Source organism: Anopheles nili, chromosome 3, assembly GCF_943737925.1.
Source record: "Anopheles nili chromosome 3, idAnoNiliSN_F5_01, whole genome shotgun sequence".
Lineage (NCBI taxonomy): Eukaryota > Metazoa > Arthropoda > Insecta > Diptera > Culicidae > Anopheles > Anopheles nili.
This window is the reverse complement of record NC_071292.1, coordinates 32,194,982-32,267,070: the sequence shown is the minus strand read 5'-3', so window position 1 is coordinate 32,267,070 and position 72,089 is coordinate 32,194,982. Positions and strand designations below refer to the sequence as shown.

The window sequence follows — 72,089 nt, the reverse complement described above, 5'->3', positions numbered from 1 at the left end:
AAGCGTTTTTTTCGTCACCCCAAAAGTGGTCGTCATGGCCTGCTGGAAAATTGGCCGTCACCCACTTTCTGGATGACGCGTCATTCAAGGTGTTAAACTGCAAACGATTTGCAGTTGAAACGGTTTTTTTTAATCCACCTCGTTAACACACACCCCACCTAACAGGCGCTTAAATCATCCGGCACAATAGCTCCCCGACTCGCTGATCGCATTAACACCTTCTCCCAAGCCAAAAACAGCATGGAAAGGCGTTTGCATCGCAACGGCACCGTGGGAATCGAAAACTTCGACGAGATAAATTATCACCTAACGACGGTACAGCCTCACGCCGTCGGAGGCTAAAAAGTGCGATCCTTGCTCGATGCTTAAGGCTCCCTCGCTCGTTCAAAAGTTCGCGGCTCGAAAGCTCGAAGTGCGCTCATAATTCAATCAATCTCCATCACTCATCTTCGATCTGCCGACACGCCACGTGCAGCATGGTTTGCACTTATAGCGCGCGTTTCCGGGCTCACACACTAACTTACTTGCCAGTCCTGCCCGTGGCTGTGGAGCGCTTTTCTTATCCTAAACGTGCGCCCTCGAAGGGGGATGCAACCGAACCACTCACACCGGTATCGATAACGTGCCGCAAACCCGTGGGGGGAAACGCGTTTATCCGGAACGCCGCTCGCGAAAGCTCGTGCTCGTGCTACTGGCTTTTGTGCATAAGCGACCGCGTGTGTGTGTTTCTTTTCCGCTTACGAAGGCGAAAGTTGCAGCAGAAGAAGATGATCATGATTGGTGCGAAAGTTTCCAACCCGGTGGCAACGGGGGCCAAATGGTGGCGTTGATTATGGATAGCCGGCTGTCGCCCAAGCGAAGTAGAGGAAGCTCTCGTCTTTTTGCCGGCGGTAGTAATGAAGACACGGCATCAGGCCACGGCCATAAGTGGTAAAGTGTGTTCCCGGTGCCATTCGCGCTGCGCCACAGAAGCGCCGACTTTTCACCGGCTGGCCGGGCGCTTTTCCCGTTGGCATCGCTTGCCGTGGGTTCGACAACTTTGTCTCGCCTCGTGCCACGAAACTTGTGACTCCTTTTTCACTGTTGGGAAAGCGTGGAGCCTTTGGGCGGGTGGAAGACGGTGCCGGTGCGGTGGCCAAACGCAACTCAAAAACAGAATTAAGTTCGCGGGCGCCTTGGGCGGGATTGGCGTTCGGGCTTCATAAAACCATGAACGTGCGTAGCATCGAGTGGTGGGAGCTGTTGCTTTTTAGTTTTCCGGGCTGGCCAGGGCGGCTGTGTGTGAAAGTTGGGAAAATTTAATTTTCTTAGCTCAAAGTGGCACGAGTTGCTCGACACCGCACGCTCATTCGACGCACGCTGTTGTATTTATTTTGCAGTCATATTATGGTTGCGTTGTGCGCTGTTGAAAGTGGTGTTGCAAAAGTTTAGTTTTTAAGCGAATATAAGCTAGCGAGCACACTGGCGCGATGATGTTGGAGATACTAACGAATAAGCTACCATTCTGGCGTACTATTAGCCAGTTATACTTGTTTTCATTGTTGTTTGGTTTTGCTTAGAATCAAAGTTTATTGTTGATTTTACTTGGCGTGTCTACATACTATACCGTCTTTTTTTCATTCGTTTTTATTTGTGGCGAATCATATTATGTTTCAAGCTGAGGCAAACTTGGAAAATACTCTCTAAATCCTTCTTTAACACGTTGTGTACCGCGTCACCCAAATGTGGGTGATGGAAAATTTTCAATAACGCCATGTCATCCATTTTTGGGGTGACAGCAAAAACGCTTGATTTTAAAATGCAAGTTTTTAGTATTCAGAACAGCTTAAATATCAAACTTTTGACCAAACAGAAATACGAATGCACGTTAAGAAAGCCAAAAATTCATCACAAACAAGATACTTTACCTTATTTTATCCGTTGGGTCGATTTTTATATCGATCTTAACGATAAACTGTTTCATAACTGTTTCGCTCAACCTGAAATTTATTAGATTGGCGTAACTTTCTATCGAGATTAAGCATTGAGTTTCCAGAACATATTGAGCAAAGCTAAGAGCAACGATCAATACCGTAAACATGCTTCATTTCACCTGCAAAGGGATAGAAAATTTAAAGAAAGATGGATTTTAGCAGTCCAATAAAATACCTGCAGTTAGTTTTTCTACGCTTTCAAGAAATGAGAATATTATTGACTGCAGTTTTAGTCTAACTTGTATTCTACCTACCGTCAATAAACCCGACAATATTTTCTTCTACAGTTGGAAGATTGTTCACAGCGGCATAAGCTTTTAATTTCAAATGACATCCAGTCACATACCACCGATTCACCTGATGAACACATTGCGGTGGTAAAACGAGCAACACGAGACGCCAGTCGTTCGAGCAAAGTGTCCGAAATATAGCCCGAACATTCGGTCGAGCTGGCTGGGACGATTGCATGCGGCTGTACGGCACAAAACCGATAATGTGCTGCTAATTTCAGCCGCCAGGGGAAATATCCCGATAACGAGATATATCCCCCACCTTACGACCGGAACGGCTCGTTATCGATCGGAAACGTAATCCACCGCGCAATGGACGATCCGGCCCGGATGGTGGTGTCGGTTCGATATCCCTTACATATTGGCAGGCAATTAATTTCATATTTTTCCAATCGACTGGCCATCGAATGGGATGGAAAAGGGGTGCCTGGCCGTCTTGTCGGTTGCCGTTTGCGATGCCAAGCACCGAGTTCCGGAATGGACCGAGACACCCGTCAACGGCACCCGGGAAGCCCCGGATGTTTGCTCGAAAACCCAACCATGGAAAGACCTCGGACGCAAAAGGATACGTTGGCACTTTGATGTCAACTGGAAGGGAAGCGAAGAAACAAATACTGGCTGGCGAGGAAAAATATTTAATAATAATCATACTTAATATCGGTCGATGGCATTAATACCGGAATGGAAATGGAAGAACTTTCGCCGGGTTCGCCGGTTGCGAAATTGCGCTGGGAGGTCCCGGGCATAATCATAGGCCCAACGCGTGCACTGGCTCGTGCTGTCACATATTTATACGACCATATTGATTTCTCGATGGCCCACGAGCAGCAAAACCACGCTGCCAGCACCCGTTACGAACGGCGCTAGGAGACCGCGTGGCCATTACAACCGGCCGGTGCGACGACGACGACGATGTGGCCGGGAAAATAAAGCCTCGTACCTACGTCGTGTTGTCGCAGGATCGTACAGAGCGATATTAAACTTTCAACTCACACGAAAAAGAAGGGCCCACCATGGGTCACCGAGAGCGAAACGGTTATGATAATGAGCTCATGGGTCTTTCATGGCGAGGCGCGAGTGAGCGATCGTTAAATATTCATTGAACTGTTACTGCGGTTAGCGTGTCTTATCGGGCGCGCGGATTGGGGTTTTTCATTTTCACCATGGCACCCCTTTTGTGGGTAGGATGTGTTTGAAAATTTCAAATCGTCCCTACACGTGGGTCACTGCCAAAAGGGGACTCGATCTCATGATCTTTTGATTGTGCGTAAGAGGATTGGGTGTGGTTTAGCAAACACCGTTGCTTCGAGAGCCATTTTCGTGGAACATTTGAACAGCACCTTCACCTAAAACTAGAGCCGAAGAGTGTTCTTCGGGAGAAAAAAGTAGGGTCCACGCATTTTCGTCACATTAAATCAAAATCAATATTAAATGTAGCTTTGTGTCGCGTGAACATGTCTTCGAATCGGAAACAGAGCGCGGGGAAAAAAAACCCCACAATCCATTTTATCGTTAGGGGGTTTTTATTGCAGCAGCATGCTTAATTTCGGCGTGAGTTTATGTGAAAAATACTGTTCATTAAATTTGTTCACCATCTTTCGAGAAGCGATCTATGAGGAGAGCGAGAGAAGCAAAAAAAAGGTAAGAAACGATGCATCCGTTTCGTTGCTTGGGGAATAAAAAAAAAAACCCTCCAGCTCGTTGTTTCTACGACGCGTTGTTCCAAGGCGCTAGAGGACGGTTCGGGCAGCAAAAGAAACAAGGGTGCAAATAATGAAACAAAAAAAAAAAGACGGAAGGAAAATAATACAAAAAAAGTACTATACAACCCGATCGTACAACGCCAGTGCTCAGAAACGACGCCTGTGACAACACACCCGTCACAGTCACGTTACGAAAAGGGCACATCTTGGTTTTACGATTCGCTCCGTTTCGAGCCCGCCCGAGGGGCCACTCGTCATTTCGAACAGGGCGAAGAAAGAAAAAAAAATCCCTTCCTTTCCGAATCCTTTTTACGATCCCGATGGCACATTACAAAGCGTGCGGCACCGAACGGTGGAGTGCATAAAGGCTCCAACCAGCGGCGAACGAACGGATCAGCGGCCCTGCGAACCTGCGAACGGGCAAGTAAATGAAAAATTTTCCCAACGCCTCGGTCTCGGCCGTTGTTTCTTTCATCTTCCACCACCGGCGTCCGGAAGCTCACCGGAACAGCCACCAGCGCGTTCGCAACCGGAGACACTTTAATGGGTTTCCAATCGACCCGCGGGTGGTGTCGATGCACATAAATTTAATATCGCCAAGAACAAGATTTTATGTGACATTTTTACGCACCCGCTCGGGGCTGATAAGGGGCGGACGGCGAAATGATGGCCCCGTTTCCGGTCACGGGGTCGATGAAAACCGAATCTGTGGATTGAAAAGTGATGCAGGCTCTTGAAATACGTCCGTCAATCTGGCAACGTGGCCGTGTCCATGGCAACGCATGGCCTAGCAACCCAAGCGCTCGGTTTGGTCGGTTTGATTTCACAAACAACTTAATTATGTGGCGCATTTGGTGTGCCGTTTATTTGTTGCTTCTTCTTCTCGTTTGTTGTTGCGCTTCTCGCACTCGGCCATCCGTACGGTTAAATTGTGCTACACAACCGACGGCGGGTGCGGGTGTGTCCCCATCAGCGGCATAATTAAATTACGTTTCAGGTGCACAATGGCACGCGGATCGAGGCAAAACGTCTCAACCACTTGTCGCGGTTTTTGCGCGTTGCCGTCGGGAAAACGGGATCGCGGGTTCGCATTTGAATAGAGAGTGCTCGCTCGGCTGGTGTTCGCCCTCGCAAAGGGGCACAACCATTCGCGACGTGAATGGAAGCTGTCTGGCTCAGCGACAGCGACAGCACGGTGTGCTCGTGATGGTGACATGTGGTTTAGGATTTTTCATGGTTCCGCGCGCGCGTGCGACGCAAAAGAACACGCCACTCGACCGCGTGTGCGGGATGGTTCGTGCGAGGATTTGTTTCTTGTAGCCTGTAAGATGGAGAAGGGTGGATCCGGTGTGTGTGTGACCCGCTGGCAGCGGAACATTTGACGTGTTTATTCATGATGCCCCGATGGGCCGCCTCGTACGTGCAGGTGAAAGCTGCGCCCGTCTTTGTAAGCATGATGAAGTGATGTTCTCGTGAAAAGTGTACCACGGCCGGTGAGCGAGAGAACACGAGAGAAAGCGAACAGAGAAGGGGGAATAAAGCGAATGGCTTATGCTAACAACGTTTCCTATTTCGCTTTCAATCTAAGCATTTGTGTTAAGATTGGAAGTAACCCGCACCGCGGTGCGTTGAAAGAAATCCAATTTAAGCGGTGTGTTTATTTCGAAAAGGGTTTTTTTTGTCAGCAGAAACGACGACAACGGGCCTGAAGCGGGCTGAATGGAGAGAGCAAACCAAACCAGCAAGCCAGAATGTTACTACGCCAAAAGGAGCCCTAACGCTGTCGAAAACAACTCACATGAATGCAGCTTCATTTGTGCAACAGACGAGCGCCGCGATTTATAATTGCACACGAGTGCGATAGCGGTATATCGTGCCCGCAATCGAGCCAGCCTGGCCACCAGAGTGGTGGAGGATTAATTGAACAAAGAACGCCAAAAGTACTAGCCCACGGTAGGTGGAAAATGCGAAAGCGGAATTTTACCGCTCGGAAAAACAATTAGCCCGTGCGCGCCCGAATGTATGCAACACGACGAGCACACTCCAACGAGGAGTGTGAGCTCCAGTGGAATCGATCGCGCGTGGTATGGTTCTGCGAGGCGATGGAAATGGATGCTCTTTTGCACTAAGCGCTGTGGACTGGCGCCTATCGGCGTTTTGGAATCGGATTTGTTTATTTTCCCGGCGTGTCCTGGACAGCGGCCTCCCGGTGGCCCGGTGGTTGTGGTTTCGGTCAGCAAACGCGCCTAATGGTTTGTTTGTCGGTAGCCCTGTGCGTCCTCTCCATCCATGGGGGGTGGCACCTTTTTCCACCCAACATTTTCCACCGGGCACGGGATGGTGCGCCTACGGTTTCTACCAACGGGAGCTAATTTCCTACACCGAATACCACCTAATAATAGGTGGTCATCGGTTTGCCGGTGTCGGTGGTGAAACGCTGTACCATGCAGAATGTAGAAGGAATGCAGTGGTTTTTGGCCATTACCTCGCGTATCGGCAGACCCACGCGTTTGAGTATGCTTTGTCGCCGTGGCGTGTACGCTGGTTTACTGGTGCCGTTGTTTTTGAGCCTTATTGGAGCTGTAGCTATCTTGTGTGGAGCTGTAGCTTAGTGCCATTGCTTTTTGGCACTAGAAATTTGCCTCCGTACAGCCACCGTTAGGATGGTAGAAAATTCTCCCAACGCACGCATCTAGCGTGTCGAGAAGAGGCTAGCTTCAAATGTAACTGATTAGTCCGATAATACCCTCGCGAAAGAGCGCAAAAAGCTGGCTTTTCTCGGCATTTGCGCACCGTTCGCCAGCCGACAGCCGCGACCTGTTGGCGCTTTTTCATCAAAAAACACATTTTAGAAGGCTTCACGCATCCTGCAACGAGCCATTGTTTGACGGTTTTTTAACGCAAGTTTTAAGCGGATTGAGAACCGCCACTTTTGAGCACCAGTTATTAGTCGTTAGGCGTCTCGATGGAAGTCCATGCATTTGGTGCATGCTTTACACGACGTACCGATTGCGCGCAAATTTTTCGCCTTCCCAGCCAACCGATCGATGGTGGAAGGTTTCTATGGCGCGATTGAATTAATTGCTCCCGTACGCGGTGTGGAAAATGTTCGTTCCGAAGAATCCATTATGAGTCGCCTACTGGCCGTCGTTTTTGGCGTCCCCAAGGACCACATGCGTTCTAGCCCGGAGCTAACCGGAGTATATGTACATTTTTTGTGTCTGCGTGTGTGTGTTGCTCACGATCATCGGTTTTTCGGTTCTGTTTGCTCGCTGTCGCTTTGGCCATATTTTGGGAATCCTCTTTCGGGGTGTGCAAGCGGGAAAGCGCACAAAAAGTTGGCCCAAAACCGCAATATGTAGGGCGCTTGGGTACGCTAACGCCGAGCAAATGGCGAACCAAAGTCGAAAGTGACCGAACTCGTTGTGCTAAAGGCAGCACCAGAGCAAACATACCCCACCGAGGGTGGAGTGGAAATTGGAGAGCACCGAGGGTGGAAAAAGGCAAATTTTATTATATTATCACCGTGGCAAGCTTTAATTACTTTTCAGCGTTTTTTTTCTCTCGACGCTTTTCACCGTGCCTAAGCTGAAGCGAGGACGAGCCGACGAGGACGCGGTTCCTTTTGGAAGCATCCACCAGCGTCCAAAAAACTCCATAAATAGTCCGCCGGGGAAATGGGTCGCCCGGAGGGATGGGGCAGGAAAATTGGTCCCCTTTTTTCCCTCCGCGAAGGTTCTCCCCTCCAACCACCGACAGTCGGAACGTGCAGTGCATTAACGGGCTTATGAAATTTAATTTAACTGTATACGTAATCAGGCCTCCATTTTCCGGCTCTCACCAAAATCAGGCTCCCTTGGGGTCTGGGTCCCAGCCAGACGGTGGCGCCCTCATCCAACAGCCCTCGGGGGTACACTTTTTGGCGTTTTGGTACTCGTGGGAGGCATTCGTTTTTTTGTTTGAGCTGGCTTTTTGTTTTGCTCCCGATGATCCTATCGGGCCAGCATCTATCACGATAAACTGCCGACATGGCTCATTTTGTGTATGGTTTTAAAAACGTTTGAGATAATTTTCACTTTATGTCTGGCTACGTGGGTGGACACAGGGTCTACATTGTAGCTTTGTTATCCTTTCGACGCTGAACACGCAGCATATGGCCACTTGTTGTTGACGATGACAAGCAGCTCTTGTGATTAATTACATTGCTATGGTATTCGAGGGTTGAAGGCCCTGAACTGCTGAATTCGGCTAGGTTGTGTAATGCTTAAAGTAATGCACCATTTCCGTATCGATTATTTTCGGTGAGTTTTAAATAATGCTTTCCTAGAACTATAACACACCACTTAAAGAAGCAGAACTGTCTCATAACAATATTCGCGTTTGACGTTTGACAACCTTCATAAACAACGCCTCCTGCGATACTGTCACTTGAAAAGGACGCTTAAACCAACGATCATTTCCCCACCGGTTTCGCCTTATCACGCTGCAGCGCATTAATTGCCCGTACCGGGGTGTATTGTGTCCCGCCGTGAGCAATTTTGTCTTTCGAGCAATTAAACATCGCGCCATTGGAGTACGGGCGAAAACCCGCGGTTGATGAAGCGCACCGGCCGGTAGTCACACCGGAACACGATGTCCCGCCGCGAAGGGTTTCCTGCCAGCATCATTCGGGTTGGACGTGGAGCAGTAAATCGACGACGACGACTATCCTGGTTGATAAAGCGACCATTCGAAAAATTAGTACCATCGCGCGCGGGACAAAGGGGAGGTTTTTTTGTGTGTGTGTTTGTTACTTCCGCGTAGCGAAGGTCCGGGGTGCAAACCGAGCACGGAAAGTGCTGCTTTATTGCGTGCATAAAATTTTGCGGAAAATTTATTTCATTCCTTCCACCCGGCCAAACGACGGTAGAACCGGAAAGGTGAATCCCGGTTGCGTCGCGAGGGCAACGGTGACGACGACAAAATGTTAATGGTTTATTGTCCACCCGCGATGGCAACCGTGATTGTCCGAGGTTTTGAGAAAGCGAGCCGGCAAGATCGACATCTTGTGGGTTTCGGGATCGCGCATTAGCGACCAGGCGCCTCCATCAGTGGGTCGATGGGGTGAGATTTCCACCGTCCGGGCGGTCGCACGGTGCAGTCGTAAAATTGTCATCAACGATCCCGTAATTAATACCGCGGGGTGGTTGGATATCTCGGACACGCCATTACCGGACACCGGTAGCGCTGTAATTGCCGTGTTACCGTTTCGAGGCTGGAGAGTTTCGCCTTTTGCTCACCCTTCGATGCGTGGGGAGGATGCAGCTGTTGTCCGCGGGAGCACTCCACTGTGTTGCTCGGGAATGGGAGCTCGTGGAGCTGGAACATGTGGTTTGTTTGAGGTGAGCGTGTGAGCACGAACGGTGATTTGAACAATGGCTGCCAGGGGAATAATGGTGGAATTTCATTTTCTGTTATCATGGCGATCGATGCAGCAGGAGATTTTCGTATTGAACGGTTAGCAATATGACAATATGGAAGCAAATGCATACCCTAGATGTACAGTAGAATTTCCCGTTTAACACCTTCAATGCCGCGGCACCCAACAAAATGGGTGACGGTCAAATTTCTAGGATGCCATGTCGCCTATTTTAGGGTTACGGCAAAAACACTTGATGTTAAAATGCAATTTTTGAATTATTGTATTAATTAATGAACGTAATTCATCGCATAAGTAATAGCCAAAAATTCATCCCAAGCGTAGAACGTGATGAATTAGACCCGGTGCAACCGCTGCTAACACATATCGAATCGTGGTATTCTGTGGAATTTCCTAAAAAATCAATTGGCACTTAAGGTGTGATGTGTGAAAAAGCGTTTAAGTCAAGCTTTTGCCTTACAATTATTATTTATTTAGGGACAACCAGGCCATAATTTTAAAACCTCTTCTTTGTCGGATTTCAAAAGGACGTATAATTAAAGACAATTGGAAAATGCCTCACTCCCATACACGTTTCAGATACATAGGGTTCAGCGCAACGTAGCGATAGAAATCTAATCACCTAGAAGCTTTGTAACTGTTCGTCGCTAAAACAACGAGTTTTGGGGGTGGTGAATAGGGTTGCAATTGTCGAATGCAATTCAGCTGGCACGTATGCATACTCCCTCACGTATTCATCATCGAGCCACGGCCCTGCGTCCCAGATCAAAACGCAATCTTTAATTAAATCACCACGGCACACAGTCACTGGGGCTCGGGCTAAGCTACTTCCAGCAACGGTGGTTCCATTAAATAACGATGATTGCCGTTGCCTTGCGTTTGCATTTACGCCGGGCATCAACTTGCACCCCGGCCACGCCTGATGCAACCGATGCAACTGAGTATCGATCGAATGCAATTGCACCGTATGCTGTTGGGGGGAATCAAAACGAAACCCGATTTGCAAACGACCGACGAAACCCAATTTACAATGGATCAACTGACAATTTTCCGCACTCCGGGAGGTTTCCTTTCAACCCTTACTTTGCACCCGTCGCCCATTGTGTTTCATTACGGTAAATGGCGTGCATCCGGTGATAATTATCAGCTGTGTTTCAGGCAATGCTTTCATCATTTTCTTCAACTTCGATGGCAAGTGGCAGTGTGCTTCAAAACTGCCCCATCTTGCTCTCTGGCCCGAGAACACTCGACAGAGAGCGCATTAAACACATTGGCACTAATTAAAGTTCGATTTCCGCCCACCCAATTACGAACTAATTTCTCATCCATCTTGAACGTCGCTGAGACGCGGCCCATCAGTGACACCGGCACGAACCGAAGGTGTAAAGCAATCTGACACCCAATCGCTTGCGGTTGTCAATAACGTGCGCCGCTAGATGTGGTCAGTTCCAGTGTGGGAGGAGGGTGATGGAAATGCAAATTTTCCCACCCTCCGTCATGTACCCGTACGCGGGTGTTATTGCCGCTTGTGGCGGCACGCTTGAACACCCGGCTGGAAGCCTTGAACTTCCTTCCCGTGAGGTTCCGAAGCGAAAGCACGATGCATATATGACAAATTGATGGACGTTCCGGGACTCGGTGGGTCGTGCCGATCGATTTGGGAAACTAATTTCCACGGCTCTTTCACGTGTGATTCACTCGAACCGGGGTACAAGCGGTCAACGTGGTGGTATAAATCATCATACCGGTGTGTGGTTCGCGAGGTGGCGTTTCCTAAATATTTGCTCAAAAGCACTCGCCCGTTTCTCTCGGCGCTCGGCGATTTTGTGGGCAGAATGGTCGAGTCCCTTTTTGGGCGGAGGGTGAGATGGCATGCCCGGACGATGCCGCTTGGTTGCTGTTTGCCTTGGTCACGGATCGCTGCGGATCGTGTTTGTTTGTGGGGTTCGTGTGCGTGTGGAGCAAAATAATCCCTTTCGAAGGGATGAAACCCAACAAGACGATGTGGCGTGGCGAGAAGACGAAGACGAACGGCGGTGGGTGATTACTTTGAAGCAATCTCCCCGGAAGATCATATCACAAGAAACGCGAGAGAGAGAGAGAGAGAGAGAGAAGGAGTTGCTGGAAAGAGACCGCACTAGTAAAACAACCAGCTAAGAGCGAAAATTCAAGTTCTACGAAGCAAATGGCGTATGATTAAAGGGATTTTCCACGGCAACTCGCTAAACGGTGCCGATGCAACGTTTGCTTTCCGCAAGCCTCTTCGATAACCCGTTGGGAGTCTGTTTCGTTGGCTGATTTCCCGCAGCCAGTTCGGTGGAGTTCTCGATGTGGTTGGTTCATCGCATAATCGATACACCGAAAGCCACACGGGGTTTATTCTTCGAGGAATCGAACATAATCAAGGATATTTTGCAATTTCCTTCCGACATTGGTCCGGAATAGAACCGGCGCGTGCCAACGGGATAGAGCATGGGAAAATTCGAGAAAAGGAAAGCAACAGCGAGAGGATTAAGGCACGAGCGGTCTTTGGGAGCTTGCTAATCTGCATGGTATTAATTGCGCATGAAAGGGCAAGAAACATGCCCATTTTGGTGATGTTGATTTGCATTGATTTATTGTTGATTTATTTTTCGTCCCTATTCGCGATACACAACCAAAGAAAACGGATAAAAAACGTATTTATTTTGTTTATGGAAAGTAAAGAAGGAAAAACATCTCGCCTCGAGGGGACACATTCAAGTGGAGGCGGACCACTTGGCGTTCAGCTTGGTTATTATGAAAACTCTCGTCTCAATGATGCACCTGGCGCTTTGAGTCTCGTTGAAGGCGAAGTATCGGCGAAAGATACGCTCACCGAACTGAAGGACGACTCGTCGATCGTGTGCTTAAGTGGGCATTTTTCTTCATTTCGAGGAACATAGTCATTGGTAAATCGCGTGAGTTTTATTGGAGATAGTGGGGAAAAAATGAGCATGAATGCATTAGCAAAGCGTGGGGAAAAGAGAATAATGCAACCATGAAATGAATAGCTGAACACACTCCAACTCAAGCAAAAACTAGCCCACGTCGAACCAGGGTGCAAATGCAACCAATTTTGATGTAAGTAATTTATCGCACCACGTCACATCGTAAACTCTAGGGTATTTACAGCCAACAGCTTAGTAATAGGCGACACTGACAACCCATCGATGGAGGTGATCAACACAGATTAGTTGGATGGAGTCACGGACTCACCAAAACCATAGCGCCATCGGATGATTCGTGGAAATACGGCTGGCAAAGGTCGAGTGTAAATAAAAACGGCCCCCGGTTATCGGATGCAGGCAGCGTAACAACGGAGCAAAATGAAAAAAAAATCGACCTGTATCACCCCCTCGACGGTTGCAGCTAAAATTGCAAATTATCGATCGCCGATCGGACGAAGTGGCGCTGAATTGGCAACCAAACGCACTACTCCCTTCTCCGGCGCGAGTGGCACAAATTTAATCTATAACGAGTGACATTTTTTAATTAAAACATCAGCTTTCGCATCAGCCCGCGTGCCCAAACCGTTCGGGAGTTTGAAGGGGCGTGCATTTCATCATGATGGAAATAATAAAATCGATGCAATGGCACGAGTGAATTTGGAAGGTTGACAATGGGTTGTCGGAAAAAAATGGCCACACGTTCGATATTAATTTTTCGTTCGCGATCGTTAGTTTCCTGTGACCGAGAGGGATTAAATTTTACCGCCGCTTAATCGTACGCTTACTTCGAAAGAAACAACATGAAACATTACCGGTGCTGCTTACGATCGTACCGAAACAAAACCGACCCGGCTTCGGTCATTGCACGCGTGAGAAACATTTTTAATATTAAACGCTCGCGTCGTTTCCGCTGCGGTGTTGATGATGGCTGTTTTTTTCGCCATGGTGTGTGTGTTTTTTTACGCTTGTTTGTCATTGCCCGTGGTTTCGCCCGCCACGCATTTAAGCCCCGTTTGCGAATCAGCCGGCTCGCCCCGTGGTGACAGGTGATGACATCCGGCTCCGGTCGACGATGCTCATATGCGTACGTGGCTCAATTAGGCTACGGTTGGAGCGTGCGGAAGATTCCTGGCGCCCTCGAGGGATGCTCGAAAAGTGAGTGGTAGCTTTTTTTCCCTCACGTTCTCTCTCTCTCTCTCTCTCTCTCTCTCTCGATGATATTTTATTTTGCGTTGATGAAAATGCAATTAAAAACCTGGCCAGGCGACGGAAAATTCAACCACCCACCGTGGTGCAGCGAGAGGGAAACAAAACTTCAGCACCGGAGGGCATGAGCGATGAAAAATAATTTATTCAACCTTGTTCGTAATAAATAAAATAAAGGATGAAATAAGGACGAAATTTTTTCTCTCTCTTTCGGGTTTTGTTCGAGCAATAGGATGGATGTTTTTTTGTGATGCTGGTTTTTTAGTCTCTGTATCGCTTTTGGGCTGCATTTCGCATGAAAGGCACGATGTAATTTTACAGGTATTTATTGCTGATGTTATGAGATCATATTCATTCTCATTTAAGGTAGTAATAAGCTGCAATATAAAGATTTATACGCATTTTAAAATCGAAGCATGTATATTCTAATGAATGTACTGATGAAGCTGCTGAAAACTATCATCAACTAGCAAATAATTAGGTAAATAAACGAGAAATAATTCACTCTGGAACACGTTACGATTCAGCTATTAATAAAATAGATAAAAGCACAATTATATTCGCCAATCATGCAATTGTTGGCTAACAGCGCTACGATACCTGTTCGCATCCTCTTGTTAGTGTGGCAGGGCATATCGAAAAGGCAACATATTCATTCGCCCTCATGCTACAGTCCACTGGTGGCCCATGTCCCCGTATCGATTGCTGTCGGGAGGAACTTTTTCATCTGCTCGCTCACCTCACCAGGATCTGCTACGCCATTACCGAAAGTTTTTATTTAGTCTGTTGCTACCGAAGCAATTACTGGCCCCGTGATGAGGACCGAAGTTTCGGCGATAGTAATGAGCTGCAGTATTCGCAGAGTGATAAGAGAGAGCCATAGAGAGAAAGCGAGAGAGTTTCCCAAAAGGGCAGAGGTGGATAATGCCTCGGACGTGTGCCAGCAAACTCGAGTGGCATCGTGTCACACCGTTCGGTGAAAGTAGTTTTCCTCGATTGGTTGGTAGGTTTTTTGTTCCCGCATCATTTCCCCATTTGCAACGGCGATCCAGTGACGGTGGCGAACCGATCTAAGTTACTCGCGGGACGACTCAACACCCGAAAAAAGGGAAGCGAAAATTCCACCAAAAGCCGCAAGAGCGTGAAAAAAGAAAGAAAGAAAAAAAATAGCTGAATTTAATCAGCGCCGATGCGCCAACCTAATTGATGGGCGGTAATAGAAAAGCGAAGAGACGTGGACATTCGACACGCCGCGAAACGCTTCCCGGAACCGATTGGCCATCCCTGTGTCCCCTTTTTGCCCTCCCCCCAGACCCCCAAGGGGAAGGTTGATGAATTATGTACCCGTGTCACGTAACCCCCATCGTTTCGTGGAGCGATCGGGGATTGATGTCTGATTTACGAGCAGCCGGAAATTAGCGAAACCACCGCACGCACACCAGTCGAGTCGAATGTCGTCGGTTTTCCACACCACCGGATGATTAATTCGCGAGCTGTTGTGTGCCACCGCCTCTCCACCATAAGCAGGGTGGCTCGTAAAAATAAAACCAAACGACGAGAAACCGGCCTCCGGGAGACAAGGTTGGCTCGAGATCGAACATCAAACGGCCACGTGTCTTCGGGAATCGATTAAAATTCAATCGCCATGATTCGATTATTTGCATTACAATTTATTTGGTCACCCAACCAAGCTCCGGTGCTCGAGCGGCCACCGTCGTCGTCGTTGGTTTTTTTGGCGGTGCTTGCTGGGCTGGCAAAATCTAATATCGAAAAATCGAAACCGTAACGAGCGCCGCCGAACCAGAGCCGGGGCTGGGTGTTTGGGCGGCGCGACCAAATAAATACCGATAAATTTCCGATAATGTCATTTGATTGTCCGTTCCATAATCCGGACACTGTTGAAATTAGTTTTCGATCCAACATGCGAGTGGCGAATGGGGATTAAGAAGCAGCTGAAAAAAAGAGAAATAAAAAAAAATAAAACAACGGCACGGCTGGGGTAAGTAAAAAAAAAAACGAGCCCCCGGCGAAATGGGCAACGGATGGCAAAAAGTTTTTCCAAGCTCCACGTCGAAGTGTGCGTGTTCGTATGTGTGTGCCGGAATGTGCGGCCATCCATTTGCAAGTGCATGGAATTTATTTTGTTTTGATTGTCAATTGAATTGGCAATTGCAATCGATCTCCTCGTCCGGTAGGTTCGGTGGAATGAAAGTGCAATTTAGCCGCTTCGTCGGTAGGGCTTGGGCGGAGCTAAATCTGCGCTCGGAGCTGCTCGAATCTAAATTAAATCATGTCACTCGCCACGAGACATGGAGCGTTCCGGAAGCGGGTGTACGATTGCCGGGCGGTCATACATCAGGAAGCCCTTAATCCGATTCGATGGGTGACAAATTTTTAATACAAAGAGATACATGGACTCTATCGATCGAGCTCGAGCGGGCTGGGGGTTAATCTGGATGGCGGTGGCTTGGAAGGAGATGCCTTCCGGGAAAGGAAAGGGAGGCAGTTCGGAGTCAGAGAGGGACAAAGTCCCATAACTGGTTTAAAGGTTGCGAACCTTCCGGTTTATGCTGCCAATAGGGCACCAGAAGCACACCGAGCCTGAGAATGGACGTTGCACCAAATTTAATATCAATTATGGAGATATGAAATGGAGCAGTTTTACTCAATTTGATCGGCTGCCCCTGGGAAATGGGCCACGGGGCGGGGTGGAAGCCTCAATAAATGGATGGAAAATCCCTCGTGAGGCGGATTTTACTAGTTTGCCTTCAGTTTATGACTCCGGGTTCGAGAGCAGGCTTCGTTTACAGTGGTGGGTTGAGTTGGCGTTGAGCTCTCGCTTGCCGACATAACTATTCCCATTTTAGCAATGCCACACGGAATTTCTTGCTCAACGTCACGGGAATAGCCAGCCAGCAGGATTTTACAACCTCCTCCCCGGATCAATCGATCTCTCAAAGTATGTCTTACGAAGGAAGGGAGTTAATCAAAACTGATTCTTACTAGCCATGAAATATTGCTCAAACTTTGCCCCTGCGAAGCACGACGGATCCGGCGAAAAACGGCTTTCCCAGCACAACCCCCGGGGTAAAATAGCCGACCAGAAATAATAGAAAACTCAGCACGATTTCCCCAACCCCCGTTGGGCCGTCCGACCGGAGAGTCCAAGAGGCAATTAAAATGGAAAATGGGAGAATTAAGCACTGCCCGGCGAAAGAAAGTTGCGCTGACTGTTTGCCGTTGAAGGCGGGCGTTCGCAGGCAGCGGGCGTGCGGTGAATGTCTTCTAAAAACGCCCCAGCTGAGTTAGCGTACTTGCGTACTTGGGTGATGGTGCTTCAAAGCGGCAATATGAACCATGGTCTGCATTCTGCAATTCTGACGAGATGCATCCCCTCACGGGATGGGCCGCCGTGCGCAAGAACGAGAACGAACATGGAAGCGAAGCGGCTTCAGGGAGTTGTTTGTTTGCAAGAATCTTGAAATGAGTGCAGCTATCCCCGGCGGGATGATTTAGCCCGTGGCATGAGGGTTGATGCGAAAGTACCCACGGTTCCGCGTTTCCTTACGAATAAAGGTCTTTACTCAAAGAGAGAGAGAGAGCGAAAAGAAGGTTTTCGAAAGTTCAGTCAAAGGAATGAAAGATACTTAAGGATCAGAAAAGCACGCACGAAACGAATGCCAAAAAGGATATAGAAAGGCCTACACCCGATGGTCGCTACTTTTCGCTCGACCCACGCAATGTTGCATTGTTTGTCCGCATGCCGGTTGTGGCTGTTGGGCGATCTCGGAACCACTGGACCAGCCAATAATAACCATCGCAAAGGCCGCCCGCGTCTGAAGGACAGCAGCAGTACAGCGATTGTAGCGAATGACATCCTCCGAGTCCGGTTGGGCTGGTCGGCATTATCTCGACAGAACCCGAGAGGCCCGTTCCGGCAACCTTGGTCAGTTGGCAAATGTCGGCTGCGCACCACCAAGCTGCAGTGGTGCCGTTCTTGTTCTGTGCCCTATTTACATTATAATACGACCAGCAGCTGGCGCAAGCCCTCGGTTCGGTCGCTGTAATTTCTATTTTGAACAAACACTCATTACGATGGGGCTTCCATTGCTGGAATTCGTAGGACCTCGGGAGCTCCGGTGGGGTGAAAATATATTGGTTCAGCCTTTTTTCCATTCCTAGGCTGGTGGAAAATATGAAGGATTGCCGTGACGGGAAGGCGAATAAATAAAGCCACTAAATGCGATCGGTGCGGTAAGTATTTCTGAACAACCGACGAGGGTGGCTTATTTGCATTGCAATTGCTGCAATCGAACCCGTCAAAGGTAAGACGCCAAGCAGGGCCAAATATCGCTCGGATCGGTGTGCGAGAAAGGTTTTGCTTTATCATCCATCCCAGCGGCTCGGTGTTAGGTTCTGATCCCTGCGATAAAAATTGTACCTCGCGTACTGGGCGGGGGACGCACGTTAAATAGTACACCCGAACGAGCTTGCCTTTCCCGGGTTCCGAGCGGTTCCCGGACAGTAAAGCATGGATTATAAATCCTAGTGCAGGTAATAAACTCCTTCCTGATGAGCCTGAACCGGCTACCCACTCATCGATCGGTGAGCTTACTATGTGTGATCGTAAATCGAAAGTGCCGCATCTTTTACGGGCTAAATAGGGGGAAAGTCATTTGCCTGGCTTCCTCGGTTCCGTTCATTTCATTCGGCCATTCTGCGGTACCTCATTTGTGACGAAAGAACGGCCATCCGTGCGAGTGAAGTGTCCATAAAATCATCCTTTTTTTTTTGGTGGATGACGGTGTAGGTGGCATTTCTTCCGAAAAAGCACACATCAATACAGCTGGAAGACATCAAATGAAGGGTGTTTCTAAAATTACGCTCGTGAATACGGCACATCGGGAAACAACTTTGTTTTTTTTTTGTTGGGATTCGTACGCATGCGACTGTGGCATAATTTACTCGTGTTTCCAACGAATGAAAAAACACAAACACGGTGATGATTTCGTAGCGCTAATCGACACATTGAATTATTTGCCACTGGTCGATTGGCACGGCGTGAAATATTGATTTTGTAGATTTATTTATCCATGCACGAGCTGCTAGCGCTCGAGCGAAGTATCGGCGGCGGCCATTGGATTGCATTTCGTCATCACGCGAGCCAACACATGGTCGGTGACATCGCGCATTTCTAGCAATAGCGATTTAATTGGTCCCGGGAATGCGATCCTGGATGCCAGCAAATGGGTTCCCTTTTCCCGGGATGAAAGGAATGAACAACAACCAGCTGACAAAAAAAAAACGGGCATGAAATAAAAGCCCCAGAAAATCAACAGTATTGAAGGTGTGTTTTTTTTTTGGCTCTCGTAGACGTGCACCCATCTGCTACCGATTGCAACCATCACCATCGTCCTGATGGCCGGTTGATGGCATCACTATCCGGAGCTGATTGATCGTATCGGAATGCAAAATAAATGACACGTTGCGAACGGAATGGGTCGCTTCAAACCGTCCCTGTGTGGGTGTGTGTGTGTAAGGGACCGAAGTTGCGAATAAATGCATAAATCGAATATTGATATGAAACTCGGGAACGGGGGTGGTGCATAAACAACATGCCCCCGTGATTGTGTGCGCCTCCCCCACCCAGTTCTGCAGGGTGTGTGAAATGCAAACAAATACGGATACGAGGAGAGGCTTTTGGGTTGCATTTTACCGTCCCTTTTTTGAGGCGTCCGCGACTGCGATGGAATGAGTTTAAAATTTCGTCCATCCACCAGTCAGTCATGGGATTGCATTTCATGGGCGAAATGGAAAATGGTCGCTTGTTTAATGCGGGAGCAATTGGTAGGCTTCCTATTAGCTCGAATGGGGAAGATCATTGCTTTTGTTTTCTGTTTCCACAACCGATTTCGACGTGTGTGGTGTTGCTTACAAGCGGACACTCGAATTTTGATTGCTGTTTCGTGTTGGCTCAGGTCAGCTTTTTGTGTGCTTTTTAGCAAATACAAGCAGACGGATGTTATTTTTTTGAATTTTGAAGGTGCTAGCTGGACGATAAAGAGAATTTTGTAACACAATAATTTTAAGCGCGATCGCTTCGACTTTGTTCTGGTGAGTTAGGGATTGTGATGGTTTTTTTTTCCAGCGCATAGAGCATCGATCGAACGTAGCAGAAATTCATCGTTAATGTGTGTAATTTAGGGAGAAATCTCGCATGCGTCGATCTGCTGACAAATCGTCATATTGTAATAGAATTTTCTTCCAACCCATTAACTCGCCTTTTCTACCATCGCGACCCTCGGAAACCTCGCCGAAGAAGCACGGCCTTTCCATCTCAACCGTCCTCTACGCGTCCGCGCTCGCGTTATTAATGATCGAATCGGGAAGGAAAGCGCACCGAAAGCGAAGAAAAACAATCCCCGCGACCGCGCAATGAATCATTGCAGGGCGCAACAAATAAACAACCAGAGAGCGCAACATTCAAACGGGCGGCAAACATTAATACATGCTATCAATAAATAACACATCATAAAAGGATTTCGCAGCGCACGGATATTGCGCCTGTTTCCGCCGTCTCCGGCAGTGCGATTTGTTCGCGTATTGGGGGAAAACAAATCTTTTGACCCACGCGTGACCAGGGGGTGGGGCGAGAAAAATCACCCCCGTTCGCTGCCCCCTAAAAGCCGATTTCGCATTAACATTTTGCGTTAAATTTTTTATGCAAGCCGCGACCCTCGATGAGCGGTAAACGAAACTAGTCAAAATAATTGTTTGTCGGAAGGGAAACGGCACGAAACGGGAAACTGGACGCGGAAAACGGAGGAAAAACCTGCACGCGAACAACCCCAAAGGGGCCAGGCGTGGGTTAGCTGAAGCGTGAACGCATTTAACATTGCATTACCAACATCGCTCCAAAATGGAATGCCACCCGAAATGAGATCGGGAAAAACACCCAGAGAGAGAGAGTGAAAAAGAGATAACAAAAAAACACACACACAGATCAAGCGAGCAACAAACGAAACGCTGGGAATTTTCTTGCGCCAGAGCAAATCCTTTCACGACCAACTGGTCGTGAAAAGCCGTGAAAGATTAAACATGGTTTTAAAATTTTATCACTCCCATAAAATCGCTTCAGTGAAATAAACCTTTTCATTTGAATTTATATTCGTGTTCGCGGCCGGGCGGCCTTTTTCCCTGTCGTTGGGTGCGGGTTTTTTTTTCTGCCCCCCCCCCCCCCCCTTCTCTCTCGCTGCATTTTCCCGTTCCCTTTCCCGCCCTGTACATCGTGGACTGCGTGTTCTTTTGGCCTTTTCCAACCACACTGGCATCCGCGCCTAGTTTTGCCCGGTCCTTCCCGCTCCCCCAGGGAGTGGACTTTTCCGCGCAGCAATTCCTTTCGTAATCGTTTCCGTGAACGGTTTTCGGCAGTGCCCCCGAGGAAAAACGGAAACGAACTTTTGCCGCCCTTGAACCGTGCGGAAATGGTACGCGAAAGAGGGGCGCTCGAAAAAAAAAAAGAAAAAGAGTGCAAATAAAACTGAACACGATCGTGTAACTGACGGTGTAAGAGTGAGTGAGAGAGACAGAGCAGGACAGAAAGTGTAAGAGAAAGGGAGAGAGAGAGAGAGAGAGAGAAAAAAAAAATTAAAAACCCACAAAAAAGCATTCTACTAGATGTAATCAAATAATTTTTCCTTTTTTATCGCCATTTGATTTTCCGGCGCCATTTTCGGTTCCTTTCGCACGACCGTTTCGTTCGATTCGTTCGAATCGTTCCATCGTCGTCGTCGTCGCCGTGTTTGTGGCGTGATTTTGATTTGGATTCTGCGATCTCGCTGTCGATTGTCCACGGTGTTGGGAAAAATTGCACGCCCGGAGTTTGGAGGGATTCGAGCTGTCGTCACCTCACCGGTGGCTGGTGGAAATCAATACGGGGACAAATTGTCTGCGAGGTTTCCAACTTTTGGGCCGTGGAGCATGGGCATTCGTGGAATCTCCTTCAGATTGTCAACTTTGCTCCCTCCGATGGTTGTTTGCGAATGGCGTGAACTATCGTTCCCACGCAGAGACAGCACACGCCGGCGTCACGCGGTGAAGCGCGTAAGTTTTTCTGCTTATTTTTTTGTTGTCGTTTTTCAACCCCTCCCCCGAGAAGTGCGGGAAAGGACGGAATCATAAGCGAAAACAGAACCAAAAGTAGCGCGACCAGGCAGGACGATGCGCAAGTTCTTTCGATTCAGCAGTTTTACGGTTTGGTGTGATGATTTTGTGCAGCTCCGAGAGTTTGGTTGGTGTTTTCTAGTTTGGTCGCTATTTTTTATTCTCCTTTTTTTACACAGCTTTTATGTTTGTTTACCAATGTTTTGCCCCCCCCCCCCCCCGTACCGTTACGGTCGCGGCGTTGCCTTTCGGGCGAAAGTGATTATTATTTATGAGCGGCGGTGGAAAGCTCGGAACAACGCTTGTTATTACGACGGGCAAAACGGTTGTTTGACCGTCGGTTTTACGGGTGTTCTGCTCGTTTTGGGAAGCGAACGGCCTGGCCAACACAGGCAGCAGGCTGTGCTTTACGTCGAGTGGAACTTTTCAGCGGCTACTTTGATTTTGCGTGCTTTCGCGCCCTAACGCTTCGGTCACTTGTGTGTTTTTTTTTGTTGTTGCGCTGCATGTCACAAATTTGCACAAAAGGTCGCGAATTGCAGATTTTTGGGTGAGTTTTTGTCGTTGCTTTCACAACTCCCAACCGTGGTCAAATCAATGCATGATCTTTGCGGTTGAACTTCGGGAAAGAGATAATTCAATGGAAGCACGTTTGTCGTGCCAGAAAATTATCACTCGTGCTCGGATGTGTGAGAAATTGGAAGCTGGCAATCGTCCACCCAGTGGCACAGGGTGACACCACACGAAACCAAGTCTCAAGGACACCCGTGTGGGTGTGTGGGTGTGTGTTAAGGACCCGTACAGATTGCCGTGTCTCGTAAAATGCTTCTGATGTGGCGCACGATTTACTATCACCTCCGTGGAAGAAGGTGTCCTAAGGTGGCGTCTCGGATATCAAGTTCAGATCACACCCGAAGCATTTTCCACCCACGTGTGGAATGGTGGACAGTGGATCATTTTCCCAGCTCACGAGGATGCGTGCGAAAGTTGGGCCGCTTTATGGTGGAACACAGCCTGCAATCACCTCGAGCCCGTGCTCGGTCGATAAAAAGGATTTTTAGCACGGTGCTGGCAGCAAAGACCAAGTGTGTGAGTGAGAGTGAGAGAGAGAGAGAGAGAGAGAGAGAGAGAGAGAGCAAAAAAAAGACGACAAGAAAAACCACAAAAGGATCCCAAGGACACTGGAGCGCAGGGGATGAGAGCCTCGAAGTGACATTCGCTGTTTTGACCAATTGTGAGCGGTCGTTTTGAATGGCTTGCGTCCCGAAACCGGAGATGGCACCTTTCGGCTCCGGTTTTTGGCCTCCGTTGCTCCGATTTTTCCCCCATTCGTCCCAGGACAAACCACCGGCAGGACGGTGGCAGAAATATGGCCGGACTTTGGGTACGAGATAAGGATGTATGTTAGTTTGGACAAAGAATCGTGTGCCAAAGTGTTGTTCGGTTGGGGGAGAAACAGTTGCTCGTCCGTCCGTTGAGGAGCCGGATTTCACCGCAAAAGCCATCCAGCCATTGGATGGGGGTTCACCGCCAGCGATGGCTAGGCTTTTCCGAGCAAAAGCTCCGGAAGTTGAGCGGCCATTTTGCCCCACATTGAGCCGCTCCGAGCCGGCCACAAGCGTGTTTGTTTATTCTTTTCTCGTCAACCCTTCGCCACCCGCGTTCGGTGCAAAACGGTCCGGTTTATGAGGTTGACAGAGCAGAGTGCCTAATGTGATTGTTGATCCTTTCGTTCGGGCATTCGATTCAATTAGAGCCAGTCGCCTTAAATGCCAGCTTCCCCCAATCGACGGGTGGCCGACAAAGTGGCCCCGGTGATTCGTTCGAGTGTCCTTTAAGCGCAGCAGAAGTTACTCATCCGAGTATGGCCTTGGCCGGGATGATTAATCGTACGGAACGGAGGCGTTGTACTTTTGACACATTTGAACCCGGACACCAGACGGCGTGTCCTGTTTTGGCTGATAAGCTTCCCGAAAGGCATAAGTCGATGGTGCAAGATGAGATGAGTTTGCGTAGTGCGAGTCCATCGCATTCGGGCCACGGATTTTGGGCTGAGAAAAATCGATTCCGATGGAACGAGGACAGCAACAATTAGCGTGATGGAAAATAAAAATTTCCCCATCCACTACGATAGCAGGCGCTGCGGATGAAATTTAGCTTCACTTTTTTTCTTCTCACGATCATGCGATCAGAAGAAAACCAGAAGCGCTCTGTTCACGATAAATTTGACAAATATTGAGAAACGCGACAAGCAGCGTGAGAGTGTAAAAATAAACCCAAACATGGCAAACAAAAACTCGATGTTCCACCGACCAAAGGGGGAGCATTCGTGTAATTGGAATGAAATGAAATTTCGCTGACGCGGTGCCATCGCTTTTTCCCGCTGTTGCTGTTTTGTTTCTCTCCTGCCTGCTCGCCGGGAAATCCGAGGGACAATCGCACCCGTCAGCATTTATTTGGCAATCGTTCAGCCCGGACGGGCACGGGCAACGTTTCTTTGGTTGCAACCGGCTGGCGTCTTATCCGAAATTGCGCGTATAATGTCGCGAGCAATTCAGAAGGGTACGCCACATCGAACAAACCCATGTACAAGACACAATGAGACACACAAACGAAGAAAGGAATCAAAAAGCCAACACCAATTCCCGCACAAATTCATACACTTGCAATTGAACAGTCGCACTCGGAGTGGTTGCGTTGTTGTTTTATTTTTTGGAAGGAAAAATAAACACAAAAATTGAACGCCATCTTCATCATAAATTTCGGCGGTCTTGTCTCAATTCGTCTTGGCGCGTGGAACGCTTGGCTTTTGTGTTATTATTTGCCCATCGAAAATGCGTGGAGCGGGAAAATAGCACAACAATTACCTCGCCGGCAGACAGCTGGATAATTTGCTGCGTGTTTGACATCGTGTTTTTTTTGTTCTTTCTCTCTCGTTCGATTTCCTTCTCGAATGAGATGCTTAATCTGATGGTTTGGTGAGCTTTAAAACCCACCCTGACCGGCGGTTGCACGCTTGCAAAACCTTTGCGGAAAACTTTTCCCCCAAAAACGGTCCCTAGGGGCATTTTTCCGACCACTCCCCCTTTGGTCGGTCCGTTACTCAATCCAAATGAGCGCAATTGACATGTTTGCGGCCCGAGGCGTTGTACGTAAATATATCGCTTTCCCGCAAACCAACTTCCACAGCTAAAAAAGCTTTTATGAAGTTTCGCCTCAACAACTGTGTGTGTGTGTGTGTCCCGTGTTCCTCCCCTCTCCCAAAGCCACCCCACTGATGCCGGTGTCCGAGTTCTGAGAGGCGCAAGAGTGTGAAATGAAAGTTTCCCTCCAAAAACCGGTCGAATTTTCCGGGGTGGGCAAAAGTCACGCAACCGTAAACGAGTTACGTAGCGGTCACCGTACTGGTGCTGGTTCACGTCCAGGTTTGAGGTCGGGTTCGAGGGATAAAGTTATGTTTCGGAAAGTCCACCCACGTTGTTTCTGGGAATCGAGGCGTAGTAGAGATGACGCCGGGATGACACCATACGCGAGGAAACGCGCGTAGCAACATTGGCTTTTGGACGAAACAAACATGGCGAACAATCGAAACCATTCCCGGGATACGAAACTGTGGAAATTGGGTCCCACTTGATCGGCGGGGAGGAGTAATAATTCTCTCAAATCTCCACTCGGGCCAGCATGACCGAGCACCGTCGAGAGGATGTTTTGTATAAATATCGGTACAATGTTCTAGAGCCCTTCAAAACCTCCTGCATTGTGCGTGAAGTTGTCAAACACTTGTCAAACGTTGTTTTCTCAATTCGCCCCCATCAAAGGCAGCCATGAGAACAGCCGGGAGGTTTTTGGTATAAAATAAGACATTTCGCCATTTGGTGGACCTGCTAAGCAGGCGTGCTCCGTTGATCCTAGCAACACTTGATGCCGCTCGTAATCATAATAGGCTCGCTCGGTTCTCTTTCCCTTTGCATCCACCTATCATTAGAGAATCGTCTTAGTGGGGGCGAGAGGACACACGCCAAAAAAAAAACAAATCTGAACAAACCCACTCCAGTTTTGAAGCATCTCAAAAGGAAAACCCACTCTGCCCCACATGTCCGGGTGTTCTTTTGTGAGCGGTGTGCTTCACCTGCGCATTGTGATCGGTGGGCTCACGGAAGAGATACGCGATTCCGAGCGAACAATGTCACCATTGTCCCTGGCGCACCTTTCGATATGTTTACGCATCGGAAGGAACCCGGCGAAAGCTTACCGGGAAGCCGATTGTTGCCAAGGGGATTCATTTTTCACGCGCTGGTTTCGACCATGGTGGAGCTATATTTTTGGAGCTTTTGTCCGCCCACGGGTGCTTCGGGGCCGGAAGCGTTCAGAAAGCTGTTCTCGCACGGTGGTAAACATATTGATACGAGCTGCCTTCGTCATGGGTCGACACAAAACCCCGTTTGCAGTCGATTGGTTTTCTGGTTTGGTTTTTGAACGGGGGTAGAAGAGAAAAGAAAAACCATCTCGTGGAATGAAAATCGCCCATTGAAATGGGCCTACCGGTGCGCAGGCCTTTTCACCGAAAGCTCTCTTGTGATGGGCTTTGCAGCGGAAATTATTCCGGGAAGGGAAAAATCCCGCTTCTTCTCAAGCGTCGTGTGGAATAAAAAAAAACTTCCCGCACCCCGGCAAGTCAAGCATGGTAATCTGCTTAATTTTATTTCATTTCCGAATTCCTCCTCCGGTCGATGGAATGCGATTAACGACGAGAGCCGCAGGACAATGCTCAATCGAGCATCTTTTTAGCGAGCACACATGCTTTGGAAAGGGTTTGGTTTTTATTTTTTTCCTGGAAATGTTTTTTCTTCCCACTCTTTAAGCACACCCTATAGAAGCGCACTAACGGGAGGGAAAAAATAATCCATCGATCGCTTTTAACGAAGCCATAATCCCACGCCGAAAAACCACCCCCCCTTTGGGTGGCTGAAAGTGACAACTCGTGATCCCGGGCACGATTTTTCACCGTGCATAAGTTCGCCGCCAAATATTGGATCTACTTCGGGTGGGATTAAATTGGTCAAAATTCAATCAACTTCAACCGTTATCAACTGCACACCAACTTCAACGCTTAGAGGTCACAAACTGAAAGTCAAACCCCGCGAGGTGTCCAGTCTACTCTTTTAGGTTTTGGGTGTTCTTGCATTCACCTAAAATTTTGCTACTTTTGCACCACCGAAGCTTTCCCAACCAACGGTGGAACAGACGCATTCGATCCCGAAACCGGGGGTTTAAAAATGAGGATAAAACGAGCGAAGGAAAGAGATAAATAAAGAGCTGAATGAAGAATTCCTCAAAGCAAGTGGGATGCGCTGTTCGGTGGCATTTAGTTCACCAGAAAGTTTATGCATGACTTACAATCTAATTACGCGTGATTTGGGAGATGACTCGCTCGTTGGTTCTCTTTATTATCAGCGAAAGCGAGCGACTTTTGCCGACTTTATCCGTGCGAGGTGTGTTGGCTTGATCGGATTAAAAAAAAAAGAAACGATGGAAGTCGATGAAAGTGCGGCAGTACACTTGATTGCATGATGAAGGTTGCTTTTGAGGAGATGGTATGAGAACGATATTGAGAATGAAACGAAATTGGATAAGATTTCGACCACACAAGCGTACAGACGTGAAGTTGCACGAAAGTGTACACTTTATAGAGGTTAGATTACATGTACTCGATGAGACTTTTCTCTTTTTAAAACAGCTTTTGAAAACAACAACAAAATATATTGTGCCAAATTTTCAATGTTGTTTTAGAATTTTCTTTTTTTGCGGGTTAATAATACATGTTTTATTTCTCACCAGCTCCGATCAACAGCTCAACGATCCGTATTATCATATTTCAAAGCAAGATACAACCTTATGCCTTGTATTAAAAAGTTAAAGATAACATTCAGTATTCATTATAACAGCTTTCATTATAACAGCATTAAAGTTATAGATAATATTCAGTAAAATCTACAGTTAGATCATTTTTACATTACTTATGCCAAAATTTATCCCAATAAATCAAAAGCTTAAGCTGTGCTTGCTGTATTGATCATATTCCCAGAAATGGTTGTTTTATTCCAGGCATACGAGAAGTTCCGCCGCAATTCGTTTTAATTTCCTCAATACCTGTTGGTGATTGATCCACTCTTATCGCCAAATCGTTGATGAAGGGTTGCCCGTACCGAAAACGATACCCGTACCATCTGGCGGAATGACTCCAAAGTGAGCAGCTGGAATCGTTTCGGGGCATGATCGTTCGCTCGGTTTCACCGCGGTCCAGTTCATTGGCTCGAAATAGTTTTATGAATAGTTTTCCCATGCATCACCCCAACACGCTCCATTCGATGGCGCTTTCGTTAGCGCCGGGTCGGTTACAAGCGAACACGGGTTGATTGAATGTGTGTGCAAGTCAAACATCCAAAAAATCTAAAATCCCACCGTGACCGACAGGGAAAGCTTCAACTCATCAGAAAATAGCCACCGATCGCTGATGCCAGCCGGGTCGCGGTGGCCTTACGGTGGCACCGTCGAGCCAGTGAACCGTACCAAGAGTTTCACTGGAAAAGCGTCAGAAAATGATGGATTAACAACTTTCAAGCCGCACAGGCGGTCATGGCGGAAAGAATCGGTGTCGTTCAGTGGATCAGCGGTTTTTCCGTATATATTTTCCCTCTAAACTGCACAATCAAAAGAGGCAACCGGCAGTAGTGTGGCGATTGAAACGTGGCGTTTTTTTTTGTGACAACGATCCTTCGAAAAAGTGGGAAAAAATAGCTGACGAAACATATGCTAACCGGTTGGATGGCCATCGTTTGGCAGGGGCTGATAACTCGGTCTGTGGGGAGTGATGATTGACCGGGATTGAACAATAGCAGGGAAAAATTGTTCATATGCGTGATTATCAGCAGCCGTACAGCTACAGCACTAAAATCAATGATGAAAATATAAAAGCTTTCTATTGAATAATGGGTAATGCTTAAAAAAAAGGCGTCAACAATTTGGTAAACAGCTTCCCGTTCATTATTCTACCGAGTGTTTATTAATTGAAAAATTTACTCACGCTCACAAAACATCGACCATGCACTGTAGTGCACCAATTCCACATCGGATGCAACCGCCACACAGCGCACCTATTGTGCGTCACGAAACACCACAAAAAAAAACGGGACGATCTAACACTGCGTGACGAAGCGTATAATTTCAACAAATTCTAAACGAGGCAGTTCATCAGTCAGCGGAACAAAAAAAACCTCGCCCCGCTGTGGAATGCTCTCCAACAAGTGCAAATAAACGAAACAGCTTTTCTCTCAAAAAAAAAAAAACAAACCCCCAGCCGGTGAATTGGCTTTCGCATGCCACTCGAGAACCGTTCATTCAAAAATATGTATTCAAAAGATGGCACACACTCACTCGATCTGTGTGTGTGTGTGTGTGTGTTTGTTTTCTTTTTTCCAACCTCCACAACACCCGAGATTCGCGTGAAAAAGGGCAAAATTTAAATAGTCGCTTCGAATTCGAGTCATACGGTCAGATGCCGGACCGATCTGTTCCTAAAAAAAAAAAGCTCAACATCCGATCGTATCGAGTTGTGTTGAAGGGAGGTTGTTTTTTTTTCTTGCATCCATTCGTGAATCCCATCCACATGCCTACTACGATGCATCGGCTCGAGCTCTCGCTCAGTTTGACGCTGGGCACGGAGTTTCTCGATGTGCCGGAAATCAACCCACAGTCGCAGAGGGTATAATTAAATTTGCACTCGGCCAAAGTTTGTTTCGCAGCTGAATGCACGTTGCATCGCGGTTCCATCGGATGCCAACGTGCACCGGTGTGGAGCGAATGTGGGACGGAATAGAAATTGGCCCTGTGTGCTGGGTAGGAGCAACAACAAAAAAAAACCAAAATGGATACAATTCACAAATTCACCAGCCCCAAATTGAGCATTTGGAGGAAATTTCCTCAGCCTGCAGGGAAGCTTGATTGTGTCGATGGACCGAATCAGCACCGCGTTGAGCGTGCGAACGGTGGCCAAAGACAAAGTGGTTGATTTTATGGTTTGATTCAGTTGCGTAACAGCAGCGTTGAAGACACGTTTGGGAATTCCCAATTGCGTGGACCTGTGACAAGCCAGCTTTTTTTGGCTTTAAGCATGGCTCGTTACCTCACGTCTAAGTATTTGTGAGAAAGTAGTCAAGTAAATGTTTATTTAGCTTATCATAATTTGTCAAAGCCTTACATTTAAATTGTTGATTTGAAATAAATTGTTATGTAATTACAAAAACTTTGAATAATTCTTTCTATTCATTTTTTTTATAATATCGAGTTATCACTGAAATGAGGCTCTTTTCACAAACCATAGCTGAATTTTATTACAATGCAACTACCAGGTAGAAGTGGTAAGTGATATAATTAGAGATTTAGTTCTTAATACTGTTCCTTATACTTTGTTGCATGTAGAATGTTCTGTAACAGGTTTTACTAATCGCTGCAGCGAGATGCTTGCTTTTGCTCAAAGGCATCTTTATTCGATCTACTACTAGAATGCTTTGTTTCATTACTTGATCAATGTGTCTCCAAAACCTCGGATAGGTTCATATCGCAAAGAGATATTCACTCGCGAATCATTCTGGAGACAATCTCCTGGCATGGATTCCTTATTCCCGGATTAAGGTACGCTATTTTTGATTTCGAATGTTGTTGAAAAGGACTCGCCTGACCGGTGACAATTTTTCGACGCACCTTTGTTCCGCATGTGTTTGTAATGGAACATAAATGCATTTATTGACCAACAATGAAGTTTAATTTCAGTTGATTGAGTGCCAGATCTGGTACAAGGAAATCTGATCCCTTTGTTGGTGAAATTAATTCCTGTAAAAAGTCAAATTGTTCGATATAGACAGTGCTCAACCCATCTGGTTCTGCTGTTGCGTTGCTTGTGTGTCCATAAAAAGATGAAAGAGATTGTTTTATGATCGATAATAATCACAACAAGTACTAATTGTTTCAAAGACAAAGCTTTTGTAGAGCCAAACCGTAGCTGATGGAGACGCCTGGTGCCTTGTTGATTAACGGAGCATTCCATTCTGCCAGTGAGGTATGCCATCATAGCCACATAAGTACATTGTTGAAATTTTTTTCCAATCAATATATGCCATCCCTGCTGGATGCTCATTGAATGGTCCTGATTTTACAATTACCAAAGCTCAGCGTGTTCATGAAGTATACTGAAAGTGTGGAACGATGTAGGCATTCCGGTGATCTGGTATTAACAATATGAGCATTGTAAAAAATCATTTGTAAAACAACTCAACATTTATGTCATAATTAAATCCGTTATTTATATATAGTTTCCATAGGAAAATGTTGCACTACGTTTGATTTGCTGCATACGCAATCTGAGCTTCGTGTTTACAAGGAGAGACAAAAACCGTTACGATTTTATTGCGAATTCCCTTGTCTGTGAAAATGTACATTCTTGGAAGAAGATATATTGGTTGGGATGATGAATCAACCTTACGGAACTATCATTTCTTGAAGTGGACGTTAGCACAAGAATAGCACATCCTAGGTATGAGGTTTTGTAAAGAATGGCTCATTCTTTTCTGCGAAATAGATGACAAAGCGAATTGAAAGAAAAAAAAATCATACCCCAGTGATGATACACATATTTTGATCACAGTTTCATCACGCAGTCACTTTCCCCAGGGGTTTTTTAGACTCCAGTATTCGAGCAGGTGCTCATATGTAATGTTCAGCATTTGTTCGCCACTGTCCCATGGAGTACGCATGTACCTTTTAGACTTATCAAAATGAATGCACCACAAGCATTTAAAGACAACTGCCCCACCGACACATGCTCGCTTCACAGCCACCACCACCGAAGCCTGTGCTTGCCGAAAAAGCGCAACGGATGATAATATTCTTAAGCCAGGGTGGCAGGTTTTCCACGCAACTAACTGCCAGTCGTTTGTCACCGCATCCTCATTAGTGCACCACCCCAGCCTGGGTGGGCACCGTAATGGATGCGCACTCACACGTAAAGTGTTGTCGGGAAATTGTGCAAAGTTTGCTCATTGCACCGAGGCGTGGGCTGATGCCCGTACCGAGCTGAACGCATCACCTGAGCAGGTGCCAGACGAGAACAAACGCATATTTGTGCTCGAGACATGGTCGCACCCACCCACGTGCTTGTTCGCGCTGAAGGGAAATATATAATTTCACTCATTAAGCACGCCAGTGGCGTCATACGCGCAAGCCGAGCAGAAAAATTTATCATATTACCGCACACATCGCATCGCCGACACTTGTCTTCCTGGGTGGTTGGGTGGATTTGGGTTCGGTAAAAGCTTTGTCCTGAGTTTCTTCCGTGCCTCGGATGGTGGATGTGCAGTTTCACTAACAAGGTGGATGCACTAGCGAGCGAAAGTAAACCCGGACGCACCGGAAAAGTTTTCTCCTCTGGTATGTGGCGAACCGATTGAGCTGTTTATTTTGCGCCCTAATGGGTTGTTTACGGGTATTAATTTGTGGCGGGAGCGATCTTGCACGAGGAAAATCGCTGAAAAAGAGGCAGCAAACCGTGGCTGCATGCAGTTCACCGATGAAGGACGCGTTTGGGCATAATTGGCAGCTGCATTTGCTGATATTGAGAGCTGCTGTTTTTTTTCCCCTTCGAGAGTATTGTAACGCAACTGGCCACCCCACTTGGGATTTGCGTTCGGAAAGTGGCGGACTGTGAGCGATCTGTAAGTGAAACCTGGATCCCGTATCCATGGGATGCACATCAAAGCCCCACTCGAGAATACGAGGAGGGGCACTTGAATTATTCATCTCCCGGGCGCCTGGAGTGCCCCGAGCGATCAGGTGCAATAATGTATGCTGAAATGGTCCAATCAATCAAAGTAAATGATTCAATTTCCCGCGTTTAACGAACACTTGAACCTTGCATTCGTCCCCGCCCGGGTGCTTGATGGGCATGAATAATTAATTCCAATCCAACAGCCGGGTGGAGGAGTTTCGTTGTCGTTTGCAGCCTGTTCGGAACGGGAAGAAGCTGCCATTCAGCCGTCAAGTGCAACGCCGTAAGAAGTTTTGATTAAACCGTGTAACGGTGTGAGTGATCGACTAGTTTATACTTAAGGTGCTCAATACTCGCAAGCGCATTTGTGAATCGATGTTTTGCAATTGCCATTCCAGTGGTCATTCTACAGCCATTTAAATCAAACAAACATGTTGTTCTTCTGATACGAGACAACTTATTTTCTCGTCCTTGGGGAATGCTTTGGCGCTGCTAACGAAATGATACGTCACAGCCACGTCGAATCTGCGCTGGGTTTAGCTAATTTGTCATCGCTCCCGAGAGAAAACTACACCAGAAACGGGACGCCGATCGAACGACGATCGATCCGTGGTCAGATTGATACTGACAGCTAGGCGACAACGACACTAAGCCTCCGATGGGCCGGGCTTTAAGTTGATCCCACCGGAAAGTCCCACCGTTCGTCTTTCTGCTGCTTTCGAAGGGACAGAAGAAAATAAACACGCCATGCCTTCTCCCACGCCGGCTCGATGGCACGAGCGCGTGTCTAATTTAGCGCTTCCAATTAGCCAGTGGCTGTGTGTAGCATTATCGACGCACAACGATGCCTGCCGCCAGCTCTCGCTAAATAAAGAACGACCGAGCTAATCCTCGCAAGCAGTCGCGCTAGAACGTTCTGGGCGCCTCCGGGGAACCGGAGGCTCGTGCGCGCCGGATCGGCTCGAGAAAGCAGTTCGCCGAGTTCGGAAACAACGTCAAAAACATAATCATTAATTTCAATCACCTACGACAACGACGGGCCTCGGCTAACGATGGCGATGGCCCCACGCACGCGGGAATGAGTTCACCGCAGTTTGATAGATAAATACCTCGCATTTGTTTCGGCGAGGAAGCGGCTCTTTTCTTTTTCGTTTGTTTTTTGCCGTTTCATTCGATTCCACTCTTAGCCAGGAATTAGCATTTGCGACGTTATTCGCCCGTTCGCGTCTCGAAATTAGGCATTAGCTCGTGGCGCGGAATGCCGTTTCACTTCATTTGTGCGGCACATTTTGGTCCTTGGGACAGGTTGCGGGCGCCTTCAAACCTTCAAAGCCAATTTCCGAAGTGAGTTTGGCGGGGGTGTTTCAAATTAGAGGCTTCAGCCGCTTCGGGCGCTCTTTTGCATACTGCTGCTTGCTTGACGAGCTTGCGGTAAATGATTCCGGAGCACTATGTACACAACGAGCGCCGCGAGTTTTAAAGGGCAATCAAACTGCAAAAGCCTGCCTCGAGGCACTAGAGCCGAGGTGCAAGACGTTCCGCTATTCATTTACCTCGTTGCAGTTAACGAAGCAATGACAGATGAGGCGGCCGCTTTCGTGTAGCTGCTTTGCGCTGAAGTTTCGACACAATATTCATAACTTCTCCTCTGTGTCTCTCGGTGCCAGGAGGAACAAAATTAAGACCAGCACAAACGACGTCGACGCAGCAGCGTGAGATGTGATGTTAGGCTTGGCGTCGTTGGGTGAATGCTTCCAACCGAGGCGTAGGTCAGGTACTGCGCGACCAGTCACCGGAATTCACGCTGCAACGTGGTGTGCATGAGCAAGCGCAACCGTTGGCTGCTGGCGCTGGTGAAAGCTTCTGCAAAACCGTTCCTTCCGTGGAATGTTTTCCCCCGGAGATTCACCGGGCGACCGACTGATAGCGTGGGTACGGTGGTGAATCAAGCGCACGGTAAACAATTTACCTTCTACAACAAAGCGGTGCAGCTTCGTCGAGCATCCATGGCAGCTTGGCGCAGCTTGATTTAGTCATGTACACCGTCCGCTAGTGTGGCGTTGTCGACAGCAGAAGCCCCAGGAACTAGGCCGTTGGTTGTAAAGTTACCCAATGGAGGAGGGCCGTCAGCAATCTGGGCAAAGATTAATCTCCGGAGCGCATGTTTAGGTGCCGCTCGACGAAGGTTCTCGTTGAGTTACAGCACGTTCACAGCACGGGATAGGCGACACCGACGGATTGCTTGTGGACGTTTCCTACCGTGTGAAGGAGGCACTCTTTTCCTCGAAATTTTAGTCAAAACTCGTTGAATGATCATTTTTAATTGTATCGTCGAACACGAAGCGCAGGCGGTGTTATTTGTCACCCGTTTGACACCTGTCAAAGAAGGACCTCAGAAATCTGGTAGTAGGCTTTGCCGCACCACAGTAGGCTTAGTGCATCTCTGCGACGTTGGATTAAACTGCCCGGTGTATTGGAACAGGTGAAGTAATGCTCAGGCGTTATCCTTTCTGCGTATCCTTTCGAGCGCGCGCGACAATTTTCGCATCCAAGGCTTACCTTGTGTAGGATTAATTTCCAGCCCAACGAGCGCGTGCAATCGGGCTGTCCATGTTTGACGTGACGCACCAAAGTCACCCTGACCTGCTCGCGTTTACGCCTGGTGTCAATGGAGTCGAAGTTGACGAACCCGGCGGCCACTTAGCTGGTTGATGTTTTCGCTTGCCCATCACGTAGACCGGATTAAACGTACATCGCGCCCGCCAATCGAAAAGCCGGAAAATGGAACGAGAAGGAGGCTTATGAAATGTCAACGGATGCAGCGTGTCGCTGACGTGACATGTCACAATATACACCGACCGGGTCGTGGGCTCGAGAGGCTTCCGATGATTGAGGACGCAGGACGAAAGGAACGCTTGAGCGGGGCGCGGCGTCTTCTCATATTTTTATTTGTATACATGCCGTCTCCTGCCCGACCATCAGATAGCGGTACCATGAGCTTTCCATGCCAGCTTCCGACCGCTTCTAGCGAGGAAAAGCCTCCCTCCTTGCAATCGTGGGGTTAGAGCTGGTGCCGGTACTACTGTTTGGGCGTTTATTTCTTTCACTCCACGCCATTTCCACTGAATCTCGTGGCGTGGAAGTGAGCAAGAGAGATGAACGAAAGAGAGAAAGGACGCTCTGGCGAGCAGTGGCTAAATTAATTAATGTTTGCTGCCCGTCAAACTAATTGCTTTACTTTGTTTTAGTTTGCCGGCGGCTGTGGGCAGAGCACGACTTTTTGAGGTTTTTCCCGGTGACGATGCGCATACGTCATTTCTTTTTTTTTTGGCTTTCTGCTTCCTGCTTCACGCTCTGTTTTTGGTTTCGCCGGACCGTTTGGTATCATGTTGGGATACGGCTAGTTCCGAGCGAACGGTAGCGATATAATCAGCTCGGCCAAAGTGGCTGCGGTTGCAGTGATTGTCCCTTATGTTACTTGCAACGAGTGGAACTTTTGCTGGATCGTTACTGGAACAAGCACAATGGAAAGTCAGTTCTCTATGCTTTGATCTGATGATACGATAATGCGGTACGATGGTTTGATTATTACGTTTCGAAAAGCATTTTTATAAAGCACAGTATTTTTCCATGTGTATGGAGAAATGCTGTTGGAAAATATTTTTGTGTTCAATTTATTAATATTGAAGGCGTATGTTATTGATTATAGAATATTGAATTCCGTCGTAGAAAATTCCTTTCAAATTTCACATTGTTTAGTTTCCTATCGATATTCTCAGATTCCGAAACGATGAAGAATGTCATTTTAGTGAGCGTGGAAAATTCTCACTTTAGTTAGTCATGCTCACAAATTCACCACAAACCTGGCAGGAGAAAATATTTATCATCTCACTTTCGGTGAGGCAGATGAGAAAGTTTCGCTTCTCATCGTCAGCACGATGACAGATAATGAGATGAAGCTTTCCGTCGCTCTCATTGTTTTCCGTAGTGAGATTTTTGTACAGAATGTTTTCGTATCACTGAAATGCAGTGAGCATATTTTCCCCTCCCCTAATTTGGCCAGCCAAATGCTCATCATAGTGAGCTGAGCATGAGTCGTTTTCCCCTATCGAGTAGTTTGGTTTTGTTCCCATTATCCTTACACACTCGTTGTTGTGAGAAAATCATAACATTCAACCCCTCTTTACAGGAGCATGCGCGTTGTCAGTTTATCGTTGCGAAACACCTCACGCAATGTGTGTAGTGAGCGGTGTCCTTCTCAGTATAGTGAGATGAAATTTGGGAAGAAAACTGTGTTTTGTTTATAATCTGTGAGTATCAATTGGTAATTTGAATGGTAGGAAAACTTTGGGTGTTTTGAAAAGAGCATCTATACTATAAGGCGCAAGCGAAAGCTGATGCCTTGTACCCTTTCTTGACAGACTTATCTTATGCCCATATTTGCTTACTTTGCTCCCAACAGCAAACCCACCCATACGCTGGATCAGCAAATTTCGACATCTCGGGAGCGCATTAATTATTGCTCTTCAATCAATTCGATTCGATAACTCACGAGAGAACGACCAAAACGGGAGCACGAGAGGAAAAACAAATCGTGTGAAGAACCCAAGAGCAAACTGAGAGTGAGCGACTGATCGGGTCGAGCTGGTGGAAAATTGTTCCTGCCGAAAAAGGACCCTTCGTGGGAACGGTACGTCATCGGCTCAGTCAAACACGGATTTCCATCTCGGTCGGTTTGGTACGGCCCTTTTCCCGACCCACCTGATCTGGCGCCACGCGTGTGTTGCATTCCCGTGCAGTGTTGCTTCATTTCGTAACACATTCATTCTTCTGCCTTTTGGATGCTGTGAGAAAAATACGTTTTCTTCTTGCTACGTGTGCCAGGTTTATGTACGCGCTTGGTGGATTGTGTTTGAAGCTGAAAAGCAGTTGCAGAAAACCAAACCAAAACGTGATGAAATCTTTGAACGAAAACTCGTACAGAAATTGATATTGATCGAAAAGGATCAACAAATCGGTGAGAAAATCGCTCCCCGTTCAGTCAAGACGGTTAGACGCACGGGCTGGTGTTCTAAGTACGCGCGCGTGTGTGTGTGTGAGTGAGGAAAAACGCAAGAAACACACTGGAAGCGGTTCGTAATCGATGTGGTGTTGTTTTCCTACGCTCCCAAACATCCCGGGCGAAATTTGGCACCATCAGTTCCGGGAAACTACCGCCGGTGTACGCACATACGACCCATATGTGAGTGGATGTGTGCGAGTTCGCGCGCGTGTGTGTGTGTGTGGTTTGGTGTGAGCGATTGTCCCGAAGCCTGCTGAGAGTGAAGAAAACTTTTGGCTCACCGTCACCGCCAGCTGCGATAGAGGTTGCTATGATGAAAATGAATAAAACATAAAGACAGCCGCGCGTTTCCACGACGCCGTTGTTTTGGACGTCCAGAGGAAGCCGACATTCGAGAGAAGCAAAAAAAAGAATCCTGATCCCTGGCCCTGGGACCTGGACGATTGGCCATCTGACAATGAAAGTGATTGCAGCGCCTGGTGCGACCGTTGTGAGTCGCGTTTTTCCGCTTTGAGCCGTTGCCTAAGCGTGGCTTTGTTTGCAACCCGCACAAGGATATCAATTGACCGCTGTGAGTGGAAACACACGCAGCGTGTGTGTATGTGTGTGCGTTTGGAAGGAGGCGACAGTTTGGAAGTGGCACGGTGGTGATAAAGATTTTACGACATTGGAATTTGTTGCTGGAGTGGTTTATTAATCCAAAGGACGCGCCCATTCCGACCACGTCGTCTAATCACGTAAGTTGATCTCGAGCCGTAATCAAACCGAACCGGTCTCGCGTTTGTTCGCTTGCCGACTCCCTGCGGATGGGGTTGAGCGTTTGTGTGCTGTATTTATTTATTTGCTTTTGTTTTGTGGGCGCGTGCGGGAGAAGATTACCTTCTTTTGGTGGAATAATTTATGCTGCCGTTTTTATGGTCTTTCTTTTCCGGAACGGATTAACAAGGGGGGCGAGATTGTTAGGGAAACTGAACCTAAATACTGTTGCATGCTTTGTGGGGGGGGTTGAGAGTCGAGTCCTTTCCAATTCGAGACCGAATGACTGTTCAATTATGATTGTGCAACGAAAACAAGACAATCATTTGCTAGGATACGGACGATATGGATATACAATTTGTTCGTATGATGAAAATTGGCCTTCACCTCGTCAGTTTTGCCTTTCTTACAAGCATGATTCCCAGCTTTCGTGCTTCCCTTGGTGCGTTCCCTTGGCGATCTTATCTGTGGGGGTGTGTTCACGTTACCAAGGACGAGATGCTTATGGATCCTGCAGGAACGTTCCACCCAAGACAGAAGCTCCTAAATAGACTCAGCTAGCAGGAAGAAAAAGTAGCTCACAAAAATAAACGAAAACTTGGGTGCACAATTTGTGGCTCATTCAGCAAGTCACCCAATTTGATCCTCTTACGGTGGCGAGAAAGCCAAGCAGAACGGCATCATGTAACGGGTTGATGGTGGGTGTGGAAATTCCAAAATTGCTGATAGCAACGCGTGTAGCATTTTTCCACACACAACCCCCACATCATGCTCACGCAACCGGGATGAAGTTTTCAACAAACTCCCGGGTGTTTTCTTGGGCCTCCAACCCCGCATTTGATTGATAGGCACCGATAGGAGCATCGGCGAGCGTACGGAAGTGCCTACAAATCAGGCGCATGAAGAGAAAAGGATTTTCCACCACCGAGTTTGCTTGGGTATCGTGCGGCAATTCAACCGTCCCGAAATCGAGCCCATTGTAGTGCAGGTCCTTGGCGTCCCAACACAGGAACCGATGCGAATCGAATCCCGCATCGAACCGATGCGCGAAGGTGAAGACATCGAATATCCGGTGCGCGAAATGGCGAACCACAGCGAGACATAAAAGCGAACCGGGCCACACAATGTTCGATCTAAGATTATATTAATGGCCATCGGGGAAGATTGATTGTGTGCGCGCGCGTGTATATGTGTGTGTGTTTGTGTGCGAGTGCCGAAGAGGTACGAACTGAATCGCGGGCTGTGCCGGAAAATGGCTGTTTTTTATCCGCACATTCGCTTCACAATTTCCATTTCCGAGGCTCCGGATGGGGGCTTTGATGCGAAACGAAACTGTCGAAAGTGATCATATCAAGCTAGCGAGGCGAGCTGGTCCGACTGGGAGATGAAACAAAAAAAAAAACGCGTAACGAAAATTTACATCTCTTCGGTTTTTCCTCCGCTGGCGTCTACTAAACCGGTTCGTTTCACCGTCGCCGCCAGCGCCACCGATGGACAATAAAACGGAGCCCGAAAGCTCGAATCGAAATAATCCAGCAGCAGCAGCGAGAAAATGGGGTTTTCCCGGGCCAGGACAGTGCAAGACACGGGAAGGTGCCGGAAAATAAACATAAAACAAACAGACGGTTCCGGACACGAACCGTACAGCCCGTTTGGCCCATTCCTGCCCGGGCATACTCGGGCATTCTCCACTTACGGCTTTTGTTTATTGCGCTCGATGGATGGGGCCACCACAACGGTGGGGCCGGTGCGAGCGGAACCGAACCGGCAAGTTAACATAAATCATGATTCACATAATGCCGCGCACATGGTGGGGTCGTCGCAAAAGGGCCAAAGAAAATCGCGCACTCCCCAAAACCAACCGGTTGGAATCGGTCAGGGAAAGGAGCAACTAGCAATTGGCCGCATAATGCCGGCTTATGGTCGGTTCGGGTCGGTTTTCCGGCGGGCAATTGCTGCCACAATAGCTCGCCTTTTTCTCTGATGTCTGTGTGTGTGTGTGCGTGAGTGTTGCATAATTTCTCCGTCAAACCACGGCAACATTGGGGTTGGGGTTGAGTGAAAGCAACAACAAAAAAAACAAAAACGGGGCGCTTATTTCGCGGTAAAGTTGCATGAAACAGCGATAAAGGCGCTCATTACCGGGCAGCACAAAAGCGTGCATTGAAGATGACCTTTCGATTCAAATAATTCGCTTCCTTCGTCATGTTGGCGGGGCGAATTAAAGACGCATTATGCGAATCTGGTCGCTTGTGAATGAAACGATTTTTATTTCCGGCTTTCTCGAGCGAGAAGCAAGGAAGGAAAGAGCAAATCGAAATAGATGAGCGTTATTTGTGTCTTTAATTTGCATTCGCGGTCGTTCGGTGGTACAAAAATACTTCGCAGACTCATCGGAGCGTTCGTATTTGGAAATGTCCTTTTTGGGCTGCTTTATTTTTCCCCGATTTTCTTCGACGAAAAGACACCGCACGCGTTGTTGAGCGATTTCCCGCCAGTTCGTAGCATCCGGAAGGGCCTTTCGCTCTCGGATTTTTCTCGAAGGCTTCTCGTGATGTTTTCCGCGCCAAGGATTTATTGCCACTTGGATTCTACCAATTTTCAGCGCACACGGAAAAAACAAAGCGATCGGTACGCGATGCTTCAAGCGAATGCCACACTCCCACGTTGATGTATGCGCACTGTCACAAACCCACGCACAAAACCCACCGATTCTCTGACGCTGGTGTATGAAGGATTGCGCGTGGTTGCGTCTCACAACTCACCGATCACCTAATCCCTGTGTCTCGGCAGACACACGTACGCGAAAGCAAATGCGAAAGTGAGCCTGTTTGCGAAAACTTTCCATCCAACTCGGCGCTCCGGTGGGCGGTATTTCAAATCGCACATCATGCACGTGGCCGTGGTGTCTTTACGCACCGTTCCCAAACCCGCCGGTGCCTTCCAAATCGGGGCAAAAAGCAGCAACAAAACAAAAAAACCCTCCATACACCCAGCGCAACGTAATGTGCAGCTCGTTTTTTGGTGGATTGGATTCTAAAGTGGATTATCCCGGGCAGATTTGTTTGGTTGGGAAGCTTAGCCGATGGGTGCCGATGGGTCGCATTTGAATCCCGCTTTCGTCTCCCGAGAAACGTGTGGAAAGCGAGTTTCACCCCGTAGCCGAGGAAACCCATTGGTACCGCTGTCAGCTGCTTTGTCGTCGGAGACCTTCGTTTTTTTCATTTCACGGGGGTTTTCCCTGCTTGCCCAGCGAACAGAACAAAGGATGCTTACTGTCGGAATGGAAAGTCGTCCATCCCCGGTGGTGGTTTGTTTTCTTTTTTTTTGGTTTGCAGTTCTTGCTTCCTCACGCTGTTAAAAGGCCCGGAAAAGCCTTTATCTCAATCACGGCAAACAGCGGAGTGACATTAATGCCGTAAAGGAGCGCATGGATCGCCCCGCGCGATTGAAACAGGTAATGTGGATGGGTTTATGCTGGGCCAGGGTTCAATGGTGGTGCCGGTTTTTAGGTGCTCCTGCTCGAAGTGCTTTACGGTTAATGGAAAACAAACGAGCAGTGGATTTTCGGTGGAAATGGCATTCTTTTAGCGGGTGATTCGTTGAAGAAGGCCTCTTGCGGGTGCTTTCCCACTGGGCGTTCAAATACGTGCGGGTTTTTTTGTTGTTGTTGCGTTTAGTAAAATTTACACTTGCCAACAGCGAAGCGAATGGATCTAATCACGGGATCTCAGGGACATTCGGAAGGAGTAGGAGCAATATTTTCAAGGTGGTTATGTAGCTGCTTTTCTAGAGATTATCTATGGTTAGTGGCATGGAATGTCGAAGAGATGAAGATGTTATTTAAATCACAGAACAGTTCAAATGACTTAAAAATGGTTTCAGTATGCAAAAGTGACTGAAAATATGTTTATTATGCAGTCAACGTGTAAGAGAAATGTTATTAACTTTATTGAAAAACATGTTTTCTAAGCATGTGAGGAATTATTTGTTGCTGTTAATATTACAAAATTTAGCAGCAGCTGTAGAACTATTGGATGTGTTTGATTAATTTTCTATTTTTTTCAAACTGTGATTCCTTCATTTTGTTTTTCAGCAAAACACCTCCTCAAGTTATTGTCTATTCCTTGGTAACCTAAAATCATATTACAACAAAAGTTCCCTTTGAAAAACAAAAATCAAAACCCAACCATGTTTAAGTTTAAATTCCTCCTTCCTTTTTTCTGCTTTTCTTTTCTTCTGTGAGTTTTCTCCAGTATCGAGCCAAATTTTCGCCATCCCCCCACCGGTAACGCTTGTTAAATGGTTAACGTGGGCTTCCACGAGAAATCCTGCAGCAACACGCTGATAAAAGTTCATCAACAGCTAATTCCTCGGTGTAATTGAATTACTCTCAGTGTGGCTTCACTCCGCTGGGGTGCTTTTTGGAGGATCGATCGCTCCGGCGCAAGAGGGCTCAGAAAATCGTCCGCTTTCCCACGGCCAGGTATCGGCACACGATGCGATGAAATTAACCCGGCCCCCTTCGAGATTGCCTACTAATTATTGACATTAGTTTTTCTCCACCTTGCTTGGTTGCGCTCGATTTCTTTCCAGCGACTTCCACCCACACCCAATCCAGAGCCACTGGAATTAGTTATCATCACCGGTGGTGGTAATCAAATTTGCATTACTAAATTTTCTTACAATACTTTCGCCCCATCGACGCCCGGACGGCCTGTGCGGAATTGGTTGTCACCACCCGGGCCCGTCCGCCGTCCCGGGAAAAGCCGATGGGAAAAATTTCCATTTCCACCGCCAGCGGGCGCTCGTGTTCGTTAGTGGAAAATTCAATCATCATTAAACAGCATCGGTGACGGTGCCGATGGTGGTGCGTTCCGGAACCGTTTCGCAAAGCATCCCGGGTTCGTGGGGAAGCCGTTGGACGTGGTCGCGCGGAATGTCTTCATCGTGGAAAATCGCGACACACGGCGAGTAGGGTTTTCCGAACCCTCTGGGTGTTTTTTTTTCTTTTTTTTTTGCAACCGAGATCCAAAGACCTCAGCTACCTCGAAACCTGTCATCGATGCCATCAGCTGTTTCGCGTGCGCGAATTCAACAGGAACGAAACCGTCGCCTCGAAATCGCTCCCTCATGAGACATTGGGGTGGAAGTATTCCGCCCCCTAGCCCAGTTCCAAATGTCCCCCAGCGGGGCGCTAAAGGAATATGAAAAAATAATCAAGAGCTTTTTTTTTTCATCCGCATTCGCGAGGAGGGGTTTCGTTGTTATTAGTACCAGTTGATGCGTTCGATGAAGTGTTGCTGGGAAGCCTGGAATTATGGGGTGAATAGTGGAGTTGGGCCAAAAGGACTCCCGTGAGGCACCCATTAGGGGGGGAGTTTTAGTGGTGGGGATTTAATTTAATCGAATTGCGATACGAAAGCGATGGCTTTTTGGTGGCATTGATGGGCTTTTCGCGCGCGCACGCGGTGTCATTTGAATTACGTGGAAAACCTTTCCCACGAGCACAATTGCTGCGCAATACACTGAGATTGTGTGTGATGTGATTTGGGTTTTGGGGTGATTTCTTTCGTCCTTGTTTCGCACTCGCAGGCGTTCATTTATGTGCTCACAATAAGGCTACCATTATCATCTTCAGTGAACAAGCCACAAATCAAACGTTAGCCATCTTTTACGCTAATATTTCTGATCATCTCCGTTGGCTCAGGATGCAGCTCGTTCGCTTCACTAGCGCACCGGGTGGAGAACTTTTTTGGATAAATTAAGCATTATTTTCCCGGCTTCCACCACTGCCACAATGCGCTCATTTTCCTGCGCCATCCCATCCGAAACCGGGGAGTCTATTCTCGTTAAGCTTTATTTGTATGTATAGGTAATTCCGTGCGGTTTTCCTTCCACGGTGCTTCCACCGGCCACAACCGCTTTCGCTTCGATGAGCGATGGCGATGGCAAAATGTATTCTTTATAAACTGTTTTACATTATCCATTCCGCCTTTGTCGGTGCGCGCGGGTACAGCTTTTCCTTCTTCCGTGGAATACCCGAACGAAACGGTTTCTCGTCCCGGGTTTTTCCCGTGACACGCTGCCGCGGGATGGCTGCGTCGGTGGCTCCTGGTCCATTATTTATTCAACCCTCATCTGGTCGGACGGGCAGATTTTTTTTTGCTGTTGCTCTCCAACACTCCCCCATTATAATGTGTATTTTCTCGCCCGTTTTTTTTGTCTTGTCGCGCTCGCGGATTCCACGGAACTCCCTAGGTTGCTATCCGTGCCGTGGCCATTTCTCGGCAGCCAACACCGTGAACGGGGAATAGCTGGCTAGTTATGCTTTATGCTCGGTTGCCGCAGCGGAAAGAATGAGCTGGCATGCTTCTTCGAGGAAATCCGCAAGCTTTCGGTTCACACTCGACACCCGGGGACGAGCTACCGAATCGCGAATCGACGGTCTATGTCCACTTGGCGCTTGGTTTGGGAGCACCGCTCACTCGAACGAGCTCACAGCAGATACACATTCATCATGCTGCACGTCGCCGGTACGCTGGGTGGGAGGAAAATATTAAAACAAGGTGGCACACGCAAAAGAAGGCGGAAGAAAAAAAAGAAACTCAAAGACATGCTATTTCAATAAACCAATTACTGTCGAACGCGCGGGATGTATACGGACACCGTAAATTTAATTTACTTTAATTTAATTTATGCGTAGCTTTGCCGCAATATGGCTGCGGAATTGGGAAACTGCAGGGCTGATTCCGCGCCTGGAAAAGATTGTGCAGGACCAGCGTTTTTTCCCATGCTTTTCACAGCCTAATTGTAAAGCATCCTATTGTTTTCGGTTGTAATGCGATGAAGCAGTGTTTTACGAAGGCAAAAACAAAGCAGAACATAATGAGCGAGAGGTGGTCCCTTGTTTTAATGATATATGGACGTTTGCGAACAGGATTTTGTTTTTTTTTTTTTTTTCAAAACGTTTACGTGCCATAATTGAAATGCCATTTTTGCATCTTGTGAAGGAATAATTTGCTGCCAGCCACCTCTCAAAAATGAACGCTCCTGCTGAATCTCGTCACTCGTCATTCACAGCTCCTTTTGAGCTGCATGTTTTCCCCCCTACATTGAAACACAATACAAGTGGTGCTCTTTTCTCTTCCCATTTTTTTGTTTCAGATTACGAGGAAATTGACGCGCACGAAACCGGGTGGATGCGAAGTGCAAGTGAAAACAAAAACTCCCCAACAAAGGTGTTAAAAAAAGGGAACGTGCAAGCATCATTTATTGTTGTGCGTGTGCTTTCGCTGAATAATCGAACCCATTGAAAACCGCAGCCCGACGCGGGTGACGCGAAGAATTCGATGCCTTGTTGCGTTGGCCTGAGCTGAGAAAGTGAGCAGCAGAAAAGCCCGGTCTGTTGTGCGCGCTGACTTCGGTGACCTTCGGTGGGCTTCGAAGCGGGCGCCCAGTACCTCACGTGAATGCGCCCGCGCAACGGCATTATAACAAACGAGTGTGTGTGTGTGTGTTTGATAGTGTGACGTGCATTCGTAGTGGTATGTGTGCGTGTGTGTGAAGGTGAAACCGAGACGAAACAATACGTGTGCTTGCATTCGTAAGACACACGGCCACAGTGAAAACCAGTGGCACCTTTTCCCGTTGGTTTCCTGGTTGGTGGTGAAAACAAAAACTGCGTCCGGTTCCGGTTTCGTTTCCGGTGCGGCGGCTTACTCACACCGACGAAAGCAACACCTCAGTGCCACCGGCGAAAATCAAACGCCTGTGGGGTTGCGCCAGAACCGGCCACACGTGGCCATACGATCCAGTGGGCTGTGAGCGTAGGCGTCAGCTCCCGGGCGAATTCACATATATATATATTTATACGGTTTCTTCGTTGCACATTCATCGCGCGAGCGGCTCTAGCTTCTTTGGCCGCCCATGCAAGGACCTTGGCGTGGGAAAATCTACGACACGCGGCACACCGAGAGCGTTGTGGCAGGCTAGCAGGAAATGTGGCTCCCAGCGGTAATGGATTTACGACTCCCAATACTCTGTTTGCTGATAGTGGCAGGTACGTGCCGGTGGAAATCGATCCACCTAATGTTGTATCCCATTCGGTTCACTTTCGTGCGGTTGTTGGTGGGCTTCTTGTACGGGGGCCGCAAGATGCTTCAGCTGCGTTGAAGCTGGAAATGTGTGTACGTTTTCCTTTGGTAGCGTTTATTTTTTTTTTCAATTTTCTTTCACTCTCCGTCGGTCGGAAGAATGGCGAGAATCGCATTCCTTCGAACGAGCTCGAACGGTGACTCTTGGTGGCAATTGCGAATCGAATTGGGTGAGAATGAAAATGGTTTTAACTTGGTCGCGTGAGCATGTGGCGGAAGCATTCTTCACCAGATAGATCGTTAGGAGTTGCTAAATATCCGACGGTTCATTGAGTTTGTGCCCGTGTGGAGGTGTCTTTTTTGATAGCGCTTGTTTGGGTTATTTATTGGGGGTGTAATTTTTCCAACTCAAATAACACAGATAGCAGTGTGTTTGAAAAAGGTCACAGATGAAAACTTATCACTGAATAATTGTCGAAAAACCTTGAATATTTTATTTGAAATCATTTCAATACTTTATTCCGACAAATCTTTTGCAGTTAAACAGATAACGGATAATTCTCGGCATTACGTTTAACCTTCACGATCGGCACTTTATAACGATATCCCAACTGAATTGCTTTGCTATGTTTTAGTTTCACTTCGCAAATGCGTCCTTGCGAGAATTTTTCTTGCGACCAATCGTTCCCAAAACCCATTACGGATCGGAAGCCACCGACAATGCATGAACAGGTACGTGAACGGCTTTCACGCTGTTGCACCAACGCAGGGTGGTTGTTTGCGTCCGATAAAACGCGGCAAGATAACGAGAACCCGAAATGTGATACGTTGTGTGGGGAAAAGAGGAATCGCTTTCATGCGCGAACCCCTTCGTTGGGAAGCTTCGTTCGAAGTGCATCAGCTCGTTGTGAGCTGGTAGAGAAAGCTAATTAGTTTAAGATCCTATCACGTGGTTCAGTAAATGGGAAAATATCGGTTCCATTCGCGTACACAAGCAGGTGGATCGTTGTGTTTCGATTGTGGGCGTTTTCTGTCCTAAGAGACGTAAGGAAACAAGCATTAAAACCAGTTAAAAATCAAACGTTATTCAAACTCATGCATTTAATCATCTTCAACCAATAAAACAAGCGGAAATTTGTGAAACATTTCACCCAAGGGTTGGTGATCAACGTGACAAAATCATAGCAACCCGTGCAATTCCAGGCACACATCCCCAGATCAAAGCCCATTCCAACAAAACCAACCCATCCAGACTTCTCGGAACCATGGCAACGTCAACATTCGTTCTTCATTTTTTTTCTAGCACATGCGTTGACGAAGCACAAATTACAGATGGCTCCATCGAGACAAATCTTACGGCTTGTTTCGCCAAGAATGCCCTGACCGACGGAAGCGGAAGCCAATATTCTGCTCATCCGACGAGAGCCAATCGTGTGTATGGCCGACGGTTCGTGCTTCCCGGGGACAATGCGATTGTTGGGCGAGATGTTGTGTTCTGATTTCCACCGATTTTCCGTTGTCGGCTTTGTCGCTTCCCAGGAATCTCGTACTGTGGCTCAACCTTTGTGGCCCCAGTACGAACCGCAAATTGTCTTGATTGGTTTCTTGTGGGTTCTCGAATTACAAAATCAATATTGCCGGGCGAAACAACGCATGCCACGCACAACGGAAAAGTGCTCCAAAGCTTCGATCCGTATTTGATTTGTTTTGCAAATTTTGTGCGTTGCAAATGCGAATGTATCAGCTCTCTAGCTCAGGGCCGAAGTGTGCATCATTGAACGTTGATTGAATTTTTCGATTGAAATAAAAATTCAATTTACCTGAGTGGAGTAACACGACAGGGATTAATCTTTCACGTCGGAAAAATCGCTGCCCACAATCAAAATTTCGGGGAGCCGTGCTTCTTGCTGTCGCTTATTGTTCTTTATCATGCTCCGCAAAATTTATCCTTCACTTGAAAATTTGTCAAGCGACAATTAAACGGCTCATCCAATCGATGTCCGCTCGATCCCATCGCCGGGTGGTCCTGCCGACCTTTTGTCTCTGGTTCACCCACTTCACAGGGCGGCAAAACCGGCAATGTGGCAATAAATGTCCGAAAAAGTGTGTCAAACGCTCGGCAGGGTTTCCGCAGTGCGAACGATTTTTCCCCCTCCAGCATGGCATTTCCACTGCACACTCCGGTGGGGAGGGAAAATTGTGTAACCATGCCTCGTGGGCCTGGTGCTCGAGTGGCCTGTAGTGGGGGTGTTGCCGGCGGTACACCGGCAATTTAATGATTGATTGATTTTCGTCCCATTCCATCCATGGACGCGATCCATCCTGGCGAACTTCAACTCGCTTCAAACGTCACCGATTCTCGATGGAATCCCGACACGAACGGTACACCAGCGCTACTGTACTCTTCATCATCATCGCCATCATCATCATCATCATCATCATCGTCATCATGGGCATCGGGGGCCGTCGTAATCACGATCATGGCATTAGGGTTGAATGAATTCGAACAGGTTCGACGAATAAGACCCGGCCCGGATATGGATGGATGGATGGATGGTCGGCCAGACGTGCGACGTCCGGGAGTTCCTTGGCTGTCCCCCCCCCCCCTCCAAAAAGGCTCACACGACGTCGAAGGTGGAAATTCAATTTTCTATCACGTATTTCATCGTTTGACATCCACCCAGGGAAAGGCGGGCAACGATAAAAAGAAATAAATCCTAGGCTTTTCAATCATTCCGTTCACCACCGGAAGGCCACCACCGAGTTCTCTTTCGGTTCAAGTATGTCCCTACTCCCTCTCGAACTCACGCTCGCTCCCTCGGCCACAGTGTTGAGGTAATCGAACGTGAAAATGTCGATTATGAGTTATTTCTTGTTTGCTGCCGGTTGATCAATGAGAAAATCCCTGCTCGGTGGCCTGCGACGTTCCCTTCCCTGCTGGTGGCCGATGTTCCATTCCGTTGATGTGATTGAAAGATGTGAGAAGATGCGCACCTTTGTTGGGTGGAATCGAGCGGTGGTTTCCTGTAATGAAAGCCAGAACTCGACCGGCTCTATTCATGTGCGTGAAGCGTGAATCTCAGCTGCTGGCGTATGCAAATCCGCCTAAGAGTAATTGCGTTGGAGATCGAGTTACGGTTTCGTTTTAAATTTTCTTCTCCATCCACTCGTTTTCTGCTCATAATTTACGCACGTGCATGAATAAATTATGCTCATGCATTTGTTCCGGCAACCATTTGCAACGTGCATGATCGTGATTGAATGGGTGTAATGGATGCAGCTCAAGACACACTGATCTCGAACGTCGAGACATCTGCAAAAGCGTGCCGCATAACGCTGCTTTCAAAACCGATTTGAGTTCTCTGTTTCCCATGCGCTGTTGATCATGCTGCAATTATATAAACCTCGCCGAAAGAAGCTCCTTTCTCGTACGGACTCATCGGAGAAGCTGCTTTTTGGTTTGAAGTGTTTCCCTTAAACTGCTGGAAACCGGGCCACATGTCATCACATGGCGCAGTAAAATGGCCAACCGAAGCAAAATGGCCACTCCGCATGCGAAGCACGTTTCGCAAATTGTTCTCAAATAGTTTGCGTTGTTTTCTTTTTCTGTCCTGCAGTCGTCGTCGTCGTCGACGTAAGATCTCCACCTTCCCATTGTAAGGGCTTTAATCCCGGGGAAAAACATTTCCCGGCACGCGACACATTATGCGCGACAATGTTCCGGCGACTGTACGACAGTTAGTGTTATCCTTCCGTTCGTGGAAAACGCGCACAAATGGAGAAGCGCGTTGCAGTTGCTGGTTGCAGCAGGACCGTACCGTGGACCTGTCGGTCTCGTCATCGTACGGCAATCAAACGGCGTTTATCGTGCCACTCTCGCGTAGACAGCGTTCCACTGAACAGCTTTTTTGTGTGTCGTTTGCTTTGGTGAATAAGCTCACACGATATGTCCCGCACGCCTGCCAGCTTGATTCGCTGGCGTTTCTTTTTACATTTTACTATTGCGCTGTTTGGAAGCGGAAATAATATAAAAGAAAAAACCTGCTACTAGCATGATGCTGTCGATCGGTGATCCGTTGCGAGTTTGAATGAGAGCCTTCACAAAATTGATTTTTCTATCAAATTGAAGCCCGTTACTGAGCTTGCGCTGACGTGGAAACAAAAGGCAACACACAAGCACACAAACACCAGGAACAGCGACCAGCCCCCTGGACACGTGGGGTTGGGAATGAAATTGGATAACTTCATTTCGAAACCGGTTCTCTTCCCGTAAGGCGAACGCATCAAATTGATTTGTTTATTGCATCTCGCGCGCATCGGAGGATCGATGTGCGAGATGTCAAAGTGAGAGAGAGAGAGAGAGAGAGAGACAGAGAGAGAGAGAGATGTTTAAAAAGCTGCCAATAAAACTCAAAATCTCCACAGGGCGTGCTGCAAGTCAGATGCCATGAAAATGCAGTTGACGTGATGGTTTCGCTCGTTCGATTTTATTTCACTGCTTTCGTTTTTGTGTTGCTAAATGTAATTCTCGCTCCCGTTGGAGTTTTTACACGCTACAGCCACTACCTCCCAGTGGGTTTATGCAACCGCACAGAAAACCGGTACAAAAACGAACTAATTACCAGCGTGCCATGTTAGATTCGAAACCAGAAACCGTTCGGCTACGTTTTTATTTTTCTCTTTCTCCCGACGCCCAAATAACGGGTGTCCATTTCCATTGTGCTCGTGGAGGAAGACAAAAAAAAACCCGCACAAATCATCTGAACGAGCTTTAGTTTATACAAAAAAGCCCCTGAACACACGCAGGAAACGATTCCTAATAAAAAAAAATCATCAAATTAAACGTACGTACGAACAGCTTCCCTTCACCGGCATGTTGAAACGCTCGACGCTCACGACAACTCGACTCGTGCTGGCAGCGTGCACCGAAAGCGAAAAAGTGTATCTGGCATGATTAAAAAAAAAAAAAAAGCGTGCCATCTTCCTCCCATCCCTGCCGTTAATTGACAACCCCGATTGTTTGATTATGTAAAGTGCAGCATAAAATTGCAGCCTTGCGCTCGCAACAAATCCCCGCAAATGTTCACGCCATAAACCTGCAGTCGGCGTGCGCGATTTACGCCGAGGTACGCCGCACGGAACGCAAAAGGATATCAAGCAAAAAAAAAAAGAGAACCCCCAGCGCTATTATCTGCACGCTGCACTTAATGGGCGCAACTGTGGGGAGATATAAAAACCCCCCGATGCACCATCGGTGTGGATGCGTTTGCTTGCACCGTTCGCTGCAAGCCGCTACATCTAAAACATGCCCATGGGTGGATCTGTAACTGTTTTGCATAATGAGCATCTGCTTTTGATGAGAGTCGCTTTTTGTGCCACAAAAGCGCTTTCGTTCACAGAGCTTTTTAGGCGGGCCGGGTTCCGCGTTGTCAAATTTGGCTCCCAGTGGCTCCCACGGAGGAGTCACGATTTCCGGTTCACGGTTCGTTGGATCAACCAGGTTTCGGGCGCTCGTAAAAACATCGCGTAATTTCTGTGCATTAGCTCAATTATGTTGCTGGCTCATGTGGCATCGGGCATCGGGCGCCCCACAAACAAAACAGATGTGTGAACTAATTATGTTCCAGCTTCGGCGAGGATGGGGGTCCTTTTTCACGCTAGGTTTTGTGATGGGAAAAGCGCGAATAATCAGCACACCGAACACGGCATGTTGCTGCAAATGTGCTTTAGCGCTGCCTTCGAATGATCAATATTTATGCTTTCACTCACATGTACGGGTTCAGCGCTAGGGTTGTTTGCTGTTTAAAACCCCCAAAATCACTTCACTTTCGCGTCGCAAACCATTGTGATCGAATGCTGGGGGCGCTCTTTTACGTTACTTTTTCCCAGCGCGAAATCAAACACATTCACCACCGGGTCCGTGGCGGGATTTTGGGCGGGTTTTTTTGTCGGGTCAAACACCGTAACGGGCGCGGTCAGTCGCGTTTTGTACAAAACCCGGCCCGATTAATAGGTCCTACCCCCGAGGATGATTTCGTCCTTTGGCAATTGCAACGGATCGTCGATATTGTGGGGTTGCGCGCGCGCGTGCTCGCTCGCTACAAAAAAGAAAAGCCGAAACAACACGCGCCGGACGGACCCATGTTCACCATAATCCACCCGAGCCGATGGCTAAGGAGGGTTGGTTTTGGGTCACGAGGAAATCGACCAGGAGGCGGTGAAAGTTGAAACACGGACACGATCCGCATGTTGTACAGGTGTACACCGGGCGGAGATTGGTTTTTCGGGATTCGTTTTCAATTTAGCTCGCGTCGACCGATTCGAACCCTTTCCCATTTTCTCTCTTTCATTTTCCCTCGCCTTTGTTTGTGGGGTCGAAGGTCGCGATCCGTCCCTGCCAGCTGCGGGCTGCCGGCCACAAACGAAATCCCTACACGCATACGACAATAAAAAAAACGGGTCCGAAAGGACGCTTAAATAAGCCGCAAAAAATCCTAAATTTGCTATCATAACGTGACGGCTTTTGGGGAATTTCGGCTCGGTAACGCGCCGTTGTCCACCGGTGCCGAATGCCAGCAGGGATTTCCATTGCCGATTACGGTTTAGGCTAAAGCTTGCGAACAGGGTCTCTATTTGGGTGGTTCGGATGGGATGGAAGGCAAGTGAGCTTAAAATAGAGCGCAATACAAGCATTCGCGAGCCCGCGAGATGAAGAAATGTTCACCGATAACGTGGAAAACGACACAATCAGCCCAAGGAGTAAGATCGGTAAAATATTCCTTCGTTCACTAATGGGAGGTCCAGGAAAAGCTCAACCGAACCGTTAGCGTTGTGTGCGCTTGTGCAAATGATTTCATTCCGCTTCCTGTTGGCAAATCGTTATGCTTTATTTATAGCATTTTTTCGCTACACTTTTCCCGCTGATGATCCGATCCCCGAAAAAATACGTGGTGGTTTGTGTGTGTTTGTGGGTGAACATGTTCCACCTCACCGTGATATAATGCTCGATTTATTGTAACATAATTTCCCGCACAACCCATTCACTAATCCCGCGGTGCAGCGCTTGAAAGCGAAGCGAAGCACAATTAAACATTTCACCCTGCTCGGATAAACGACCCACGACTAAAGCGTGCCAGCGATGGAACGGTTTTGTGGAAGTTTTCACACAATCCACCACATCCGAGGTGCGAGGCGATTTATGTGCCTCCGTGGTAACGGTAGCCCTCTCGGCGTAATCGGTGGGTGAAGAAAATCTACCCCTTTTTCGAGCCGCGAAAACTACGAATTACAATTCCCGCTAATCCATCCCATTCCGATGCCGACACCGACGCACCGTTTTCCACAAGGAAAAGCGGCTACACACGGTGGGCTTCAACAAATGACGCAACACGCGAGCTTTTGCCAGGATTCAAAGAGTGGGTTCTAGTTCCCGTTCCACTTGCACCGTAAATACAAGGCTTATGCAAGCCGGAAGCGGAAAAAGCATAAAGCATCCGTTTGACATACGCTTTCGCGCGGCGGGAAAGAAGCGACTTTTGTGGCGCGGGCAAAAACTTTCTCCCTGCACGCGGTCGATGACACGCGAACGGAGCGCGGTTTTCCGTCGGTGAAGTGGGATTAAACTTTTAAATTAGATTCAACCGCTCTAAGTCGCGCGTTGCGATGGCAAAACGCAACCGGTCGGGTGAAAAACCCGAGGCCCATTTTCACACACCGATGCAACCGTGTCGTGTTTGCCTGGGGATGAGCAAATCCGAAAACCCCCCCCCCCCGAAACTGAATTGTACGGCTATTACCCACCCAATGGGATATGCCCGGATAGTAAGGGAAGCGGCACAACATAAACGAGTCGATGAATTTTATGATACACCGTAAAGCCGTTTGCCGTATTGCCGGAGTTGGGATGGGTTTAAAGTTTCGCTGGTACCACCGTGCCGTGATTGCCACTTTGGGCATCGAATTTGGGACCCCGGTCGGGGCTTTATGGCTCAATTTGTTTCCCTTCAAGCGGCAACTCACGGTGGGCCAGCTCGATCAATCGATGCTGTCTGTGAAGGGGGAAAAGTTTCGAATTTTTATCGACATTTAGTAGCGCGCGCGCGCGTGCGATTTTACGCACGGCCAAGAACAAACGGTCCCAGGATCAGTGACTGACTGATGAGCACCGAAGTGTACGGTTTTCCATTCGCTTCGACAATGCCGCGAGTGAAATTGAAACGTGATTACATTCCGGTGAAAGTTTGATGAGCTTCACGATCTCGAAGTGTGTGCTGATGAATTGCGTTTAGAGTGGTGAAGGATGTTTTTTGTGTACGATGACGATGACGATGTGCGTTCGGACCCGGTTTTAAGACCGCAAGCGACAAATTTGCCAACCATTAGGTTTACTGGCCGTACTGAACTGGACCTGGACTGGGCTATTTTACTTAATGTTATTACCAGTCCACCAGCCAGTAACCTAATGTCGTCGATTCGTTGGCTCAATCACCGGGCGGGCTCCATTGAAAATGGCTTCCCTCACAAATGTGTTGAAAATGTGGCAAAGTTTTCACACCGAAGAGCTACTGCCACTTATCACCCAGTGGGAGAATGAGAAGCAGAAGAAGAAGAAGCGAAAAAACACCAAACCAGCTGGAACCCGAACGTTCGAATGGCGTACCCCGGCTGAAATGGGTTTAGCTCTGTCGCGGAAACAATTTTGCACTCGTAAAAGTTCCTTGGAGAGTGATTAATTTCCACCTCGCACCGTTGGCGCCCGGGTCGACGTGGTGAAAAGTTCGCCCCCCCTCCCGAAAAACAACGGAAATGGGTGATCGGTTGGGAGTCGGGAGGGAAGTAAATGGAAAACGAGAAGAAGCAAAAAAAAAAAGGGACACGAAAAACTACGAGTGGACTCCCTCGCCATGACCACGAACCGGCCAGTCCAACGGTGGGTCGGTCTTGGCTCGGCACAATCAATTATCTCCTTGTTGATTCTGACCACCGAAACCGGGTGACCGTTTCCCGGAAGCCATCCTTCCGGTGGTCACCGGGAACTAGCTGGGTTTTTTTTGTGTCGCTTCATTCTTTCCCACCATCACCGAACGTTGGGCTCGTTATGGTGCTTCTATTGCCGTTCCAGGACGATCTTTCTCTTCCCAGCGAGCGAGAGAGAGAGAGAGAGAGAGAAGGAGCGAGATGATGGAAAAATGCTTCCCTTCACACCGTTCACAACAAAAAAAAACACGGCCTCTTTCGGCTGACTGTCGAAGGGGTTTTCCAGTGCGGGTCCTTCTGGGAGTGTGTATATCCTTTTGTCGCCACCGGTTGTTGTTCTTGTTCTCTCCCAACTTTTTTTTTGTTTTCACATTCGCCTTACAAAAGCGATGTCGGATCGTTAAATTGTCCTTTTTTTCCCGGTTTCGCTTCCATCCTCGGTCGGGGTCTGTCTTCGATCTTGCCAAAGTTGGAGCGTGAAAATCGAACACAGCCCATTCCGGCAAGGACACAAGGACGCTGCCCCCCGAGAGACAGCCCATTTTGGGCAGTAATGGATTGAGCATCATTTATTATGCTTCTTATAATCGGTATTTATCACTCTATTCGGTTTATTAAAACGTTCTCGTTCCCCCGGAACGTCGATGGCGTCGCAAGATCTGCACGCGCGATTTTTCCGCCTTTCGGTAGCTTCCCCCGGGGGTGAGTGATTTCGAATATTAAACTAACAGCAAACCAAATCGAAAGTTCTGAAACACCAGCACACTTATCTGGCGCTCGAGCCGTGGAGCGAGCGGCGAAGTTTAAGTCCACTTTCGCGTAATCCTTCGCCAATCAGGGCGAAAAGTTTAGCACGCTGTTTGCGCAATCATTGAAAGCAAACAATAAAAAAACACAAGATCTCTTCCCCCCGGTTAGGTATGCCACTTTGTGCAGATAAAGCTTTTCTGGAATTCGCCGTGGTTTGCCATTTCGAGTACAGCAAACACCGAAAGTGCATGCAAATTTATAAAGCAACTTTCTGGTGCTTTCCCTTGCAGTTGGGTTTTGCACAGCAATGATCGCATAATGGGTGGTGGTTTGTGAGCAGCACCGTTACCGAAACTGAGCGAAAATATTAAATTACTTCTGTCGAAGCTGACGCAGCTTTCGTGGAACAATCGTACACATGCCTGCAAGGGCTTAGAAAAATAGTGCACCGTTTTCAACCGCTAGTCGATGGCGCTGCTTTCGGCAGCTTTCTTTGCAATATGCAGCAAGCGGAGCATCAATGCAACTCCATTACCGTGCGTTACTTTGCTCTCATGTGTCTGCGATAGTGTGATAGTGCTTGAGTGGGTGTGTAACACCGTACATCAAAGTGAAAGTTCTCTACGACAACCACGTATGGCCGGTAATGGGAATGGAGCTATTTATGTACTTACACGCTTTTCCGGGTACAATCTGTGATGTAGATGCAACCAGAGAGCTCGCAGTAGAGATTTTCACAATTTTACTACCAGGAACCCCTACAGCTTTACGTGAAAAATATTGGTGAAAATAGCCTTTTCAACGCCATTGCGGGTACAAGTTTAAAAGTTTACCTTTCCTACACGAATCTTTGCAACGAAGCATGAGATCGCCTTTTGCACGTTGTCAAGGCAACGCTGGTCCTGGTGTCTTCTTCGGCTGTCACAAAATGGCGAATCCCGTGAAACGGTTGGCCATCGAATGATGTACGGCTTGCTGTGATGCTGCATGCAGTTCGAATGTCACGCCATCGGCCATGCTTTGGCGAAGTTGTGCGTTAGTTTTTAAGAAGATTATATTCTTGGCAAGCGCGTTCGATGCCTTCACTGGCTCCGCGATCAGTTCAATGGACGTAAAATAGATTTTTTTCTCTTGCATCTGACATACTCCAAAAATAGAATCGAGCCTTGCGCGAGAACGTTAGCATGTTCCATGGCAGAGGGAGAAAATTAATGCACACCCAGCTGCTACCCGGTACGCGGTAGCTGCGCAAAGTTTTGCTCGATTACGGTCCCCGATCATTTCCCGGTGAAAAGTTTCACCAGATGCTTCCAACATCCCAGCCAACGCGGCCTGTAGCTCGCTTTCCCCATCCATCGGAGTCGGCAGTCAAGAAAGTCGATGCGTGAAGTCGCTTCAGTGGAATGAAGCGAAAACTGTTGTTTGGGAAAACCGCCAACGATGTCACCCTCCCACACACACACACACACACACGTGGCGATGGGCCAGTCTCAACCGATATCGACGCTCAAATCAAGAGGGTTGTGCCCGCCTGCTTATCCGCATGTTTATGGAATTGAAAAACTTGTAACTCAACCTCACCCACGGTGCGGGCGTGCTTCTGATACCGAAACTGCTTATCACGGTACCGTGTGACCTTGCCACGTGGTTCCCGGGACCGGGGCGACAGGAGTATCATCTTTTTTGTCTCCCCCCTTTTCTCGTTTGCGGTTGCGAACACCGACGAGTTGTTAATGATAATCCAGTGTGTCAGACGAGTAGCAGGGCGCCGTGACGAACCATCTTGGGGTTGTTTTTTTTCTTCTCTCTTTCCACCCAGTTCCAGGTCAGGTGAAACCTTGCGAGCACCGGTGGGTGTACGGGATGTACGGGGGCATCAGTTCAGCATAAGTGAAGATAAGTAACGAGTTTACCGTTTTTTGATGCTCGTACCAACCCGTGACGCTTGCTCTGCTTCACTTACGCGGCCACTGCTGTCACCCTTCTGCTGGGGTTGATTTGTGTCTGCTTGGAAAATGGAATCCGGCTTTTGGTGTGGAATGGAAACGATCGAGAAACGGTTGCGATGGGCGTGGGTGTTTGTTACGTTTTTCATCCACCACCAACGGTTTTCCCGCGCACCCGGAATCACCCGTTGACGGCAGCAACAATAACGCCGGCAGGGCGTGAAGGATTCCTTCCATCTTTCATGCATCTTGCATGGGAACGAAAGCGGGAAAAAAAAAACGCAACAGCATGACACGACGCGCGTTCGCAGTTTGTCAGGGTCAGAGCGTGCCGGAGTGGCTTTCACCGTCAAGTTTTTCGCTCGATGAGAAATGGGCTCCCGGAGAAGCCAGGGTAATTGAGGGTTAGCTTTTTGCGAAGGAAAGCTCGCCGTTCGTGCGCGAGTAAGTGACGGAAAATACGCATGCGATAAGGCCCGCATTTCGTTGCCATGGAAACATGATAGAACGTTGCTGAAAGCTGGGGTTTTAGCCTCATCGCATGCATGCTAGTGAAATGGGGTAAAAATGGAAGAACTAGTTGTTGGAAAACTATTCTTTGTTGTTTAGCTGATAATTTTGAAATGGAAATTTAAAAACGAACCCCGTTGCAATCACGCCCACACGTGATCCATTCTCGTCACCACAAGCCATCAGCCTCTCGGTTGGTGCTGCGAAGAAATGCTTTTTTTTCTCCAATATCACCCAAACCACCGCTTTTCCACCGGCGCGACGGTGAAAGCCATCTTTTATTCAACGCCGAATTGCTTAAACCAATTTCATCTCGATTCATTTCCGCCGGATGGATTCGGGGAAAAGCTCATTTTTCATAACCAACCATCCCCTGGGTGGGATCCTTTTTGGTGGCGCCTTTTTCCGTTTTCAGCAGGGATTGTTTTTTCCCTCGCGAAGAGAAAACGGTTTGCAAAATTGTACCAAAAGTATGATGAAACGTTCACGTTCAGTCAACACAAGAATGTATCGTTCGTTGGAATCCTCCAGTTAGGGTTGAATTGCGCGAAATAGGCTCTGATTTTCGATTTTCAGGCCGAATAAGTCATGAGAGAGATTTTTCCGAAAATCTGCTTCATTTCAAGTCAGTAAGAGCCATGCCTCGATGATTCGACCTCTTCCGATGGCTAATGCTCAGAATAAGGCACGCTCCACTATAATGATGCAGGATCGAAAAAGCCAAATGAGTTTTTGCATCATACGCACTGCCCACACGACAAAGTACAGCTGCATTCTAATTACGCCAACCAGTGGAACCAACATGGGCGCCCACTTTCGCATTCGCAGAACGTATTAGATGTGCGCGCGGGACTGCAACCGATACATTCCGCCGGACGGGAAAGGCCCACATTCGCAACATTGTGCAAAGATGGATGAACTAATCAACAATTCTGCACGGCTCGCGTGGATGTTTCGGAAGGGAGACTTTTGCATTTTTTTTCTACCAGCGCCCATTTTCGAAAGCCCCATCGCGTCAGCTCGCGCGCGACGATCACAAAATGGCTGGACTTTTCCAGCAGCCAAACGACTGCACCAGCTGTCTACCGGATCGTGGCATCGCGAACAAACACCATACGCGAGGCTCGCGTATGTCAACGCTGTCCACCAGTCGGTCATCATGTGAAGGATATCCGCGACTAGCGCTCGTGTAACGCAACGTCCAAACTCAGACACGGGGGAATGTTTGAAATGGTCGAGATTGACGAAGAAAAAGAGAGAGAGAAAATAGGTGCACATTTGAAAAAAAACCAACGGCAACAACGGTGGGTTATGAATCATAAGCTGCTGCTGAAAGGCTGAATGGAAAACGTGTGGCCATCCTTTTGGAAAACGGGCCAGGCTATTTCGTGGCTATTTGTGTCATGCCGTCACATACGTGAATGGTGAAGGCGCTTTAAAATTCGTCCCAGCAGCTCTCGTGAAACGAATCGTTGTTTGGGCTGGCATAAGTTTTTTTTGTTAGTGCAAAGAAAACCATTTTGCCGCCCTTTTCGAGCATTAGCGATATTAATTTTCCAACAAACGTTTGCGAACTGCACGGCGTAACCTCGTTAACTCCGAGAGCTGGGGCTGCTTCCGTGGTGCCTTTAACTCAATAAGCACAGGACCGAAGCAGCGCCGCACTCCCGAGTGCATTAGAGTTTGTCCGGTAACTTTATGGCAGCGCCATAAATGACAATATTAAAGAATGAACTGACACAGAAGCCACCCCCAAGAGTTCATGGAAAGTGAACTGAAACTTTGTAATCAATTTATCTTCCTTAAATTCTGTCTCCCGGTGCACTCGGTGCAGCCTTTATTTTTTTTTTTGCTCGGCCTTTTTCGCTTTTGTCTCTCCGCGCTTTCCGTGGTTCATCCGAAAGGCGAAGGGATGCCGCTGGCAAGGATCTACTTGGAAGGAAAAACTGCCCACAACACACGTACACAGCTGGGAAACGCGCCCGTTCAGGGCCGAAGACGGTTCGTGCCGGTGGGCGAAAGTTTTCTGCCAAGACGGAACTTCATTCCTCACCGAGTGCGCACACCCGGTGACGCGAGTCCTCTAGACGTGCTTCCGTGGTTCCAGTAGCCGTGCGGTGCTGCAATTAATCTTACATTTCATCTTTTTATCCGCCTCGCCGTCGGTGGGGGAGCTTGGAAAAATGGTTCTCGCCCATGCACGGGATGGTGGTTGAATCCGTTCCGGCGTTTCATGCGAATGTTCGTGCGATTCCACGCGAGAAGGAATCGAAACTAGACCTCCGTGGGGGCTTGTCTTTTGCTCCTCGTTTTTGCTGTGGGTTGTGCGGCTAAATACATTTTCACATCGAATTTTCATACACCAACGATGCGAATGCAACAGTGGCAACGCAGCAACAGGGAATGGCATGCGATTGCGAGTCAGCACGTACCGGGTTTAGGAGGGAAAAAACGAATTTCCAACGTCCGTTATACATTTGCGGTGAGGAATGCATCATGAGTAAAGCTAGCGAGTGCTTCTAACGAGGTAGCAAAAAATAGGGTTAAAATTTTGATAAAGCGCTTCCGGTTGGAGGGAAGTAATGAGCAACGGATCGTTATGAATGTATTACTAATGCTACGGATTTCGTTTAAGCGTTCTGGAAAGATGATAAGCACCCAAATTCTATGGTGGTTTTCCTCCTTCCAACCATCTCATTTAAATCTGAATCGTATAGGTATAAATAAGTGAATAAAATCATGATAAGGGGATTATAAACACATTATTGGCACAGGAAAATTGATACGATTTTCATCAATTGAACAACCACATTATATTTCACGTGCACGAAAAACCACACCACCAGTTGACAGATGCTAACTTCTCGTGGGTTTCGTTTCCTCGCTTCCAGAAATATCCCAATGCCTGCGGAATGTCCGCGTCACGGTACCGACAGCCGTCCGGAAGGGTGAATCGGCTCAGCTGCTCTGCGACTACGAGCTAGAGGACAAGGAGCGTCTGTACTCGATCAAGTGGTACAAGGGAAAGCGCGAATTCTACCGCTACACACCACAGGAGAAGCCATCGATGAAAGTTTTCACCGCCGTGGACGTTGAGGTAGGTTCAGTTATATATTTCCTTCTCTCTCTCTCTTTCGCTTTCCCACACAATGGACCGTTGGCCATCAACAGCCAGGGTGGAAGTGAAAGCGCGCAAAACATTTTCCCGCACGATGGTTTACGATCGCACAACATCGTCGGTGGGGTTGATGTTTTTCACGAGCAGAAAACCTCATCAGACTCGCATCGGAAACGTTTCGTAAGGCACCGCCCGTACCCGGATACCGGCTGAAGTCCAATTAGAATCCCAGACGGTGTATTAAAGCCGGTATGTTTGCGTAGTCGCCTGGCGTGGGAGAAACCCATTCAATTGGCAGGCTGATAATGATGGCGTCCTAACCCCTGTTGGGTGGGGAGGAGGCATCTGTTGCGATGGTTCGAATCCATCGAAAGCGTTGGTGCGAAAATGCCGACAATAATTTGTGGACGGTTTTAACCACCAAACCGTCCGCATCGGTCGAGGACGAGCTGGTTTTAGGCAAGAGAAAAGCGACACGATGACACGATGGTGGAAGAAAAAAGCTGGTGAAAATCAATATCGTTTCGTTCTTTCGTCGTCACTCTCGCAGCAGGCGGTGGCTCGAAAAACAAGCTCCAAGCGGGAGTCTGGGTCTCAGCAGGCGGTGCGTTTTTGTGGCGAACGAACACGTCCTCGAACCATGGAAACACAATCCGAAGGCATTTTCCCATCGCCTAGGAAAGGAAGCATTGGCCCGGGGATTGGACGATTCAGGAAGTAATTAATTTTGTCTATCATCGTTATGAGGGAGAGAGAGAGAAAAATGAAGATGCTTCTTTCTGCTTGCTTGCTTGCTTTTTTCCCCAGCCTTTAGATTGTTATGTTCTCAGCCTAAAACACGCTTCGTAGCAATGCACTCAAGGACGTTAACCTGTAGATCACTTATTGCATTTTGCATCGTTTGCTGCATCGCCTTTTCGAGTGGCAAAGGGCATGTAAAATGCACACACGTCAGATCAAGGTAATCCTATCCGAGTGGAAGCAGACTGAATGCACACATTTTCGCTTCGTTCGTCCTTCGAAGCCCAACCCACTTGAGCGGAGTATACGTTATCTTTTTCTTTTCCTTCTTCCCATCACATAAGGGTCCTCGTGATACCCTCATGAAATTCTAATCCACTCCACCGTCTGGTCGAAAGCTGGAGCTTTTGGGCGCTCAAAAAATGAAGCACCCCAGGCCTTCGAGAACCAACCAACCCTGGTGGTCAAAGGGAACGGAATGCTGTTTCTAATTTCATTTCGGTCTTCCCATTATAATCATCCATCATGGGGGCGGATGTGGGGTGAGATCCGATGGCGAAAGCAATCTGTTCCCTCGCTCGCTCGCTCGATCGATCCATCTTGATTGGAAATAATGGTCCTGTTGTTCTCCCGGCGTCGGTTTTTATCAGCGGAGCCAAAAGCGGTCAGTGGATGCGAATTATGTTATTTATCGAAGCGCGGAACATGCTTCGATCGGGGGATCAATAAAAATCAAACAACGAGTGGCGTTTTTGGTTGTTTTTTTTTTCTTAACTTGCTTTATTTGCCCGCGAATACGCCCGGCATTTTCCGGCAGCTTCTTTAAGTTCTTTAATGAGCGCTCATGTTTTTATGCATCGTTGCGGGGGCAGGCCAGCATTTGGACCTTGCGAGGGACGACTCATCCACCCGCAGATGGCTTTCTGGGGTTTTTTTTCCACCCCCCCCCCCCATGGAAAACTCCCCAAAAATGCCGGGGAACCCAAGTGAAAATAAAATACACCCACACCCGAGCGCGTTCGCGGGATGAGATAAGACAGAAATAATGTCTGTTTTTGTTGCTTTCCAGTCAATAAACAACCGCGATAACGTCCCAGCGCGCCGTGGGGAGCATGAAAAAGGGAAAAAGGACGCCCCGTCGCGAACTTAGTTCCGAGTTCCGCGCAACAACACCCCGAACGGAACGGAAGCGTGGATGTTTTTACTTATTTTTACGCCTGCGAATGGATCGTGCGAATCGTGCGCAAAAATTGCCCACCGAGAAGGGTGTGTGGAATGACAAATTATTTGCATCCCTTAGCTGGCGCGAAGAGATGGAAAGTGTGAATCGGGTTTTAAATGGAGGAGAAGCATAAGGATGTTTAAGCTCACGAAGCAGCACAGGCGAGCGTTGAAAGTGCAGCGAGAAAAGGAAGGCTCAAAAACCTCGAACACCGAACGAAATGCCAATCTAGGCGATACTGGGAAGGCGCATTCCGAGCTGGAAAAAACCGTACGGTGTCCTTTTCATCCGACCCAACGGTATGTTTATCGTGGGGTCAACGCAAAACGAAAAAAAAAAGAACGAGCAAAATCTGCCACCAGGTCGCAGGTGCACGATGGCGATGGTGATAAAGGAGGGTTTCGTGGCACGCTGCTAAGTGTTTTCGTCCTTCGGGGTCTTTTGTTTTGCAACTGGACGACCAGATGGAAGGTTCGACCGGGGAACCGTCTTAAATTATCTCGTCGATTTATGACGGTTTGTGTTTTTAAAGGAGCGCAAAATCGGACCCATCCATGCGACGGTTCTTTAAGGCCGTGTGCAGTATTTGGCGAGAAGAATAAAACACCCGAAGGACGAAAGCTGCAGTGAGTGTTTGAGCCGAAGGGCCGAAGGTTCCACCGGAAGATTGTCGAACGCCTTTGGGCCCATTAACGCCACTGGGTCCAGCCGTGTTCGATCGCTCGGATAAACAAATAAAGCCAAGATTACGAAGTACCCGAAATAGCACAACCACTGACGTCAGAAAGCTCGAGCGGGAGCAAGATTTAAAGGATATCCCGGGCTCGTTTAGGCCATTTCTGACCTTTTTTGGGGGCGATTACGCCAAGAATGGAAAGGCAATTAATGGACGTTTCGATTGTGTTTTTTTTTTCGTTTTCCCCCCATTTTCTTTCCAGCGATCCCTGTCGAACGAAAGCAACGTTGTGATTCGAGCGCTCGAAACGAACGTTTCGGGTAAGTACAGCTGCGAGGTGTCGGCCGATGCGCCATCCTTCCACACGATGATCGTGTCCGGTGATATGGAGGTCATAGGTGAGCCTTTAAAACCAAATCATCACAATCCGTTGTCTACTTGTCGCATTGATTCATTTGTTGTCTCCGGTTGTTGTTTTTTTTTTCTCTTTTCACCACGCCAACTCACGCCACAACGCCGGCATTGCACACGGTTCTCGGCCTGCCCATCAGAACCACCGCCGGAAAAACCATCCATAACGGGTCTGCAGGGCCGATACCGACCGGGGGATATCCTGCGGGGCAACTGCACCTCGGTTAACTCTAAACCACCGGCAAATCTGACGTGGACGATTAATGACGCACCGGTAAGATTTATGACTAACCTTTCGCCCCCCGAAGCCCCGAAGCGCTTTTCCAAGCAAACCACCCTGTGTTATTGGATAAGGCGTGTATTTTCGCGCCACCTCACGGCGTGCGGTCGGTTGAATTAAGGACGAAACGCATTCATCACACCACGGCGGGTGGGCTGCCGGTGTGGTGCATATTTTTCCCATCACCGGATCGGACCGGATATGGATAGGGATGGCGTGAAATAGATGACCGAACGCTCCGGAAAATTGTTTTCTCATTCCCAAAGCGATACGAAATATGTTTCACATCGTCACGGGCTTGATTCGTATCGCTCCTGAAAGCGATAAGCCATGGTGAGCATCGCTAGAATCCAGTGCTTTTACTTTCAAACATGTGCGCGATTGAAACAAAACCAAGCAAAATAGGGATATTGAAAGAAAATCTCACATGCAGCACGCTCATACTCCTGCCTGTGGGTGCAAAATGATGAAGTGACGAACGAATCAATCCATAAACCCACCAGTTTTGCGTTGGATGTAAATCGAATTCCTCGTAATTTTATCCAACCTTCACGGGAAGTAGAAATGCCGCGGATGTCAGAATTATCGTGAAATCGACAGCGTTGACGGCAGGCTTTCATTCAGGTGCGGTTCGTGGGAATGGCTCATGGGGAAAAAAATTGAATTTACACTTTTCAACGCTGATTGGCGGAAGGGCGTGCGATTTCATTGGAATCCCAACGCCCGGGGAGGTGTTATCGTTCATATCCATGCTCGCTGGAAGCCCACATGCTGGCGTGGGTGGCACGATCGTTAAAATCGTTGTGGTTTGCTGTTTCCAGGAAAAAGAGTGCGCTTTTTTTTGCGATCGGTAGATAATATGTTCATTCCAATGGCGCTTTTCGTTCGCAGTGGTTAAATCTGTTGTGTTTTTTTATATGTTGGAGAATAAACTCACATTGTGAACTAGAACACTCGATGGTTAATCTGTTCGAGTATCAATGAGTAAATGTTATTTTTATCTCATTTTTAGATATATGTCATGATATGACATATGGATTTATGGATATGATTTGTATCAGTGTAGCACTACGTTATTCTTGCTTAAATTTACTTTTATATTTGACACGTCTATATAATTAAAAATTTATTTCCATCATCTCCTAGCCGTTTGTAGTTGAGAAAACAGTTATTTATACCACTTATGATACGATCGTAAGAAGAAATTTAAATCCCATGTTTCAATGTCTTTGCTCTTTATTTGAGGTATATTCATTTGCTGAAAACTTTGTTCAACATTCATTCTCTTCCGTTTTGCAGATTATCCAACAGTACATAAAACAGTACCGCCCCATCAAAGACACTCACACCGGGCTCGAAACGTCCATTCTTGGTATTAACATCCTCGTCGCCCACAGCCATTTCATCAAAGGCAAGCTAAAGGTAAGATTTGCGTCCAAGATAGGCGCCCCATCGCATCGAATAAATGGTGAAAATAGCATTCTAGATCGCCCACCGACTTTATCTCGAAAAGCTCCAATGTAATTGTAACCTACCTGCTTGGATTGACAATCAGCGAACGTCTTGCGCTTCATCCTGCGTCCGCTTAACCGTTTCCGTACGGACACAAATGCGTAATCTCAAAAAGAAACCCATTATTGAAGCGAGGTACGAAAGGGAAATCAGTTTAATTCGTCCTGTAATCGCTTTTCATCGCCAGCAGCTGTAAATCTACATGAAAAGGCGGACGTAAGAGAGCCGCTCGACAGCGAAATTGTAATGAGACTGTAATTAATATTTAGCGCCACTGTAAATCAGTCCACGCGGGTGCAAAGGAAAATCGAGAGAGAGAGAGAGAACTAAGGCACAATAGTCGCCATGGAAGACGTCTTCGAGGAGACCGATTTCTTCCGGGCAGCATCGCATCACCGGACAGCACGGGTGATCTTTTAACTGAATCCGGACCGAATCAAGCGCCAAAGGCCATCCGGAGCATCATTCACGACCCGGTCAAGGTACGAACGCGCGCGAAAAACGGATCCAACCCGAAGGCGACAAGGGACAGTGTGCTTTGCTTTCGTCGTTTTCGCTTTCCATCCCGTGGCGGTTGAAGTTTGTTTGAATGGAGCATCGGAGGGACCGGCGCGACAGATGGACAGGCTGGGAAAAACCGGGAAAAACGGATGCAGATCTCAAGAAAAGGATTCCACGCGGTGCGCGAATGGTGTTAATTAAAAGTTAAATTGATTCAAACAACGGGCACATCCGGAAGAAAGGCAGCTCCATGGATGTATTTTTCATTTTCCTCCCCGTGGGCATTTTCCGACCCACAGCCCGTCGGGGGGTTTTCCTTTCGTAGGTCGGAAACGTGCATCTGCACTCCGGATTTGCTTTCCGCTGGTCGACATTGTTTCGGTACGGTGTTTACTTTTTTTCCCGTTCAACTCAAGCTGGCTTCGTTCGTGTCCGTTGGCATGGTAACGGGCTTGGGGTGCCTACTTTGCCTCGATCTTATCCACTCCGAGGCTGGAATGCCCATCTACACGGGATAAAATCACTCCCCAGCCAACACCGGACGGACTGGGACAAAGAAGAACGCTTCGGTAATGGTGAATGATTTGAGCGTTTTTGTTTCTCCATTTTGTGCTCGTTTCAGCTGAACTGCCGTGCGACAATACACCAAATCTACGACGAGAGCAGTGAGTGGCACGTCGAGGAGGATCGACCCCGAATACTGGCCACGGGCTCATCTGGAGGGCACAATCTCAATCAGTTGTATCAAAACTCCGTCTACGATGGCGAGGTGACCGATCAGAGCGATTCGCACTTAACCATGAACGGATACAAAGGTAAGCGCGGTGAATTTTCTGGGCCCCATTCCAATCTTTTTGAGGTAGTTCTTTCCACTTCCGTTTATTAATTTTACTCCTTGCGTGGCGATCTTTCGACACCAAACCACCCGATGGCCATTTGTGTCACTTGATTTGGGAACAACTAAATATAGAACGGCCCTGTCATAACGAAATTACTCACCGAAAATAGATGGTCTCGCAATCGAATCGACCGAGCTCCATTAACGAAAGGGGTCTCCATTTGGGGTGGTACGCCGCGGATTGCCACACGATTAGAGCTTGTAAAACACGTGCAATCGAAAACGGCCCCAAAACGTCAAGGGATGTGCAGGATTCCCCGGGTTGTAGCACACCGTACACACACACCGTATCTGCATTTTATCGCCTCATAAATCCAACCACAGAAGTATGTTAATACAATGCCCTCTTTCGGCACTCTCCATTCGTTCCGGGTAGTTTCTGCGACACCCTGTGGATCGAGTCTAAAGAGTGGCCCGAGGGTTCGTTTGAAGTAATGCTGCCTAATGCTCCGTCGGTTGCATCCCGGGCCGAGGGCTCACTGATCCTTTACGGTGCATCCCGAAGAGTATCCTGGATTGGTCTGGTTCTTCGAGCCACCCGAAGCAACCATTCATCTTGGCTCGCGCACTTTGGCGGAGTTCTCAACTCGGCACCGAAATTTTGGCGTCCCATTGGAGTGGGACTTCCGGTCTGGCGAATGATATTAAATATAAATCATTGCCAGGAAATGGATGGCCGGTTGCTTTGCCGTCGCCGAAAACCACAGCGAAATCTTACTCCAGTTTAGTCCGCACACTCCCGCCGGCTGGCCATCGCACGGTAGCGGGAATGTGTGAAAAATGGTTCCAATAATTCATGCTCGCCCAACGGTTCGCCGTGCCGAGCTTGGGGTGTATATTTGTGGCTGTCGCCGGTCGCTTTTCTTCGGGTTTTTATGGGTATTTATGGTCCGGCCGGTGCTGCTTCGCGTGGCCATGGAAGCATAGTTGCACCTCGTGCACGCATAGTGCATTGGATGGAAAACACGTGCGTCGTGAGGCTCCGGGCAAACATGAAGCCAGAAAAGGCGGCAAACACTTACTTACGATGGAAAGAACCTTTTTTAGATGGGGGTGGAAAAATAAGAGGAGCTCAAAAATTAACCCCACTTTCCGGCGTACGCAAACACACTCGTGATTGCATTAAGTTCCATCAAAATTCCTCGCTCCAATGCCGAATGCTCGCGTTCCGTCGTCATTCCGACTGATAGCACCGGCCAGGATACGGAACTCCGGCATAAATCCAAACCATCCAGGCAAATTATCATCCCGGTCCGATTGAATTGTGTTCCATCCCGAGGCAGGTTTTCTTCTTTCCTCTGGACCCAATTGGGTCCAAATATTCGACCAAGTAACTGGTTCCGATCGTTCGGCATCTACATTTTCAATTCCTGTGTGGTCTCATCTCCCCCTAAGCTGTCCAAATAGGAAGAACTCCTCCCACGGGGCGTTACAAAATGAAACAAACCGCTTTCGTGTTCGCTTGCCATAGATTGGCCGTACCAAGCAGGCACAAGGCAACCGGAAAAATAGGAAAACCAACGAGGTTCGGATAAAACCCCTTCGAGGGATGTGAAATTCATTCGACCAGCGCGCGCCCACAATCACTCCCCACCCTGGGGTTTCGTCGCAAATTTTCATTGACTGCGTCCGGTTCCGGTTCCGGTTGGTAGGAAATTTCACCGTCCAACGGATGGAGAGAGGGAAGAATGATTTTTGACCCCTCCACGATCGGATCGGTTTTCGGTTTCGGAGTATGGTCGGAAAATTACACCATTTATGTGGCCGCCCAATGGGCAGCGTCTTCAAAACGCCCCTCCCTTCCAATGGTGCTGCCGGGGGGAAAAGCCGTGCCGTTTCCGGTGGTCGAGCGCTTGGGCTGGCATTCCGGGCTCTAGTTTTATGGATCATAAGTTCCCGCTTTTCACCCGGGCACCACCCTTTTCCGAGCTTTGAAGTTCATTGTAAGCGATCCTTGGGTGGATTGCTGTAATCAAATGACCCGTGGGGGGGGGGGGGGGATTGGGCCGGAAAAACATCTTCGGCCTCGGTATTTATGATTTGAATTTCCGCCCCAGTGTTGCGACCGCTCGCTGGGGCAGGGATTTCGGGAATCGAGTTTTCCTTCCACCGGTTGGGTGGAGGGAGGTGAAAGTGGCCGGCAAATTTTCCATTCCAATCCTGGTGGGAAACCCGTCGGGAAACCGGAGGCACTAAAGAAGCCTCGGCTTTATTGCGAACCCATCGATGGTACCGAGGGAACCGAGTAGCGAAGACGACGACACAAGCTTTACGTGCAACGAGCAGAAGCCTAGCGGGTTGGTTTTTGATTTTACTCCCTTTTTTGTTGCTGTTCAAACAACCCAAAAGTAAGCCATTAGAGTGAGACACTGTTTGGAGAGAGTTATTTTGCTGGCAAATTCAGTTCGCTCTAGTTCGTTTCTGCCCCGAATGAATCCGAAGCTTACAAATTCCAATTGCAACATACTAATAGACTTTTTTCTTTCTCTCTCTTTTTTTTACTTTACCACACGGATTTTCTTTTAGCGGACAAATCGCCACCCTCATCCTCGTCGGCCAGGAAGCAGGTCGGTGCGTACGTAAAGGTGGGCTGGATCGCGTTCTACGTCTGCACGATCTGCTCCGTGCTGCTGTACTCGTTGCGCGTCGGAATATCCTGACTGTACAATCTGAAGGAGGTGATCAAAATCTAAGAAGAAGAGCGATTCGAAGAAGCAGCAGAAAAAAAGGGATCCCGAATCGAAGCCACGCGGGGGAGTTGGGGAATTCCATTCAATTTGTAGCGCTTCCTGAGTAATGAATGAGCGTTGGACGATGAATAAATAAATAGATATAAGGCTCAGGCGCTGGTGCGCCGTTTGGAATGGCGCGTGGAATCCTCATCGCTTCGAGAATGCCTTTCTAGGAGGGAAATAGAAGAGAACAGAGAGCTTGAGTGAGCGGGAAAAGCGAGAAGGAAAGCGGAATGGAGAATTGCATTCCGTGCAGGCAAATCAAACTAATAACGGTGTTAAGAAGTGGAAAGGAATGCGCAGCAACACAGCGGCAGGTTGCGTAGGAATGCGCTGCATTTTCCGGTCGCCGGAACGCGAATAGGCTCTTTCGTTCGTTGTTGTCGTATTTTCTACACATTTCGCTTGTTGAGTTAAGGAGCGTAGTCGCAAAAGGGTGGGCGAGAGAGGTTGGAAAATGCCTAGTTTCCTGTACATACCACTAGGCCGTAAGTAGTTCAATTGATGAATGTATATTTAGCGAAGATGCCTCCCGGGAATGGTAGCGATTTTACAGAAGGCGCAAAACGTGTTTCTTCCTCCCAGTATTAGCTGCATGGGTGGGTTGTTTTGAGAAAGGATGAAGCAAAAAAAAATAAAAAGAAAAACACAAACTGGCAATCATAGCGCGAGGCTGTACATAGTTCGGGAAGCGTGCGGGTGAGAATCGAAAAAAAAAAAACAAATAACTAGCATAAGCTGCTCCTCGATTGCGCGGCTGGGCTCATTTTGTACTGTGCATGTGCGGACGCGAAACGCTGTCGTAAAGTCATAGGATAAAGTCACAGATAAAGTAATAAAATTCATATGTTAAAAGGAAATTTATGTTGGTTGTGTATTGCTGGCTTTTTGAACGGTGTTGTCGTTGAATAGGGTAATCAGTACGGTCGAATTCTATCAATGATAAGAAATAACGGTTGGCTACAGGAATTAAACTCAATACTTTCATACGGGTATTGAATATTTTTGATATTTAAACGCAAGGTCCGTTGGAGAATGCCATTGGAGATTTGATTTCATTATAATCACAATATTTATTACGTTATTTGTTGTTTGGTAATTTGAACAATTAGTCTTGTTTGCCTCCTTGACAAACTATTTTGGCTTATTTTTATTTTTTCATTGCTCATTTTTCATCGCCGTAAATATGGTAAAAATTACTCAAATTTATTTTCAAGAATGTTATAAAACGTTTGTTGTAAGTGGTGCTGTTTATTTTACAACCTCTTACATCAAGAATCTTCGATTAACTAATCTCAAGCAGAAAAAAATGTAAATTTTGTGTCATTAAACATAGTTTGGTTGTATTTGTAGTGCTTTA

At 47.8% G+C, this 72,089-nt stretch overlaps 1 protein-coding gene across 1 annotated transcript; it reads left to right on the top strand.

Annotated features, from left to right (window-relative positions):
* The first annotated feature begins 46,361 nt into the window (after positions 1 to 46,361).
* LOC128722684 (uncharacterized) lies at positions 46,362 to 71,514 on the top strand. Its single transcript, XM_053816360.1, has 7 exons — positions 46,362 to 46,422; positions 61,530 to 61,735; positions 64,658 to 64,793; positions 64,947 to 65,080; positions 66,386 to 66,508; positions 67,722 to 67,914; positions 70,524 to 71,514. The coding sequence occupies exons 1-7, from the start codon at positions 46,362 to 46,364 to the stop codon at positions 70,655 to 70,657; spliced, it is 987 nt and encodes a 328-aa protein (XP_053672335.1). The 3' UTR covers positions 70,658 to 71,514.
* Positions 71,515 to 72,089: the final 575 nt, after the last annotated feature.

Bases quoted from the DNA above. Each gene is read 5' to 3' on its own strand.
- LOC128722684 (XM_053816360.1), top strand. From the start codon at position 46,362: ATGTGGCTCCCAGCGGTAATGGATTTACGACTCCCAATACTCTGTTTG. The intron at 65,081-66,385 runs GTAAGATTTATG...TCCGTTTTGCAG, and splicing joins GGACGATTAATGACGCACCG to ATTATCCAACAGTACATAAA. The intron at 66,509-67,721 runs GTAAGATTTGCG...TGCTCGTTTCAG, and splicing joins TCATCAAAGGCAAGCTAAAG to CTGAACTGCCGTGCGACAAT.